The sequence below is a fragment of the Humulus lupulus genome, chromosome 3, assembly GCF_963169125.1.
Source record: "Humulus lupulus chromosome 3, drHumLupu1.1, whole genome shotgun sequence".
Taxonomy (NCBI): domain Eukaryota; kingdom Viridiplantae; phylum Streptophyta; class Magnoliopsida; order Rosales; family Cannabaceae; genus Humulus; species Humulus lupulus.
The window spans coordinates 153,534,921-153,607,009 of record NC_084795.1 but is presented as its reverse complement, the minus strand read 5'-3'; the positions used below and the strand labels follow the sequence as shown (position 1 = coordinate 153,607,009).

The following is a 72,089-nucleotide window of genomic DNA, read 5'->3' as shown; positions in this document are numbered from 1 at the left end:
TAGAACGATCCTGAGCATGATCCTCAATCCCAAGCCTTAGCGGTATAACCTAGTCACAAGGTATTCATAATAACCATATATCAAGCCCTAAATCAAATAAGAACTTGTAATATTAATCTAGCCTCTTTGTCCTTGAATTCTACTATACCAGGTAGTAGAACCCTTCCTGTGTTCTAACGTTTGGGTTCCCACGCTTAAAACCCCCAAAATACCAATATCTCACATTTGAGTCACAGCCCAGCCCTTTAAGGGTCGGAGTACACTAAAGTTAGAGGTAAAAACCCTCTCTGCTACAGGACACGGGCCGCGAAGTGCTTTACCCTATGCTGCAGTGCCTAGGCTAAAACCTGAGGCTCCCAAGTCTCAATGTTCAAGAGGGTTGTGGCACTAGATGAGCAGAGACGAAACGTGAGCCCCTAAAACCCAGAAATCAAGCTTCCTACTGCATTTTCCTCGAGCCCAAACCAATAATTTATACACCAAGCATCAGCCAAACCTAGAATTGAGCTTAAAATCCTCATTTCATATAGCCTAAACATCACAAAAATACATAAACAATTACATACCCTCACCCAACACCCGAAATCAGACTTAAAATCTACTTCCATGCAAGCCTAAAATTCTAATGGAATTTAGCAGATTAATCAACTTAAAATCCTTACCTTAGTAGTATCTCCACCCCTAAGCTGACTCCTAAACACAACAAGCCTTCTCCCTTAGTTTCTTTGCCTCGAGTCTTCAATTCTCAACAAGTTCTACACACCCAAAGAGAGGGAGAGGGAGAACGTGAGAGTGATTGAGAGAGAGAGAGAGCTGGGAAGTCTCTGTTATGTCCTAATCATTTCCTAAGATTATTTCAAGCTTAACCCCCTACAAATGACCAATGTACCCCTGGTAATAACTCAGCCACCTAATTGCGCTTAAGGGTAAAGCAGTCATTTGCCCTGTTTCCCGCTAATTCCTCGAGTCTTCCTATAAATTCCCAATCAATCCCAACATACCCAACCAATCACCAAATACTTTCTCATTACTCGATAAATTCCCAAATATTCACTAAGTTCCCAAAATAACCCTATGCTCACCCCGAGTTGGGTATTAAACCCTGATGTGACTATTCCACTAATCTGTTCACCAGGATCGCCTCGAGCCGTATAAAGCAGATATATCCACATAATAATGTGGTCTCAATCATTTAATGCAGATAATAACATTTATGTCATCAACGGGCCAAAATTACAGATATGGCCTCATAAACAAGAATGGGCCCACATGCACATTTAATACTCATAGCATGCATTTATAATCATATTATCATATAAATCATGCATGCCACATAGTCACGTATTTAATCAATTAATCACACATATATCCAATTATGCCCTCCTGACATGTTAATCAAGGCACTAAGCCCTATTAGCATTTTTGGGACGTTACAATACCTTATTAGCATTTTTGGACATTACAGAAAGGGTGGGTTGTTTCACGTATATGTTTTGGGAGAATGCCTGAATCTGGTGGGATATCCCAAAAAAGGAATGTTAATGCACTGGATTGGGAAGAGTTTCGAGCTCTGTTTAATGAAAAGTATTATAATGATTCCATCAGGGCTGTAAAAGCTGAAGAGTTCAGCAGGTTACTTCAGGGAAACTCATCAGTGACTTAATATTCCCTAAAATTTGATAGATTGGCAAAGTTTTCCGAGAAACGGGTGCCAACATATGGGACCAGGAGGGAGAGGTTTCTCCCGAGATGTTCGCATTATCACTGTGCTAGGGATGACTACCTATGCACAAGTTGTTGAAAAGGCGCTAACTGCTGAGAGCGTAGAGGACAAAATCTTGGTCAAACGTGACCAGGAGAGACACTAGGAGGGCGGGACCTCCATATATGAGTTCAGGTAGGGGCGGAGGCCCCAGTGATTAGAAAAGGAAGGCTCCTGATGCCTTTCTAGCTCTAGGTCTTGACAGGAGACCATGTGGTGTTCAGATAGGCCGTTAGGGAGGCAATGAGGGCTGCAGGACTTTTCTAGAGTGGGCCAGATGCAAGAGGCGCCATATAGGGGAGTGTCGGGCAAAGGCTTGCTTTTTATGCGGGATAGTGGGACTCTTAAAGAAAGATTGCCCGAAGGCAAGAAAAGAAGAACCAATAAAGGCAGGCAGCTCGACCACAACTCAAGTGTTCGCGTTGACATAGGCAAAAGTTGAGGCTTGTCCCTCAGTAGTCATAGGTAAGCTTCTTAGTGCCAGAACCCCTTATACTGTTTTGATTTATTCTGGTGCTACACATTCTTTTGTTGCTGGTAGAATTATTGATAGACTGTGTAGACCATGTGATTATTATGCTGTGGGGTTCAGAACCTTATTACCCACTTAGAAGTTAGTAGTATCTAGGAGATGGATCAGATCATTGCCATTGATAGTGGAGGGAAGAGAGTTTTCAGTAGATTTTATAGAGTTTGTTATGACCGACTTTGACATGGGTATGGACTGGTTAGTGAGGTATGGGGCAGCCATAGATTGCAGAAGGAAAATGGTAACATTTGAGCCTGAAAATGAGGTTCATTTTGTATTTGTTGGCACTGTGCATGGACCCCGTGTACCTATGATATATGTATTAAGGGCTAGAGATTTATTGCAAGGTGGTTGCATAGGATTCTTAGGAGTGTGGTAGAAACCACTCAGGTAGTGCCAAGTGGGACTAGACGAGACCAGATTAGTCTGTGAGCTTCTGGATGTGTGTCCAGAGGATTTACCAAGGTTGCCACCACACAAAGAGATATAATTTGTTATTGAACTGGCACCATGAACATATCCAATGTCTAGGGCACCTTACAGAATGGCCCCAACGGAGTTAAAAGAAGTAAAGGTACAACTGCAGGAGCTATTAGATTTGGGTTTTATTAGACCCAGTTTCTCACCATGGGGTGCACCAGTCCTATTTGTAAAGAAGAAAGATGGTTCTCTTAGGATGTGTATTGACTATAGAGAACTTAACAAGTTGAGAATTAAGAACATCCTCTACCAAGGATAGATGATATGTTTGATCAGTTGCAAGGTAAGATGGTATTCTCAAAGATAAATCTTCGATCTAGTTATCACTAGTTGAGGATCAAGGAGGGAGATATACCAAAGACTTCCTTTCGTACCAGGTATGGGCATTATGGGTTCTTAGTCATGTCCTTTGGGTTGACTAATGCCCCAGTTTCTTTTATGGATCTGATGAACTAGTTGTTCAAAGATTATTTGGATCGGTTTGTGATCATCTTCATCAATGATATTGTGGTTTATTCTTAGTCAGAGTTGAAACATAAGTAGCATCTCAGGTTAGTTCTACAGAGGCTGAGGGAACATAGACTGTTTGCAAAGTTCAAGAAATGTGAGTTATGGCTACATTAGGTAACTTACCTTGGTCATATTGTTAGTAGGGATGGGATCAAGGTGGACCCAGCCAAGATTGAGGCAGTCAGAGATTGGGCAAGGTCAAGGAATGCCTCAGAGATTAGGAGCTTCCATGGATTGGCAAGTTACTACAGGCATTTTGTGGAAGGGTTCTCAAGGATTGCTACTCCAATGACTGAACTGACACGCAGAAGTCAGAAGTTTGTGTGGTCAGATAAGTGTGAGAACAGCTTTCAGGAACTAAAGCAACGATTGGTTACAACTCCAGTTCTGAGTCTTCTGACAGATCATGAGAAGTTTGTGATATACTGTGATGCCTCACATTAGGGTTTGGGTTGTGTTCTTATGGAGTCAGAGAAGGTGATTGCCTATCCATCACGCCAGTTAAAATAGTATGAATAGAGATACCCTACTCATGATCTAAAGTTGGCAGCATTGGTCTTTGCATTAAAGGTATGAAGGCATTACCTTTATGCGGAGAAGTGTGAGATATACACTGACCACAAGAGCTTGAAGTATTTCTTTACATGGAAAGACCTAAACATGAGACAAAGGCATTGGCTAGAGTTGGTGAAGGATTATGATTTTGAGATCCTGTATCACCCAGGGAAGGCCAACGTGTTGGCAGATGCCTTAAGTCGGAAGGGTCCAGGAGAGATATACAGTGTGAGACTAGTATCCAGAGAGTTGGCAGAGGATATGACTAGAGCTAGTATAGAGTTGCTGGTGGGCCAGTTGGCCAATATTACGCTATAGTCTACGCTGTTAGAAAGGATAAAGGACAGCCAGTTGGGTGATCCACAACTGACAAAGATCAGAAGGGACATCCTAGCCGGAGTGCAGTGTCATATATGGTCTTGTTGAGATACAAGGGTCGGTTCTGGGTTCAGATGGACACTATTATCACACATGAGATTCTGCATGAATCTCATACTACCCCTTACTATTTGCATCCAGGCACCACGAAGATGTATCATTATGTGATATCGCTATATTGGTGGCCTTGGATGAAGAGGGATGTGACAAAATATGTGGCTAAGTGCTTGACATGTCAACAGATTAAGGCTGGGCACCAGAGACCAGCAGGGCTATTATAGCCTCTGGACATCCTAGAGTGGAAATAGGAGGACATCATGATGGATTTCGTGGTGGGGTTACCAAGGACTGTGGGTTAACATGATGTGGTGTGGGTTATCGTGGATTTATACACCAAGTGGGCTCACTTCTTACTAGTGAGGACAACTTATATTATTGACCAGTATGCAGATCTCTATGTGAAAGAGATAGTTCACCTTCATGGGGCTCCGAGGTTGATCGTGTTAGATCGAGACCCCACATTTATTTCCAAGTTTTGGGGAAGTCTGCAGAGGGCTATGGGTACGCAACTAAATTTTATTACTGCTTATCATCCTCAGATAGATGGACAATCTGAGAGGATGATACATATATTAAAGGACATGCTGCGAGCATGTGTACTGGACTTTGATAGGTCCTGGAGTAAGTATTTTCCTTTGATAGAGTTTTTCTACAATAACAGCTATCAGTCGACCATTGGGGTGACTCCTTATGAGATGATGTATGGTAGGAAATGCAGATCTCCCATCCATTGGAATGATATAGGAGAAAGGAAATAGTTGGGTCCTGTGGCAGTTCAGAGGACCAAATAGGCTATGAGAAGATCAAAGCTCGGATGCTCGCTTCTCAAAGCAGACAAAAAAGTTATGCTGATCCCAAACGTAGGAACATGAAGTTCCAAGTGGGAGACTATGTCTTCCATATTGTCTCACCATAGAAAGGGTGAGGAGAAAGAAGGACAAGCTGAGCCCTAGATTTGTGGGACCATTTGAGATCTTGGAGAGGATTGGTTAGGTGGCTTATAGATTGGCCTTACCTCCAGCATTGTTGGCTGCACATAATGTATTTCATATTTCGGTCCTTCAAAAATATGTGTCTGACTTGACTCATGTATTGAGTTATGAGGATCTAGAGCTTGAGGCAGATCTTTCCTATGAGGAACAACTAGTCTAGATACTAGACAGGAAGGACAAGGTCCTTAGGAACAAAACTATACCTTTGATTAAGGTATTATGGAGGAACAGCAAGGTCGAGAAAGCAACCTGGGAGCTAGAGTCACATACGCATGATCAGTATCCCGAGCTATTCAGGAAAAATTTCGAGGACAAAATTCCTGTAAGGAGGGGATAGTTGTAACGTCCAAAATTACATAATAAGGCTTAGGGCCTTGATTAAGGGGCCAAGATAGCAGATTATGGAAATTGTGTGCTTATGTGATATATATATATGTGTGTGTATCATTGCACGATTATGTGAATTATATTATAATATGACTTGATATGCATGTTTAGGTGTATTAAATAAGCATGTGGGCCCATTTCTTATCAGAAGGGAAATTTTTGTAATTTGGCACCTTATGGGTATATTTGGCATATATGTGATATATGTGTGAGAGCACATTATTATGTGGATATATTTGGGTTACTCAGCACGAGGCGATCCTAGAGAGCAAGTTAGCGGGGAAGTCACAACGGGATTAATACTTGACTCCGGGTGAGTCAAGGGGTATTTTGGGTATTAGTACATTACCATGATGATGGGCAATGGGAATGAATATTTGAGGATATAGTTGGAGTTAGTGAGATCAAAAGGGAATTTTGACTATTTTACCCTCGAGGGCGTTTTTGGGACCCCAAGCCTTGGGTTTTACTTAAGGCTACTTGAGCTCGAAGTAACCTGATAGAAACAGATATATGTTTAAACACTTTTCTCTCTTTGTTATTCTCCTTTTTACCGATTGTAGCATTTTCGAAGGAAACTCGAGCTTTAGGGCTCGGATTCAAGCAAGGTTAGAGTCATAACGATTCTAGGGAAGATTAGAAGCTTGATAGTCGAAGGATTTCATTGGAAAATGACATAATCAGAGGTAAACATTGAATTTTTGAGTTTCCATTTTTTTATGTTTCTTGAGTTTTGATTTGGATGTTACGGTTTGGAAAGTTTTTGATCTATTCGAACCGCGTGTTTTGATGCTTGAGAGGTTCTAGGGGTGATGTGTGATGGAATGGGGAGTTTGGTATGGATTTAGGATGTTTTTTTAGAGGATTTTGGGCTGAGAAATATGAGTCCGCAGGGCCGCGTCGCGGCCTTGTTCTTGGGCGTCGCGACCCTCATGAACTCAGACGTCTAGCAGTTTCGTGAAGCTGGGTAGCGTTGCGGCTCTAGTCTTGTGTGTTTGGGGCTGGGCTCTCTAGTTGTGAGAGTCGCAGCATTTAACGTGGGGCAATGCAACCCTAATAGGGTGAGCCGCGGCGCAAATGGTAGTTTTGGGCTAATATAGTTTTTGAGTGCGGGAACTCAAACCTTAGTGCTTGGGATCGATCCTACTACCCGGTTTAGTAGAATTCTATGTCCAATGGTTTGATAATGTATTATTAACTTCTTATGAGCATGTTTAAGTTTTCATGCTAGGCCTTGGCTATCGGGTGCTATGTGTTGCAAGTAAGGGGAAAGGAAATATGAAACAGGCATGAGTTGGAGAGCTTAGGCAGCGACATGTACATATGCGATCGTTTGACCACCACGACCAATTTTTTTTAGAGGAACTAGGGTTAAACCCTATTTTTGCCACTTAGGTCGGTGAATTGAAACTTTTGAGTTGTAATGACCATTTTGGAACTATAAAATACTTTGTAAACATTTATTATGGGATCCCATGTACAATTTAATGTTTTAATGAAAAATCGATTCATTTTGACCAAAAAATTTAACCCTGCACCATTAATAACATTTAGATGCACGTTTATGGCCTAATGACTTGTTTAGTGAGTTAAGCACTATTTAAAATACACAGTGTAACGGTCTTGGCTAACTAGGGCATTACACGTGCTAACGGTCCTAGATTTGTAGGGCGTTAGAGTTGAACTTCTATATTTTAATGGAGATTATCAGAAGTTCTTTCTTTCAACGTGTCGCAGTCCAATACAATCTATATAGTATAGGGTACCTCTATCTCTTTGTGTCGCTATACTTAACAGTCTGGATAAACTATTCTGTCTTAAACAGAAGATAGACCATACTCATAATCTTTATTAACTAAAGTTCGCACTTTATTTAGCGATTACAGACAATTTTTATATTATTATCTTGAATTAAATCTTCTTGTATATATATCACTATACATACACTTAATTCAAGAACACATCAATAATATTGGATCATCATGATAAATGGCATGTATAATTAAATACAATTATGGTTGCAAAATATTTAGTTTATTTAATTAACAGTAATTGTTCATACAGGAATAAGCTTTCAGGGCACAAATCGCAACATTTTCGTATTTGAGATAATTGGTAAAATGAAATTTATTTGTGGAATAATTATTTTTTATGGATATTAGTTGATAAATTGGATATTTATGGTGCAATTAGAATTTTAAGGCAAGTGACCAAAAGGCCCTAGTTGGTGGTTAAAAGGTGTAATTAGTGTGAGGGGTAGAATGGTCTTTTGACCCAAAATTAGACAAAAAAATGGTAACTTTGGGCACCTTCACGTGTACTTTTCCTCTTACCTCTTTTAGTTCCTTCTTCAAGCTTATCCAAAGTACCTTAGCACTATATGCTAAGAGCAAGGGAATTTGTTCTTCAAAATTGGGGAGTTTAAGGGAGAATTCAGGCAACTTGGAAGGGGATTACATTTGCTAGGAGATTTATTTTCTTGGAGAACCAAACATCACAGCAAGAGGTAGGGTTCTTTCCTCTTATTCTTCTTTCTCCCTTTTGCTTGTTCTTGATGAAAACCTTAGGATTTGATTTGAATTTCAAATTTAGGTTCCTAGGCTAATTGTGTGTGCATTGATGTTAAAGACTACTTAAGCTATTGGTTTAAGGCTGGATTTTGGATTGAGTTTGTGTAATTGAGTTGATTTTTGCATTGGGACAGGAAGATGGGTTTTAGAACCCTAAGACTTTCAATCCTTGAGTTTTATTGGAATGTTTGGCTTAATTGATGTTTGAATGAAGTATAATGGGTGTTACTTATGTTTTGGGGTCTAAAAATTTGTGTTTAGAAGTGGTTAGAATCGATTTGGGTTGATTATGGAGCTGGGAAATCGCTGAAAAAATGCAAGATTTACTCTCTGACCATAGCCGGTCAACTGGCCTATGCTGACAGCATAGTTTCGAGTTGATTTTCAATGGATTTTATAGGTAACCTTAGGGGATCATAAGCTAAGGTTCCTAGGATATTATTGGAGATGTTTAAAATGTTTTTCGAGCCTAGTGTTCTAGAAGTGTTTAACAATGGTGAATTGGTGGAGGTCAAAGCAAAGGACAAGCCCGTTTAAATTTTTAAAATAATTAATGTTATTAGATGCTATTTATTTTATTCCAAACTTTAGTAGGAATTTAGTTTTAGTCTCTTTATTACATCAATAATGATTTGTTGTTACTTTCACAAGTTTTAATATATCTATTTCATTTAATGGATGCTAATTGTGTGTTTGATGTATGGAAAATTGCTTGTATATTTTGTGACCTAATGAATCCGTCGCGCTTAACAACAAATTGTTTAAGGTGGCTAATCCTAGGACTGCCAAACGACAAAAGATCGATAATGATCACATGACATACCTATGGCATCTTCGTCATGGTCATATTAACTACGATAGGATTAAAATACTTACAAAGGAATGGGTGACTTACCTGCCTGCGAAACTTATCTGGAAGGTAAAATGACTAAGCGTCCATTCTCAGTAAAAGGGGAAAGGGCCAAAGTACCCCTAGGGCTCGTTCATACTGACGTCTGTGGACCGATTAGTGTTCAGGCAAGAGGTGGTGATGAATATTTCGTCACTTTCATTAACGATTATTCTCAATATTCATGTCTTTACCTAATGCAAAGAAAACTTGAAAACTTTTAACAAGTTTAAAGAATTCTTAGCAATAGCCTAAGATTGTCTTTCTGGGGGTATGCCATTCAGATCGCTAATGAAATTTTAAATGTTGTATCGTCTAAGACTATCTCTAAAATGCCTCTAGAATTATGGAATAGACGTGAACATAGTTTACGCCATTATAGAATATGGGGTTATCCTCCTCATGTCCTGAGGAAAGAGGAAGGAAAGCTAGAATCGTGAAATGAGGTTTGCTTGTTTGTAGGCTATCCTAAAGGTACTCGGGGTGGTCTGTGCTTAAAGTCCAGTTGATAAGAAAGTGTTTGTTTCCACAAACGCTACTTTTTTGGAAAACGACTACATGAAACACTTCAAACCTCATAGTAAAATAGTGTTGGAATATTGAAATCAAGAGAAAATGGTCAACTTATATATATGCAAATATATGATAACGTGGAAGTAGAAGAAACAGATGTTCCAAGTCAGACAGTTCTACTGCCTCATCGTAGTGGGAGGGTTTCTTAGAACTCGAAACACTACAGGTTGGATTGTGAAACCAATATGGTAGTAACTGACACTCGTGAGGATGATCCATTTTCTTTTAAATAGGAAATGATTAGTTCTGAAAAGGATCTGTGGCTCGAAGGCATAAACCAAGAAATGGACTCCATGTACTCCAACTCCATTTGAGATCTTGTAGAAGTGCCAATGGACTTTATGCCCTTGAATGCATGTGGATCTACAAGAAGAAGATAGGATTTGATGGAAAGGTCGAGACATGTAAGGCTCTACTCATGGCAAAAGGTTATACCCGAAGAGAGAGAGAGTTGACTATGAGGAAACTTTCTCTCTGGTGGCCATGTTAAAATCCATTCGCAAACTCTTATCAACAGTCACAACTCTTGGTTATGAGATTTGGAAAATGGACATGAAGACAACATTTCTCAATGGCTTTCTTGATGAGACTATTTATATTAATTAACCATAAGGATTTTTAGTTGTTGGATAAGAAAAGAAAGTCTGCAAGTTAAATAGGTCCATTAAGACTTATCATTTTGAGCAAAACATCGATGAACCTTGTGTTTATCAACTAAGGGAAAATCACATGATAATGCTCTTAGGACTTTATGTAGATGATATCATGCTCGTTGGCAACAATGTCAATAAATTATCAGACATAAAGAACTGGCTCAGGACCAATTTTCAAATGAAAGGTTTGGGTGAAGCTTGTTACGTTCTCAATATCCAAATCATTTGGAACAGGAAGAACAAGAAGTTGGCGCTATGTCAAGTAGCGTGCATAAAAAAGGTACTTGAACATTTCACTATGACGAACTTGAAGAAGGGACACTTGCAATCCCGACATGGATTTCATCTTCCTAAGCCACAGACTCCTCAAGAGGAAGAAAAGATAAAACAAACTCCATATGCATCCGTAGTTAGAAGTCTTATGTATGCTATGTTGTTGACTAGACTAGACATCTTCCATGCAGTAGGAGTTGTAAGCAGGTACTAGTCAAATCCTTGTAGAGAACATTGGGCAGTGGTCAAGCACATACTGAAGTATCTACAAAGGATGAATGATTATATACTGGTCTATTCGGATGGTTCACTAGACCTGATAGGCTACATTGATTCTGATTTTCAGACAGATTTTGATGACAAGAAGTCTACTTCTAGAATGGTGTTTACTCTTGGGGGTGGAGCTGTGATTTGGAGAAATGTTAAGCAATTTTTCATTTCAAATTTCCACCATGGAGGCTCAGTACATATTCGCGTCTAAGGCAGATAAGGAAATAGTCTAGTTGAAAAAGTTCTACAAGGATCTTGGTGTTATTCCATGAATGAATAAACCACTCACATTGTACTATGACAATAATGGGGCTATAGCGAATTTGAAAGAACCCCAGAGTCATAAATGAGGAAAGGGTATAGAGAGGAAGTACCACATCATTAGAGAATATATGTTTAGGGGTGACATCAAGGTGATGAAGACAGCGTCAGAAGACAATCTGGCATATGCTTTTACTAAGACTATGGAAGAGAGCATTTTCTTGAGGCATGTAGAGGGAATGGGTTTGAGAAACATGTCTCATTTGTTTTAAAAGGGCAAGTGAGAGTTTTTTGGGTTTTATGTCCTTAATAAAACTATAATTCTAATGTAATATGTTTTTATTATCAATAAAATAAGTAAAACTCATTTTTTTTATTCAATCGCATTGTTTGTTTATTTTAATACATGTTTATTCAATTAATACAAACATTCATAAAATTCTAAGCCTATGGAAAGTTACAATTATAGTGACTAGGTCATAGTGCATTATAGTTGTAATTATATATTCAAAAGAACAAGTCCTAAGATTGAATCAGTGCATTGGATTTTCACTGATTTGGTAATCTACGATATGTTCTACTTACACATTCGAGTGTGATGTCTTGTCCAAGGCATTCACCAAGTAGATAAGATTGGAAGTATTTGGTTACATCGGACTAGGATCGATATTGATTATTGATAAATAAGTGAGTATCGTTGTTATTGAATATAATCAATGCCATTGTTGACCATAGGTGAAGTTAATTTTAATTTTGAGTGATAATATTCTGCTAATTATATTATTTAAATCTTTTGACTTTTTTGTTACCAACTTACCCTACGGTCTATCCCATACTTACATCTTTGAGATTTAGTAGTGTAATTGAGTGGGATTATTATTCATAGATATGAAATCTATAATTTCTATATGAAAAGCGAAAATATGAATTCCTTAATTGATTTGTTCTAAAGGTTAAATGATTGAGATCTCATTTCTGTGATTAAATTCACAAAAATATTATTTATAAGGAACTTAGTAGGAGTTAAGGATAACATATTGATGAGGGGTAAAACTGTAATTTGCACCCGGCTCGTTAGTAAGTCATCGATAGAGGATTGATTGACTGTAATGGCTATAACAATGTATAACGTATTTGTGTTTTAGAAAATACGTTCTGTAAATTCAAGAGTTCAGTTCTGAGTCTATAGTGGGGTCGCAATGAATCAATAAGTTGTGAGATAATTTATCACCATAAATAAACGCACGAGAACTTATTGTAGCTTGGGTTCACGGATCAATGCTCCCCATGCCATCTCTAGTAAAATTAGATCTAATAGTTTCAAATATCGAGTTGACTGGGTCAACATAAATAAATAATGATGAATTATTTATTGATATTAGGTGAGAATTAGAAATAAGAAAAAGTTTGAGGATTTAATTTGAAATACTCAAAAGAGAGTTTTAAAGACATTTGAGCAATTTTATTGGTATTAATATGTTAGTATTAATATTAGTAAAATAAATTAAATAATGGTTCAAAATATAAATAATTTTTTGAACAAGTATTTAATTAATTATTATACTAAATAAATAAATAAGGTTTTGATTTATGGTAATTTTGGAAACAAAATTGAAATATCAAAATGGTAAATATACTCCTGTGTGGCCGGCCATATGTGTAGATTGGTGAGCAAGTAATTGCTTCAATTATACACTTATTTATTTATTTAAATAATTAAATAAAAAAGGGTAACAACTCTACTTTGGTTGCCCTAGAATTTGCCTATAAATATAACCTTAAGTGAAGTGACTTTCTTGAACAGTCATTAAGGAAAAGAAAACTCTATCAAATTACTCACTGGGTTGCCCCTCTCTTTCTCTCTTTCTTTGAAGACTGTGGTGCTTGTTCTAGCAGTTTGAATTCCTTGTAATATCTAGCATTCTACAAGGACAAAAGGTTAGGGAATTCAAAGGAATGAGTTAATTAATCTGTTGTGTATTCCTAAGTTTTCTAAATCTTTGTGTTTATGTTAATTTACCAATCTGATGTTCAAATATATACTATACGATTTTATGTTTCTGGAACAATAATAAGGAGCATGCATCTAGATTTAATTCCAAGATCCTACATATATTTCTAGTTTCCTTAAGCTTAGATATTGTTAGTTTTTAGTTATTTTAATAATTTTACACTACAAGAAAACATGTATTTAGGGGCGATGCATAGTCGCCCCTAATAGCCCTATTACTAGCGTTGGCAAGCCCTTGGTCGTGGCTGATATTCAGAATAATATTAGGGGCGACAAAAAATATTACTAGCAGTACCCCGTTGCTGTTAATAATTTTAAATTTTGACCGAACTTAAATATGCAAATTTTCTCAGTCTCACTTTAGTGAAACGATCTGTTTTAATAATAGAGGCGACACGTCGCCTTTATTAAAGGCGACCTGTTGCCGCTAATAACTGTATATACCTAGCATACTTCATCTTCTTTGTCATTTCCCCCTAAAGCTCGAAAAAAATCCCAAAACAACCATAAAAATCTCTTTCTAAAACTGAACCCGACTCTCATATTCTCCTCCACAATCTCGAATTCTCTTCTCCCTTTCACTCACTCACCATCCCCATCATTCTCCACTTTCTCTCTCTCCCTCACCAATATAACCACCACCATCACGTATATATATATATATATATTTATTTATGTTGTGTATGTATGATTATATATATGTATGTGTATATATAAGTGAGTTAAATTTAATTTTGATTTTTCTTCTTCTTTTTTTTTTTTTGGTCATGTGTGTATATATATATATATATATATGTGTCCGTGTATATATTTGTGTGTGTATATATATATATATATATATGTATGTGTATATATATAGGGTACAACTATAGTAGTGATTATTTTTAATCACTATCTATAGGTATTTTTAGTATTTTTGGTACATAAATAAGCTGCAACTTTAATTTTTTTACATGATGGTGTGTAATGTTGTTAGAGGGGACCTCCCACAAAGTTTAGGAAATTATAAGAAGTTTAGGATACCGAAATCAAGATTCAAATAGCTTGTTGCATACGTGCTTGTTTCAATATTTAATCGTGATTTTGACATCCTAAATTATCTGAAATTTCCTGAAATTTTATGAGAGGTCTCATGTAACTACATTATACACAGTCATGCAAAAAAAATAATGGTACAACTTATCCATATACCAAAAATACAAAAATACCTATTAGTAGTGATTAAAAATAATAACCCAAAAAATTTCCATATATTTATAATTATGTGTGTATGTGTATATATATATATATGTATGTCTCCATGTATGTATGTATGTATGTATACATATATGTCTGTTTATGTATGGTTATATATGTATACGTGTGTATATATATCAATTTGTACATATTTTTATATATACATATATTGATTCTTTTTTGGTGTTCATCAATTTCAATGAAAGAGGAACTTGGGTCTGTGTCTATTGATTGGCTTTCTTTCTCTGTATGTATGTGTATATATATATATGTTCGGTTATGTATGATTATATATATGTATACGTGTGTGTATATATATATATATCAATTTGTACATATTTTTATATATACATATATTGATTTTTTTTTTTTTGTTCATCAATATCAGGGAAAACTTATTAGGTCTGTGTCTATCGATTGGGCTCTCTCTCTCAGCTCGATATGTGTATTCATTTTAATAAAAAAATTTGTATATGTGTATTTAACATTTGAAATTGAATATATATGTACTTAATAAGTGAACTTGAATTTTATTAGAGGTATAATTTATTGTCATCATTAGGTTGATATTATGAATATATAAATAATAAAAAAATAGTTGTGTTTGTATATAAAATTAATTTATATTAATATGAATTTTTGAATAATTTAGAGCTATTTGATTATTTACAAATAATATTAGTGATATTTTGAATGTTCTTGGATTATTTTAGAGTTATTTGCATGCTTTTAAAATTTCATATAAGTTAGATTATAGTCGTTATGTTGTCGAAATTTTGGTAAAGTTAAATGACTAAATTAAATAATAAATAAAACTAATTAATAATAATTCACTATTAAATTATAAATTAGATAAGTGATTTTAAAAACATTATTTATAAACTTTATACCTAAAAGAACTAATCATTGTAGTCTTTAATAAAAATATTGTATCTAATTAAAATAAGCAAAATAATAATTACAAAATATTTCATTAGACTTAGAGAAATTAACACATTTATTAATTAATTAATTTTTATAAAAAAAAATTCATTAAAATTTGATTACCAAACATATGATAGAAGTGTTATATTATAAATTAATATTTTGCTTATTTTTCTTGGATTGTTAATCGGAAGAGGTATGTCTCTTATTTCTTGTTTTAATATTATTATACAATACAATTGTTAGTAGAGTTTGAATATCCTAAATATTCATCCATAGTAAAGTATCATCTTCGATACATATTGTGTTGCGCTGATAACGAAAGGTTAAGAACTTGTGTATTAGTGAAGTAGGTAATGAGAATTTTTTGTGTACTGCGGAGATATAAGGAAGAAACTTATTGTGTGTTGTTTGATTTTTTTCACTATTCATAGATTGCTAGGTCATTAGTATATGAGAAATATTGCCCAATTTTTTATGTAGATTTATGTATTATTTATAATATTTTAATTGTCAGGGGTCAAGGTCGTGGGTTGGGGGTTGGGTTCTTGGGTAGGTGTCAAGGTCAGTTGTCAGGGGTCGAATCTTTTCTATAGCTTCACTTGTCCTCTGAACCATATCTGGCCCCAAATACTTCCTCTCACCCATCTCATCCCAATGAATGGGTGATCTACACTTCCTTCCATACAACATCTCGTAGGGAGCCACTCCAATTGTTGATTGGTAACTATTGTTATACGAAAATTCAATCAACGAAAGGTACTTACTCCATGAACCCTCAAAGTCAATCACACACACTCTGTGCATATCCTCCAACACCTGAATCGTCCTCTCAGACTGTCCGTCAGTCTGAGGATGAAAGGTTGTACTGAACTTCAACTGAGTTCCCATAGCTTTCTGCAAAGCACCCAAAAACTTTGAAGTGAAGATATGATCCCGGTCTCATACTATAGACTTAGGAACCCCATGGAGACGTACGATCTCCCTCATGTACAACTCAGCATACTGATCCACAGTATATGTCGACCTTACTGGAAGAAAATGGGCTGACTTGGTGTACTTGTCCACTATCACCCACACCGAGTCATGAAGCCCCACTATTCTGGGTAAACCTCCCACAAAATCCATAGTAATGTCCTCCCATTTCCACTCGGGAATACCCAAAGGCTGAAGCAACCCTCCTGGTCGCTGATGCTCAGCTTTCACCTACTGATAGGTTAAGCATCTGGCTACGTACTCCACCACATCATTTTTCATACCAGGCCACCAATATAACGTCCGTAAATCCTGGTACATCTTCATGGTACCCGGATGAAGCGAGTACGGTGTCATATGAGACTCACCTAGTATCTCACATCTGATCTCCTCATCAGCTGGAACACATACCCGTCCCTGATACTGAAGCAAACCAACCTCAGTTATAGAATAGTCCTTAGCTACTCCCGCTAAGATATTCTCTCTAATCCCTTGTAGTTGAGCGTCTGCCAACTATCCTTCTCTGATTCGCACTAGCAGGGTCGACTGCAGAGTAATATTGGCCAACCAGCCTACCACCAACTCTATCCTCGCTCTGACCATCTCATCAACTAACTCCCTTGAGATCTAAATGGTACTATATAACTGACCTGGGCCTCTTCGACTCAATGCATTTGCCACCACATTGGCTTTCCCTGGATGGTAAAGAATATCAAAATCATAGTCCTTTACCAATTCAAGCCAATGCCTCTGTCTTATGTTCAGGTCCTTTTGTGTAAAGAAATACTTCAGACTCTTATGGTTAGTGTACACCTCGCACTTCTCCCCATACAAATAATGTCACAAAATCTTCAGTGCGAATACCACTGCTGCTAACTCCAAATCATGGGTAGGATACCGCTGTTCATACTCCTTCAGCTGTCATGATGCATAAGCTATAACCTTCTCATTCTGCATCAACACACAGCCTAAACCCATCCTTGATGCACCATAGTAAACAACAAACTTCCCTTCCCCCGAAGGAAGACTCAACACAGGCGGTGTAGTAAGTCGTCGCTTCAACTCTTGGAAACTGTCTTCGCACTTGTCTGACCAGATAAACTTCAAATTCTTCCGTGTCAATTCTGTCATCGGTGTCGCTATCTTCGAGTAGCCCTCTACAAACCGTTTGTAGTAACCTGCCAAACCAAGAAAACTCCGCACCTCTGAGGCGTTCCTTGGCCTCGGCCAATCCCTAGCCGCCTCTACCTTAGATGGATCCACCTTAATCCCATCTGCACTCACTATATGTCCATGGAATGTCACTTCTGGTAACCAAAATTCACATTTCTTAAACTTGGCGTACAACTGATGCTCCCTCAACCTCTGAAGCACCTATCGAAGATGAAGCTCGTGCTCTACCTGTGAACTGGAATACACTAATATGTCATCGATGAAGACAATAACAAACTGATCCAGAAAATCCTTGAACACCCTATTCATTAGATCCATAGAGGCTGCTGGGGCATTGGTCAAACCAAACGACATGACCAGAAACTTATAGTGCCCATACCTCATTCGGAAGGCCGTCTTCGGTATATCCTCATCCTTGATCCTCAGCTGGTGATAACCAGATTGAAGATCAATCTTTGAGAACACTGTCTTACCCTGCAGCTGATCGAACAAGTCATCAATCCTTAGTAAGGGATACTTATTCTTGATAGTCAACTTGTTCAATTCCCGGTAGTCTATGCACATTCTCAAAGTCCCATCCTTCTTCTTCACAAATAAAATTGGAGCACCCCATGGGGAGTAGCTAGGCCTGATAAACCCCAAATCCAGAAGCTCCTGCATTTGTATCTTCAATTCTTTCAGATTCGCTGGTGCCATCCTATATGGTGCCCTCTACACTAGCTCTGTCCCTGGTGCCAACTCAATGACAAACTGAATCTCTCTACGCGGCGGCAACCCAGGCAAATCCTCAGGAAACACATCCAAGAACTCGCAAACCAGTCTAGTCTCCTCCGGTCAAACTGGTGAAACTCTGGTGGTATCCACCACACTAGCCAGAAAACCTATGCATCCATCACGTAACAAGTCTCTGGCTCTCAACACCGATATCCTGGGTACGCGGGGTCCATGCACCGCTCCGACAAAAATAAAGGGATCCTCGCCCTCTAGCTCAAAATTCACCATCTTCTTCCTGCAGTCAATTGTAGCTCCATATCTAACCAACCAATCCATACCTAGAATCATATCAAAGTCCTCCATATTCAACTCAACCAAGTCTACTGATAACTCCCTACCATCAACTATCACTGGCAGTGCTCTAATCCACCTCCTAGACACTACCAGTTCCCCTGTAGCCAAAATAGTCCAAAACCCTGAAACACAATACTCACTAGGTCTACACAGTCTATTAATCACCTTACTAGAAACAAATGAGTGTGCAGCACCAGAGTCAATCAATACAGTAAAAGGAGTGCCAGCACTAGAAAGGTGACCTGTCACTAACGAGGGACTAGCCTCGGCCTCCGCCTGCGTCAGGGTGAACACTCGAGCTGGAGTCAAGCTGTCCACCTTCCCCGCATCTCCCTTCTTCACTGTAGGGCAATCTTTCTTGAGGTGTCCCACCACCCCACACACATAACAGGCCTTAACCCGACACTCGCCCGGATGGCATCTTCTGCACCTTGTACACTCAGGATAGGTCCTCCATGTATCACCGCCTCCCTAACAGCCTCCCTGAGTACCCCGACCTCTCCTATCAGGGCCAGGAGCGATCAAAGCATCATGGGTCTTCCTCTTCAAATCAATGGGGCCTCCGCCCCTACCAGAACCAGCATAGGGAGGCACCGCCCTAGGGTCCTCCCGCCTCACTGCACTCTCTCTCCATATCTTATTCTCCGCTTCCTCAGTGGTAAGAGCCTTCTTTACAGCCTGGGCATAAGTTGTCCCTCCAGGAACGGTTGTAATCCTCACATCACGGGCAATCATAGCATTAAGCCCTCTAATGAATCTGTCCTGCCTAGCTGCATCAGTAGGCACAAGATCTGGTGCGAACTTCGCAAGTCTATCAAACTTCAGGGCATACTCTATAACTGTCATACTGCCCTGAACTAACTCCATGAACTCATTTACTTTCGCTGCCCTGATGGCAACATTATAATACATCTGACTGAACAAGTCCTTGAATCCTTCCCATGTCAAAGCAGTAACATCTCTGGTCTGTGATGCCACCTCCCACCAGATTCGGGCATCCTCTCTCAGCATATATGTGGCACAGGCCACTTTGTCATGTCCCTCTACCCTCATAAAATAAAGAATGGTAGTAATCATTTTCATCCACTGTTGCGCCTTCGGAGGATGCTACTTTCTGAACCGCTCACACAACGGTTCCCACTTGTTCCTAACCTCAACTGGCTACACAACAGGTACCACCGCAGGTGGCACAATGGGGGTAACACTCCCAGATGGAGCCTGTTGTCGTAAAATTCAGATTTGTTCGTCTTGGCTCTGTGGCCGAGCCTGCATATCTACCATCAGCTACTGCCAGTTCTCAGGGACTGGCGGAGGGGTCTAGCCCTGATCATCATCTCTAGTCCCGGACCTGCCGGCTAGTAGCGTAGATTTTCTTGGACGCATAATTATCCAAGTCAATCTGCAGTCAATGACTCGGCAATCAGACTATGATGACAGGGTAATAATCCTTTCATGATCCATCACTGGAACTCCAATCATTCACAAGCAATCAATTTCATAGCAAGTTATCCAAGTATTCATCCATATATTCATTCACATTCATAGCTGTGCTGATAAGCACGCCCCAATACCATCATGCAATAGTCAAGGGCCATGCCCTATCAGTATCTCATGCTCCCTATTAATCAAACAGATATCAACAGTCATATCTCATTCAAATCATTTAAGCACATAATCATGTGTACACAATTACCATACCCTGAGTTGAGCTTGTCTTTCGCGGTGAATGTACATGTCCAGCCAGTCTTCAAGAACCCATAAACCTAGGATGTTCTGATACCAAGTTGTAACGCCCTGGATAGCCATGACTGTTACACTATGTGTTTATAAAAGTGCTAGACTTGCTAATCAAGTTATTTAATTAAAAACGTGTTACTGAAACTATAATGGAATTAGGGTTAAAAGATTTTGGTCTCAAAAGCCGCATTTCTTATAAATAACATTTCCTGCTTACACAGGATCCCAAAAATAATAAGATTAAAACCATAATCAATTCAAAAATTATAACTAAGGTTAGCGCCCTTAGGCCGCACCCTTTCTTTATCCGACTAACTCCGGCCCGCTTAAACCGAGCTCAGTGAATATTAAGCTGTCCTCGGCTACTAGTGGCCAAGCCGCGCCCTGTGCGCAAATATTGTGTACGGCACCCTTAGGTCATTTATCACATGTCCCATGGCATAATACCATATATGACATTATACAGATATCAGGAGCACTTAGTCCCATCACAAAGATATAACCGGGTGCAGTTTTCTTACCTTTAAATTCGCTAGGTTCGTTCACTTTGATCCTTGAGCACGATCCCTCTTGAGCCCTAGCGCACACCTAGTCACAACCATAGGTCAGAATCACCACCAAACCTCAAGTCCAAAACCTAACCTCGGGGCCAATCGCGAGCCCTCAGGAAGCCCCAATTCCACCAAATGGGGTGGTGGAATCGAACCCCGAACCCTCGGGCAAAAACCCTTGAAAATAACTCAAAAACCCCTTTCTGGAAACAGGGTAGCGCTATAGCACTCTAAGGAGGGCACTACAGCGCTACAAACAGAGCCCAAAATCGTCCCAAGGCACTTGGCCTAGCGCTACAGCGTCCAAAGGCTAGTGCTGTAGCGCTTGTCACAGAACAGCTAATGCTGTTTTTCCCTCCTTCGACTTTCCCCGAGCCAAACCTTACCAAAACTTCTCCAAACTTCCACCAAACCTAGAATCAAGCTTACTAACATGTCTAACTCATCCCAAGGATCCCAACTATACAAAACTTAAACACATGCATCCCTAATCTAAAAATTCACCATGGTTGAACCTCAAACTCAGAAACTTCAGCAAAACAACCAAAACCTCATAATTTAGAGCTAGAATTCCATACCTTCAATGGGGATTCGACCTTAAGTTATCCTCTACACCTCCTTGGTTTACTCCTCCTCAAACCCTTAGCTTGAATTCCCTAGAGTTCCCATCAAATTCAGCTTAGACATCATAGTTCAATACCAAAACCACAAACTGAAGAAAACTTCAAAGTCTTACCTCAACTAAATGAATTGCTCTGCCAATCCCTCAAGCTAGAATAGGGATCCTAGCCTCTAGCTCTTGCCCAAACTCTTTCTGAGTTTCTTCTCCAAAAGACCTCAAGAACTGATGGAGGAAAGCCAAACCGACCTTGAAAAATACCCTGTTTTCCTTTCCCTTTTATTTCCCTTCTTTTTCTTTCTTTTCTTTTCTTCAGAGTTTCCAGCCTTTTCTACACTTCCGACTAAGGCATAAAACCTAAGTTATACCTATCCTTATATGCCAAATGACCACAATACCCTCCCCTTCAATTCTAAATCTTTTAATCCACCTAGGGGCATTTTGGTCATTTCATCCAAGTCTCGCTAATTCCTCGAGTGTCTCTAATATGTTTCGCTTATTTCCCGATACCTAATTAATCACCAATTATATTCCTCAATGTCAAAATTAACCCCAATATATTCTCTAAATTCCCAGAAATACCCCCTGACTCGCCCCGAGCCGGGTATAAATCCCTGCCGTGACTTTTTCGCTAACCCGCTCACTAGGATCGCCTCGAATCACAGATCACAAATATATCCACATATTAATGTGGTCTCGAAAATTTATCACATATATATACAGTTATGCCCTTTCTAACCTAATCATGGCCTACATGCATACTAATACACATAGTCATGCATCTCAGATATTCAAATAGTCATATAGCATACTTTTAATCATTAAACCACATATATTCCAATTATGCCCTCCTGGCACTCTAATCAAGGCCCTTAAGCCTTATTAGTAAATTTAGGTCGTTACACTGACAGACCCTAATGAGTGAATCAAAGAACTCATACAACATAAACAGGAGTTCATAGTAACTTCAGGATTAAGATCTATTTGCATATGATCATCAGTTGATATATTTAATTAATACTTCGAAACGGTATTTATTTAAGTATTAATAAACATATCTGGTCCAGTTCTATATATTCTCTAATATATAATGTACCTCCACTAAAGTGTCATACTACACTAGTAATCAGGATCTAGATCACATGTATTCATAATACAAGTCAACCGTACTTGGAGCAATTAATCTAAAGAATCATTAACTTTACTTTACTGTGCACTATTCAAGTTCATTTATCTCAAACACAATCCTCCCATACCAATACGTGTTTGAGATCACATTTATGAACTTAGGAATTTTTATGATATTTACTTAATATTATCACAGAATAATATAGTCCATAAAATATATGCATAACAAATTCAATTTATTTATTTATTTCTTAAAACAATGTCTACTACATATGCTTTCAGGGCACAATTCCCAAGAATTGCATCCCATATCCAGGAAAGGTCTGGGCACCCAACTGGGGGGCCGACTGCCACCCGAAAACTTGGATCCGAGCCTCCTCCCAGTTGATAAACCCTTGTGTCGTCCTTATGAATTCTTCGAGGGTGGCCGCCTTGCTGCACTACATATCGTCCCAAAGAAGGGACCCGACCCAAATCGCAGATTGGAGAGCCACCAGGCGCTATCCGTCGTCCACCTTGGTTTTTGAGGCTTCCTCCATGAAGCCCTGAATATAGGCCCCGAGGGTCTCCGTGGGGAGCTGCTTGATATTGGCGAGAGCACTGATTTGCATATCCATCCTCATGGCGACCACAAACTGTTTGCAGAATACTATCTGCAATCCGGATCAAGACTAGATTGATCCTGGTTTGAGTATTTTCTAACACTCCTCCGCGAGTCCATCCAGAGTGATTGAGAAGCACAGGAACTTTCCATTGTCACAAACGTGAGCTACAGTCATCAGGCGATTGTAGCGGGAGAAGTGGTCTCTTGGATCTGTGTTCCCACTGTAAGCAAGTAGGTTCGGAATTTTGAACCCTCTTGGTAGCACCACATCAAGGATGTGTTTGGCGCATGGTTCTTTTTCCTCCTCTTCAGAATCAGAACCTCCTCCTTGCTTCCGGACCAAGCGGTCTGTGACCTTCTTTAACGCGGCCAATTGTTCCATGAACTGTTTGGTCATTCTGTCGTCCAGAGGGACTCTTTCGTTCCTCATGTCATTGAGGTTATTCCTCAGATCTTAGGGGGAGATCTTTTCCTTGCGGGCTCATTCCTTTCAGGCATTGAGGTAGTTGCACAAATCTATCCGGGAAGTATCGTCTCCCAAACTAATGGTTTCCAGATCTTCTACGCGCTGGTGTCCTCTGTGATCCTTGTTCACGGAGGCACTGGAATGGAACTGTTGTTCCCGTCTGGTCTGTCTAGGGACAGTCCGGGGCTTGGCACCCTCTGGGCGGTTCCCTTGCGGATCGATCGGATGATCCCGTCCTGGGACGAGACGCATCCGTTTGATCCTAGGGAGCTGCCCTGGGTTGGCCCCGGCTTTTGGGACGGGATGAGTTTTCCTCTGGGGGTTTGCTTTTCCCATAGGGCCAGCATTCTTGGCTTTTCCTTTTTCTTGAGCTAGCTTTGACGGGCACTCTCTGGGATGTGGTCTCGGAGGAGGGATTGGGCTCATATTTTTTGGCGCACTGGTCCTAATCGGCGGGGCCGGCGGTTGTGTTCCCAGAGTTAGAACGGTTGGAGGATTGGCTGCCAATCCTTGGGCAATAATGAAGGCCTTAAGAGCCAGGAGGGATTCTTGCATCTAGCGGGTGGCCTCTTTCTGTTCAACTATCCTGGCCTCTTGGTCCAAGACTTATTGTCTCAGACGGACCACTTCTAGGTCCTCCTAACCGGGATCCATCTCTTCTTCAGGTTAGCAGGATCTTTAGCCTCATGATCCTAGTATTCCCCTTCATTTTCTCTGTCTTCCTCATAACCCTCCTCGTAGTCAGCCCCGTCCTCGAAATTCTGGGAATCGTCCGGCAGAGGCATTTGGTAAGGTGTATCCTCAGGTTGGCCCTGAGGGAGAGGTTGGTTGGGCAATGGCTCCTCATTTTCTTGCTGTTGTTGTTGGGAAGGATAAAATACGGTGTGTCTGGTGTTCACCATTGTTGTGGACGTTCAAGATCCTTTCAACCTTTCTTCGGCTCTCAATGAAAGCACCAAAATGTTTACCGAGTTTTTTAGAAACTTGAATTTTGAAAAATAAGAGAGCCATAATAAAGGATTTAAAGATAATCACACAAGCTTTTTTATGTGGTTGGGGCGTTAAAGAGCCTTAGTCCACGAGTCTATTGTATTAGAGGTTGGAGAGCTTTAGCAATGGAGTTTTTTGCGAATTCAAGCAGAGTAATTACTTACAAGAAAAAATTATGGGATCCCTTCTACAGTGCACAACTAGTCCTATTTATAGGTAGTTGGGTGCAGTGAGCATGGGCCGGATTAACCCGGGCATAATAGGGATATAATCATGGTTCACTTGCTAATGGAGGCTTAATACAAAGAACTTTGCTAAATAATACACACTAATCAAGGCCCATTGGGCCGGCTTGGGCATAACCACGCTTTACAACTGACAACAGTACATAGCTTTAGACTGGTCCACGTAGGCTTCTAAGGAGATCCTGGGGATAGGATCTGTCAGAGTAGTGGCAGTACTGCTCCCCAACATCAGCGTACATTTCGTATGTAACCTCTTCTGCAGGTTAGTTGGAGAGACCAAACTCCGTGTTTCTCGGGAATGTGTTAGTGTCAGGGAAGTTCAATCCTGCCAACCCGAGTACCAGGTTCGGGTTCATTTACTAATGTCCTGGTTTGTTTACTAGGACTCCGGTTCATTTTTCTAAATCTCGGGTTTATTTATTGATGTCTTAGTCCATTCAGATGGTTGAACTTCATCCTTATTCGCATCCCAGATGATGCCACTAAATCGAGACTGGGAAAATGAGCTGGCCCGAACCTTAGTCCCAATTCCCTCGTTATGGCGGTGCCCATTGAACAGTGTTGGGTTTACTGATGAGTGGGCCACTAGGCCTCTCATCCTCCTTGTCCATTGAGCTTAGGCTGGGCCTTTGATCTCTACGAAAAAGCCCATATACCCATTATGTCGTGCCACGTGTCCCGGGGCAAAACGGGGATAACAGTAATGCTCTCCAAAACTTCATGAATATGACATCACAACAAAAAGATTGTGATGGGAGAATATGATGTCCATGTGTTAGATGCTTGAATGTTAAAGTGCAAACTTTGGATGTCGTTCAGGCACATATATTTGATTGGGGTTTCCGAGAAAGTTATCAGCAGTGGATTTACCACGGAGAATTCGAGGCAGATGTTGTCGATGATAAGGTCAATGAGAATGAACCCGTAGATGAGATGTGTGACATCATTGACGATTTCCATTTACCAAACAACGCTAAAGACACTAACAATGGAATGGGTCAATATTATGACGAGTTGTTCGACGAGATTGAAGTTGAGTTGTATCCAGATTGCAATTGGATATCACGGCTTAACTAAGTTGATGCACTTGAAAGTGAGGGGAAAATATCGAACAATACGTTTGATGAATTTTTGAAGTTATTAATGTAACACCCTGCTACGTCGGGTACGTCTGCCACACACTAATAGGAAAAATTCTACTAATATGCCAGACATCTAATACTAAAACTATAAAGTAAAGTCTATAAAATTGCGAAAAATTTAATAATTTTAACTTTATTAACACTTAAGTCTTTACTAAATGAGAATACATACTAAACTTATACAATAATAGAAGATTTCTTAAAATCATATTCATAACAGTACTTGTTTCTGAGTCTGGATTCCACAAGCTGTCCAAGTATCAAGCCACACTTAAAAAGATTAGTTTGTAAGTAAATCTCATGGAACGACAAAATAATGAGGTAATGCCCAATAAGTAAGTCTCATACAATGCATGAATGCATACAAAATTCATTATGACAAGAAATGCATGAAAAAATATAAAATCATAATCATAAACATAAATGGACAACCATAAAGTCCACAATCTGTCATCATTGTCTCATATAATCATGTATTCAAACGACAACTCATTGTCTACACTCAATAACTCCTAAACAACATCATCCCATGTTGATCTCTTTATCACAGAATTAAGTTCAACATAAGCCATCAACTAGGGTTCAACTTTAGCCTTCCACTGAGGTGTGTCGACAATTTTAGTAATTACAGTAATATCATACTCTCAAAAGCTCCACGGTTGAGACATTATTCCCTGCCAATACTAGGGTTTGTGATAATCATAGGAATACCCATTTTTACACACCCTCTACAGAAAACCTTTACCCTTCTGCCTCGCTAGTAAGTTTGTGGCTATCAAATTACTATAATCTCCCTTAACGAGCCTTATTGATTGTTCCTTCCACTACACCAATCCTAACATTTACTCTTAAACAACTCAGAACCCGATGTTGACCTTGTATGATGACAATTACATTTTAAACATACTCTACTTGAATCATAAACTTACTTTTTATCCCTTGATACACTTAATACATTTTTATTTTGTAGATGGGTTCAGTCAGACCACTCATGTGTTACTTACTCTTTAGTACCCTAGACATGTTTATTAACAAATTATGCTAAGGTGGTCGATTAATGTATGACGACCTTAGACTCACAATTATGTTCTCGTGTAACTCATGAAAACTGGTTCAAAGTGTTTAATTATTATACATACCATGTCTTGTATAAAGACTCAAAAATCAACATTCCAACCTAACATACAGAAGGCTATCTTTATATGAAAACCCTGAGGTCGGGTGTAACACCCCAATTTGCTAATAAGGTTTAGGACCTTGATTAGCGTGCCTAGAGGGCAATAAGTGAGTTGGCATGTTAATATATGAATTTAAGTGAATATGTGATTAGGATGCATGTTTAGGTGGTATAAATATGCATGTTGACCCCGTTTGTATGATAGGGGTAAATTGGTAATTTTAGCCCGCTGAGGGCATAAATGTGATAATTGTATTATATAATTTGTACCACGTGTGAGTGGTGATATGATGGTGATGCACGTGCTGAGACGATCCTAGGGAGCTATTAGTTTAAAAGTCACAACGGGATTTTATACCCAACTTGGGAGGAGCCTAGGGGTACTTTGGGAATTTTGTAAGTTGAGTTGAGAACTACTGGTTAATGGTTATTGGTGATTGAGTAACCATTGGTAATTAGTAAGGGTAACTAGTTTAGATGAGAGAAATGGTACAATTGTAAGAAAGGAGAAATGACAAAAAGGGCCTTGGTGTTTAGTTAGGAAAGGATTTCTATGAGGGGTAAAGTGGTCATTAGGCAAGGGTTAGATATGTTTCAGCTGAGGGAAAAGGGGTCATTCACGTTCAACAAAATTGAGTTCTTGCTGAAATTGGTTGGGAGCCTAGAGGAGAAAGAGGGAAAAACTAAGGGCAAATCTCTTGGGATCAAGAAGAGAATTTAAGCAAAGGGAACTTGGAGGATTATTCAGTGAATTGAGGTAAGGAAATTCTTTGTATATGTTGTAGAATTTAGCTAAGAATATCATGGAATTGAGAATTGAATTATGTGCCTTCGTTTGGTAAACTCTTGGGATGAATTGAGGTTAAGTTTAGCATAAGGTTGGGATATGAGCTTGGAACTTGATTGGGAAGAGCAGTTCAAGTTGAATTCTTGATTGAGGTAAGAGTTCTAAACATGTTTGAATTCTCATATCTGATATGGTTTAAGAATCTAGAAGTCTGGTTTATATTTTTCTCAAGCTTTGGTTTAAGTGTTTGAAATCTGAAACTCAAGTGTGGATTTTGGGTGTGATTGTGTGTTTGAGCTTGTTGGTGGTGTTTATAGGTTGTTAGATGGTTTATTCGAGGTTTTGGGTTGATTTTGAGGTTTGGGTATGCATTGGAGTTGAATTGGGAGTGTTTTGGCTCGGGGAAAACGCAAAGGAAAACCCAGATTTCTGGGTTCGCGAAGGGGCGCCGCGACGCGAGGCTGCATCAGGGCTGGGGGTGCTCTCTGACTTGCAGGGCGCTGCGGCCCTCTAGGGTAGCGCCACGGCGCTAGGCTATTTTTCAGGACAGGGAATTTTGCATTTTTGGGCATTTGTTCCGGGGGCTCGGGGGATGTTTCTGATACATTGTTTTAGGAATTTGGAGATTCTGAGAGTATGAAATTAGTCCCGAGAGGTGGTTTTGGATTGGTTAGCATTAAAGAGTACTTCTTATGTGTTGTGACTAGGTTTTCAGGGAGGCTCGGGATAGAGGACTGTGCTCGTGACTTTCGTGCATTGTGAAGCTCGGGATACAGGTAAGAAAACTGTAACACCCATAGAGCAGGGCATGGGCCCATAGTGTTGTTGCAGGGCACGGCCCTAGAATGTATTGTTGTTAGGGTATAGCCTTGATTGAATTATTATATGTTTGAGAATGCTATATGTGGTTGTAGTGGAATGAATGGCAGAGGGCCGAGAATGGCAAAGGGCTGAGAACGGCGAAGGCCGGGAACGGCAGTGGGGCCGGGAATAACACTTAGCACATGGAGTGCTTATAGTTAGGGTGAGATCCTAATGGATACATGGGATATCCTTACGGTGAGGACCGAGATCCCAGGCTTTGGTAACGCTTCTGGGACGGCATGGCCGTATATGTGTTTAATCTAATGGACTATCTATTTATCTATGAGTTATCTGTTATAATGGCTGTATAAATTGCATATGTTATGTGCTGTGTGAGTTTTCTTGCTGGGCTTCGGCTCACGGGTGCTCTGTGTTGCAGGTAAAGGCAAGGAAAAAGTCAACCAGCCATGAGTACGGAGAGCGTGGGGCGGCGCGTACATGTTTGGCCTGCCCAACTGCTTTGGTCGGGGGCATTTTGAGAAATGGCTGTATTAAACTACGATTTTGATAATCAGTCGTCTGTAAACCTATTTTGAGTTGTGAATGTTTTATAAACTGTACTTTGGGATCCCAAATATTAAACTCTTGGAACTTTTAACGAAATAGAGTACTTTCAAAGATTTCAGGCTTGACTTTTTGTTTAATCACACTTTTGTTCTAAAAACCTCGTTTAGTGAGTTAGATGCACACTTTAAACACACTTAGTAACGCCTCTAAGGTAGTAGGGAGTTACATCGGGGAAAGGAACACTTAATTAGGTCACAAGGCCAACTATACGATATTTATTTGGGTGTACCCTCCAGAATACTATTACTTTTCACAAACCATAATTATAGTCCTTACGAATCACACTTGACCCAACTTCCTATATCGGGTTTACATACCAACATTTTTTATTGATTACCTTTACCAATCAAAGTTCGATTGTAACTCGAACTCATCCTTAACTTGTACCCAATCCCAATACTATATCATCAATTCGGCTCACGAAGATCCCAGGCTAAATTAGTATTAACCTACAAGGTAACTGGCCAATAACTAAAGTTAACTCTAGACGTCAACTTCAGAGTTATCAAAATAATTCAAGGCTAACAGGCGTCTCTAAAACCTGTCTGTAACATTAATAGTGAAAACCTGAGTCTCAACAATAGTATTTCTATTATAATTTCAAGCAAAAGAAATCATTAAATTTTCAAGGGCATTAATACTATCTGGGTGTAAGTGAATTCTCACTAGCTCATTGAGACTCATAGGTTTTACTGGTAACAACTTACCTCCTGGCCAAATGTCACGGTAACTAGCTAGACCGATAAATCACATCTCACAATGGAGCATAAGCACCCCTAACATCTCTCAGACTCCTAGGTTTACCTCAGTTATCTCCTGGCCAATTCTCATGGAATCTAACCGAACCAATAATGTCAAAGGCAGAGATCGTCTACACAATGATTGAATAGGCGGATACTGTCCTATATAACAACAGGTGGATACCATCCATGTACTCATTAGATGAGCAGAAACCGTCTACGCAATAATTTTAATAGTGGATACCATCCACGTACTCATGAGATGGGCATAAATTTTATGCGCAATAATTTATAAGTGGATACCGTCTACGTGCACATGAGTTAGGCAAAATACGTATGCACAATAATTTTTTAAGTGGATACAGTCCACACTTAAATTTCATATGGAGCGTAAGTGCCATATTTAAGGCACATAAAATCAAATAATTCATATGCAGTCACCAGATAAAGAATTTCAAACATATGAGCAAGTAGTTCACACAAAGTGAGATCAACTTACCACAGGTCCTTAGATAATTAAAATTGCTTAGCAAGAGTTATCACCCAATCATTTCTCATAGTCTTTAATCCTATTCAAGAAGTGAAATTGAGTTAATCTCTAACTCACCAAAATATACACTTTGAAACCTAGTGCATACCAAAGGGGTTATAAATATCAATTATCATCTAATAGTGACCCTAACCTCAAAATCATAACAATTTAATAAACATAACCACAGAACCCCTATTATTATTAATACTAACCCAAGTCATATAAATATTCATATTGATAATAATAATAATAATAATAATAATAATAATAATAATAATAATAATAATAATAATAATAAAATACTCATGTATAATATCAAAGTGATATAAGTATGGATGACTTAAAACGAGGTCCTTGGTTATGGATAAATTCTCTATGTCCATAACACATTAACTTAGTTTCAAGTGGTTATAAAAAAATAACTTAAGTCTCAAGCATCTAAATATTGAATTGATTTGTTTGGAAACCACTAGCTTATTCTTTCAAAAATCCATTATAAGTCAAAATAAATTATTCTTTTAAGGATTTTTTTCAACTGCAATCTCCATTCATTACACTTTGTAATACTTAGGTCCTATAAGTTGATGTTGTTTCAATGAGGTCCCCAACCTTTTCGAATCGTATCATTTATGTTCTTAAATGTTATTTTTATTTATATTTTCTATTACAACACATAAAAATATTATGGTGAATCAATCTTAAAAAATTTGGACACTTAATTTATGACAATAAGAAACATGATATTGAAAATATATATATTTTCAGGGCATTTTTAAAAATATTAAATATTTTTATAAATTAAATTAATGTTTCATTAAAAAAATATTCTTACGTAAGTTGTTATTTTATAATTAATATTAATTACTATATTATCTTGATTATCTTGATATTATTAATTTTTATTATGTCTATGCTTGCTTATTTTATACATTTTTTTAAATAATGAAACTTATAAGTGAATAGTATATATAACGTTATTTATGTGCATATGTATGCTTAGTTGTAAGTTGCATTATAAAAAAAATTTAAAAATAAAAATAAATATGTACATGATAAATAACAAATATTTCATGATAGTTCAATTATTAATATTAAAAATATGTAGGTATAAATAATTTTCAATGAAAAATTAATTTAATTTATAAAACTATTAAATATTTTTAAAAATGCAATGAATTTTTTTTTTTCATGTTTGATATTGTCATAAGTTAAGAGATCAAAATTTTAAGATTGATTCACTATTTTTTTTTTTGTATTTTAAAAATAAATAAATAAAAATAACATTTAAGGACCAAAATATTACAAAGTGCAAATAATATGGTCTGTACCTAAAAAAAACCCTTCTTTTCATTAGAAACTCTTGCCTTAATTATAACAGCCAGAATAATCAAATTGTGATAATAATATTGTTCATTAGTTTTCACTTTAAAAATTATTATCTTTAAAATAGTCCAACTCTAGCATGTAAAGCTGGTATTAAATACTTTTAAAGCTATTTGTTCCACCAAAATCATAAAATAACTATTTTCCTTTTGTAATAATTCCAATATTATTATGAAAATTATAGTAATAATATCATAATAAAATATTGTTTAAGCATAATGAATTATTAATAACAATAATTATACTTACAATAGTAAATTTCATTTCACAATTCCTTTGTAAAAAATACATCTAGATGCTAATTTACTTTCAATTATGTAATTATCCTTCATAATTTTCCTTTTAGACGCAATACGATTTTCTACTAAAGTGCTCGAGTCCTTAAATCATTAGTGTTTGAGAATTAATCGCTTATTAATTCATAACTTTTAATTGTTAGAAATAGAAATTCCTTTTAGCAAAATAACTATCATGTAATAAAAATTCCAACACTGATTACAAAATCATAAATTGCCCCTTCCTTCAAATCCATAAATATAGTTTTCCTTTGATAAAAACTTTACACTATTATCAAAGTCGCAGTAATAATGACTTATAATACCCTATCGCTCATAATCATTTTTAAATGAAATATTACTCTAGCATCAAACGACATAAAAATACAACTCAAAGTTCCAGATTCGTAGCTTATTCTATAATCTTTAGAAACCGCTACTCTAATTAATTCTAAAATAGCACATAATTTAATGAAAAAAATAACTAAATACGAGCTTAGGGATAATTGGTATAAATTTCAAATATAATTTTATTCATTTGAATACTTAAAATATAAATAAGCCCACATAATAATAATTGATTGATATGCTTTTTCCAAAAACAAACCCAAAACCAATTTTTGAAAATAAAATAGCATTACACAAAATAATTGAAAACGATAAAGTACTTAAAATTTTAGGCTACAATAAATGAGATCCACAACTATTTTAAATATAAAACCACAAACCAATCAACAACCTGAAAAGTTAAAATATTATTTTCAAAATAATTCATTTCAAATCTATTTAACAATTGAAGTATATTGTTTTTGAATTTTTAACCAATCAACCCTTAATTTTCTAGAAAACTACGGGGATAACAACTGCAATTTGCACATTCGCCAAATTTTAAAAACTCAAACAGTCCAGAAAGACCACATAACAACAGAAGACATCAACATAGTCCATAACGAATAATTAGAACATAAAATCGCACAATAAGGGTTTGATTGGTTCGCGATTAGAAAACTGTATTTTTGAAAAGTAAGATTCTAAAATGAAAATCTGAATTTAGTGACTAAAATCATGTTTCTGAAAATGTAATTGATTCAATATCAGTAAACTGTTTCTGAGTTTTAAAAAAATTAATCTGTGATTGGTATTAAATTTGAAAATATAACAGAAACTAAATACATGATTGGAACAGCTGAATCTGAATATTATTTTAATTTTATATATTTTATATACATAGGTTGTATAATATTAAATTTTGATTTATCAATAGATTTAATTAAGTAAAATTTAATTATATTGATAAATTAAAATTTAATAATAGTTATTTATTAAATTCATAACAATATTGCATTGTCATCTATAAAAATACGAGAACAGCTTATTTTTGAATTGGGCATCCTAAATGTCATAAAATGTTCCATAAACACCTTATTACTAGTGGGAACATACTCAAGTCATAAAAATTGGCAAAAAAAATAAAAATAAAATTCAAGCAATGATACAGAGGATAGGAGTAGAGAGAACAAACAAATACTGATTTTGATTTTAGGTTTTTGGAAAAAAAATCACAAAACAGAGAAAACGCGAAATTGTTGTTTTCTAAATTATAACACAAAATTAGAATTCTGATTAGGATATAGTTTTCAAAAACAATATACCAATCAGATATTTTGGTAGGTCCCACAAATTTTGAGTTTTCAAAATCATAAAATCATTTCCAAATCAACTACCAATCACCCCCGGGTTTGATTGGTTCGTGATTAGGGAACTGTATTTTTAAAAGTATAATTCTGAAATGAAAATCTGAATTTAGTAACTAAAAATATGTTTCTAAAGATGTGATTGGTTAAGTGTTTGTAAACTGTTTTTGAGTTTTAAAAAACTAAATCTATGATTGGTATTAAATTTAAAAATATAACAGAAACTGAATATGTGATTGGTTGAAATGAATATGGATATTGTTTTAATTTTATATATATATATAGGTTATATGATATTAAATTTTGGTTTATCAATAGTTTAATTAAGTAAAATATAATAATAGTACATTCACTACAAGAAAAAATGTTTTTAATAACACCGAAAATGTGTTATCAAAACATACCATAACACTTTTTGATGTGTTAAGAGCGACTATGTTATCGTAGGTCAGGGTACTTTACATAACACTTTATCATTGTTATACAGATGTGTTATTATACTGTCAACGATAACACAATTTCTGTGTTATTTTAATAAATAGATAAGTGTTTAATTATGTTATTTATAGTCGATTATATAACACATTGCAATACTTATAAATTTGTGTTATACTATACTTTAGTATAACACATGTGTTATATTAGCTTAGAGAAACATAATCTTTTCTTACTCACACAAAACTAGGAAAACAAATATGAAAGTTGAAGCCAAATAAGGTAACATAAATAGATTTTTATTAATTACTCAAATGTAATTACAATATTTAGTCTACTAGTCTAGGCTTCAAAAATCATATTACAACATAATTTATGCCCAATTCAAATTCCTTTATCACTAAATACAAAACAAGAAATGTATACAAATATTAGTGAAATATATTATTCCATTCTAAAGGCCTCAACTACAAATGTTGTCAAGAATTGCTCCAAAGAAATCATCTCAATATACATGCACATTGTAAAAAAAAGTCCTTTTATTATTAAGAACACAAGACTTAAGGTAGTTTCCACCTGTAAGCATATAAAGTAAATCAACTTGAGAGAAATTATCTAGTTTTCTCCAAACTCACAGGATTAAGACCAAGTAGCTTTTGATTGGCTAGAGCTACAACCTACAGAGAAGAAGGACAAATATAAATGAATGAAAAAAATGCTAACTAAATCAGGAACAGTATAGGGATTACAGGTACTAAAATCTTACAGAAAACGCTTCATTTATTTCATAGTAATCAATCTGAGAAGCATCTAAACCAGCATTTGAAATAGCTTTTGGTATCACAAGGGCTGGAGCAGTTGTAAAGAATTCAGGTGCCTGCAAAGATAATCTTCTTTGAGCTATGTTTCAGCAACTAAAAAATAGAACTAGGAAGCCAATTCATTGGAGTACCTGAGGTGCATCATCATAGCCCTTAATCTTTGCAATTACTTGCAATCCAAGTTGAAGTGCCTTCTCTCCACTCACTAGGAGTTACCTCTTAATATTCTAAGCTCGGCTTTATTCTTTGCATCAATATCTTGATGGCTTTGCAGTTTCTTTGAAAGTGTTATGCTTCAAAAACAGGTCAGTAAATGCCACCCTCAAGTTCTTAACCTCTCTATCTAATTCACTTAGTGTCCTTTGCCTGCAAGATCCTAGAAAATGGAGTAGGATCCACCAAAAACTGAGATAAGTCTATAGATCAGTGCTTGAAGTATCATACAAAAATAAAACTGTAAAACCCACATAGCTCTTACCATTTTCTGAAAGTTTTTTCAAGACTACAGTATGTATTCCATCTTTTAGATACCACAAATTGTCAACAGCAGCAACTAAATTACTTAAGATGTTCTTAGTCTGTTCAGAGGCTCTCTGTTGATCACCTTCCATCTGTTTAGGAAGGTCACATAAAGATGAACTTTCTATTGCACCAGTTTCCATAAGATGACTAAGAAAAGCCTCATGAAAAGTAGATTCTGATTCATCTGAAATACAGTATAAAACTTCCTTATCAACAAACACTTCAAACACTACTTCCCTGATGTCACTTCCAGTTTGCAAGCATGGGTTATAGAGCCCTTATAGGTGCAAAACAATTAAACTTGTAACTAAACTATACTAAATTTCTATGACTAGAATGATAGTAAATGTAGAAGTAAATATTACATCCTTATGTTAATAAAATAGATCTAATGATCCACAGCACAAAAACCAATTGTTATCTTAAAAAATAAAAACCAATTGTTATCCACAACTTAAAATACAACAAAAAAAATTTAATCTCATAAGAAAAAGCATTCATTGCCCAAAATAGAGGCAGAGATTAGCTAACTTGTGTATATTTCAAAGAATCTATTCAAACCAATCACGTCAGAAGGCATCGGTCGAGTTGGATTTAGGAATAAGGATTGATTTCTCTGTATTTTAAATACCATGCCATTTCTAACTTCCTACAGCTTTAAACAAACAGCACAGCTAAAAGACTTTCAGTTGACAAACTAAAAAATAACTAGGAAGCAGCCAATATGGAATAAACACCACAAGGCAAATCCAGAAAACTGCATGATCTCAAATAAAGATGCATAAACACGATAGGCGATCCTAACAGACGAACCAGAAAAGAAGTTCACCATCTCAAAGCCATCTTAATAGGTGTTGTGAGACAAGACGTAAACACATCTGCAGGAAATTCAGCACTTTGTGGAAGAGTATCATGTGTTTCACAAGCTCCAAGTAGAATGCAATCCCTTGTGGATCCAGAGGAGCTAGAAGCAACCCAATCATGAAGCTGTCAAACCATCAAATCAAGTCATTATATTTACAAATAAATTTATATATAAATATCTGAATTACAGATAATGATTTCATGTCACGTAGCACCTTAATTATCAATACATATATCAATTCATTATATGTTTTGAGTTAAAGCTTTAACTCAATAAAAGCATTCACAATGTTCCCCCAGCCGCAGAGCAATCAAAAACATATATGGAGGGTGTCTTCAACCAAGAATCAAGGTCACTGATTGGCAAAGGGATATACTGTGTATAACTCTGCAGTACCAACAACATTGGTGAGAAACCAAGCAAGACTCTAGTGATTGACCTTAAATTAAAGAGTCATAAAAGAGTTTCAAAGAAATAGAAGACCTTATTGAAAACCCAAATTTCACCACTAATGTTTCAAATGCTAATTAAATAGAAATTTACAAAGCTTTACAACCTTAATTAACAATCAGAATACCTTCAAGACAGACTGCTTATTAACTTTCTGAATGTGAATATTGGCAAGGAGAAGAATTAGATGTTCCCTCTGGTTGGCAACATTGCCTTCCTGGTTAGAAAACACATTATGAAAATTCAGAGAAGCATCAAAATATGAACAATGCAGAGGAAAGAGCACATAGTCCAACCATGGAAAACAGAAATCAGAAGTACTTGGCAAAAATGGCCTGAATGGACAAGTAAAGTCATATCTCAACCTTTTTCTAGAGATTGTCTAGTCAGAAGCTATCTCCTTTAACATCTATTTTTTTAAGAAAAAAAACCTCAGAGCCATATACAGTTTTCCAAACCATGAAATAGTCTTAGGAAGGGTACAATAATCAAATTTAGAGCACCATAACACTAGCTGCGGAAATTATTGTTAACTCGACATTTTTTGCCTTTGAAAAAGAGAGTAATGAAAAAATATTATTGTTGATGCTCAAAATCTCATCAAGGGAAAATATGAGGCCAAGGCAGGGCTCTTGGGCCGCCATCGTCTCGGGAAGCCATCATACCGTCATGCCACGAGTCGGGATCCATGCCTCATGGGATCGGTGCCACGTGGCCCACATTTGCAAGGCATAGATGCCAAGACGCCATGGCCTCGCACGGCCCCGCTCGGATGCCTAGACGCGAGGCGACATGGCCTCGCTCGGACCCTCTCAGCCAACCTAGTGCATCTCGCCCGTGTTGCCTCGACCGCCTCTCTCGGACGCCAGGCGCAACGCTACTGGCCTCGCTCGGCCACCTCGGCGCGAGGCGCCATGGCGTCACTTGGCCTCGCCTGGCCACGCCCCATGCGCACGGCCGCACCACCCGGTGGCCACACTAAGGGGCCACGCAAAGGGCCTTGCGAAGGGGCTCGGCCGCACCACCCAATGACCACACTAAGGGGCCACGCGAAGGGCCTCGCGAAGGGGCTCAGCCGCACCACCCGGTGGCCACTCTAAGGGGCCACGCGAAGGGGCTCGGCCGCACCACCCAATGGCCACGCTAAGGGGCCACGTGAAGGGCCTCGCGAAGGGGCTCGACCGCACCACCCGATGGCCACGCTAAGGGGCCACGCGAAGGGGCTCGGCCGCACCACCCGATGGCCACGCTAAGGGGCCACGCGAAGGGGCTCGGCCACACCACCCGATGGCCACGCTAAGGAGCCTCACAAAGGGGCCTCGCGAGGAGCTTAGGAAAGGCCATGCGAGGGAAGCCTCACAAAGGGGCATCGTGGGCAGCTTGGGAGAGGCCACACAAACGAGGCCTCATGAAGGGGCTCGTGAGGGAGGCATCTCGCCTCACACCCATAGACACCTGGTGAGGCCACGTGCCTATCACCCATGCTCGTGGGTGGCTTCAGGGTGCTTCAGGCATCTCATGTCAAGGACCCGAGACCCCCACCTCACGCCACGACCATTATACTCACCAAGGGTCCCATTCCTTACACTTTGAGACCCCAATGCTTAGGGGCTCCGGTACGAGTCAAATGGAACATACTTGTACGGTATAGTACTGGGTACGGACACATGTACCAGTGGGGATGCTAGAATAAGAGTTATGGCCCATACGTCTACGGCCAGGAGCCAGAGTCGACACCACTACCACCTGCGCCACTATGCCTGCCACCACTCATCAGACATGGGTACGGACAAGTAGTGGAGACATCCTCCTAACACCCGCTCCTGTACTGGATGTACGACCACAACCTCTGAAGCCAGTCCCCTGACATAGTACTTATGTACCACTTAGTCTCCTGGACCACCATGTACCCAGGGCCATTAGAGCCTACTATAAAATGAACTCTAACACCACCTGAAAGGGGGTTGGAAGATTTACTGTAGCAAAGGCTTGAGAGTGAAGGAAAGATTAATTTCTCCATTGTTATTCTGTCATTGTTCTTGAGTTATCACTTACATTTCTATAGCTCTTTTATTGACGATCCTTACTTGATACTTTTTTCCAACTCAACTTAGTTGACGAGTTCTCACCGTCAACAATTATTTTGTCAGTTAGGGACAAGTGAAGACAGCCATCTAATAGCAACAATGAAATAACAAAATAACCATATTTTGCTCTCATAACTACAATATGAGTTTTGCTCAATACACCAGAGCATACATTTAGTTCAAATATTGTTCGATATTAGATGTTTCATGACAGCCATTTATGTGATAATCAGGAAAACCCCACTCTCAACTTTGTCACAGTTGTCTCAAACAAAATGAAGAAAAATTTATATAAGTTTCATGCAAGTCAATACCTGAAATCAAGAATTTCAATATCTAGGAGTAATTATATGCAATTATGTTAGGAAAAGAGATGCTTACCGCCCATGTAAAAAGAAGGCTGACTTTTGCCCTTTCCTTTCCTGTGTTCACCAACTGAAAACAGACAAAGTCTACTAAGTAACTTTCTAACAACAATATCAAATTCGTAAATTTATGACTAAAATATCATATTCTAGATCATGCTGAAATATTCACATACTTATTTAAGTTACACTTGTATAGAATTTAAAAATTAATAACAAAATCAATTCACACAGGAGAAAATATAAGGAATGATATTCAGCATATAATCACACCGAACAACATACATGAGCAGGGGAATTAATTTCAATAATAAAGAAGGGCAGGAAGAAGCATCATCTTTTTAAAAACTGTAATCAACGGACTCATTTAACAATATACCCAAGTAGTAACCTGATACTCGTTTCTCTACTTATGCTTGACATAAACAACTCAGCAGAAATTTTAAGCAACTTACTGATTGTTCAACATGGATCCAATTGTTCAACATGGATCCAATTCATCTGCCATTGATCCCATTTTCTGCATGAAGAAGTAAGCAATCCAATTCATGAATCAAGCTTTTGAAACTCATGAAACAACTTCAGTTACTAGTTCAAATCACATCAAACAAATTAGTTTCAAACACTACTATAAATAAGTAAGCAATCCAATTCACCAACATGCATTACAGTAGTCATTATAGCTTAATCCACTTACAAAAAATCTGAAGAAACACAGAAAGAGAAAGACAGAACGAGAAAGAACAAAGAATTTATTAATAAAAAGAAAGATAACATCTACCAATAATAAAAGCATCACAAGGCGAACACGAAATAAGGCTAGATAAAAAAAAATAACATTTATACACTGCTTTGCAAAAGACAAGAAAAACATATAGGCAAGCATAAGACCCTATAATAATTAATGCCATCATAATAAAACAAATCAACACACTATACGAATAACCTTGAAAAAAAGGAAGTTTCAAAACACTATCCTATGTTATTAAATATTCCAAAAAAGTTTTGTATATATAAATAAATATCTTGTGTCTTCTAACTTTTAACCTAATTATATAATATTAATTAACTCTATGGTGCTATTTCAATAGAATTAATACACATGAGTCCAATGGAATGAGGCAAATATGGGAGCAGAGTCAATAACATACACTTTTATATTATGAAAGATATACATAGTTAATTATGTGTGCTTACTTACTGGAAGCCAACAATTGATATAAAGTGCAATGTCCAAATAAAAAATAATACTTAAAAAGCAAATAGTATAATTACCATAAGAAGACAACACAGGTAGACCAATTTCTCAAGCTTTTAAGAACCTGCATATAGAGTTTTATCATAAGCTAAATAAGAGAGGAGCTTTTGTGCAATGAATGAAGAGATATACAGCTAGCTATATGACACCCAACAGAGATAAAGCAAGCAATTAGTAGCAAATCACAGCTCACACGAGACAAAGACTCGAAAACTTAAACTAATAGATCATAAATCTGTATATGGTAAACTATCACAAAAGCTTTCAGTTTTTATCTTCAATCTGTACTGTGAAACACTATCTCAAAAAATCATTTCAGAAGAAAAATAAAAACAATTTAGCTAGCACTGTTGCCAAAAGTAAACTGAAAATAATGGTGAACCTCATTTGCACAATACAAAAATATCAACATTCAGGGCATTAAAGTATAGCAGAGGACAAAATGAATGGAGAACTTACCCTTCCAATAGAGTAGACTATGAGACATAGTTGACCAAGAACTTTAGAGATGACTAGAGACACTCAAGATGACCAGAAGAGAAGCAAGTAGGGGCATATCTTCAATGGTGAAATAGAGATTTTCTTTTCCTAAAATGTTGATATAGGGAAAATGTAAAAAAGAAAAAACCCTTACAGTTACCAAAATTACAAAATAAAGAAGAAAAAAACAAGAAAATGCATACCAAAACAGTGATAACAATTCCAAAATAATGCATACCAAAACAGTGATAATGATACCAAAACAAGAAAAAAATAAGAACAACCAATCTTTAAAATATTGACCTCTGATGTGTAGAACTATATTAAACTTGGCAAATCTTAAGTTATTAATTTTATTCTCAAGACCTGAAAGCGAATATAAATTTGTAGTGCGTGTAAATATATACAGTACAAATTATTCAGATTTCCTCTCTTCATTCTCTTCTACCACTCTAATTCTTCTTTCACTAATTCCACTACAATTTACCAATTCAACATTTGTCATCATCTTTAAATTACACTATTTATCTCCTTCACTTTACATTTTTTTAAAGAGAGTATTTATTTGGCCCTCAAACTTTAAAATGAGACACTTGAAAGTTAAAAGGGCCAAAGTTAGAATGGTAGTGCATAAAAAAACAGGGGCAATGGAGACCCGAGTTTATTTACAACAACAAAAAAGCCACAGCCAACAACAGATCATAAAAACTTCTGTAATGCTTTTTTTTTAATGCAAAATGAATGTCCAAAAAGCAACATGCCACCTTCATAGATCAAAATAGGAAAGGGAAACTTTTCTAGAGCAATTATCATCATATTCATCATCTATCGCATATAACGGTTACATGAAAAGACTCTAAAGCCAAAGCGGTAATCATAGCTGGTTTGTAGTTATGGTGTTCAGCCAAAGATTGGTGTGTTTTGTGTAAGAAGAATTCTGAAAATGCAGATGGCTTGTTCTTCCACTGCCCGATCTCAATCCAAGTTTGGGTCAAGAATTTGGAAGAATTTAAAATGGTCAGGTGTGTTCAATCAAACTGTCTAGGTACTTTTTGTTTCAGGTGAGCGGCTCAAAGGTGAAGAAGACTCTTTGGCAGATTGTAGTAACAGCTATCTGTTGGGTTATTTGACTAGAGAAGAATAAGAAAATCTTTAAGGAAATGGAAAACAGGGTGGAGAAATTTGGGATAAATTTATAATGAGTGGTGCTCTTTGGGTCCACTCAAATAAGGACTTCAAAGACTTTTGATTCACAGATTGGTTGAGAGAGGGAATTTTTTGTTGTAATGTTCTGTTTTGTATATCGTTGTTGTGGTAGTTAAGCTACCTTTTTATTTTTTCTTAGTTTTTGTTTTTCTTGAGTTTCATGTGGTTGTTTTCTCCACTCACTTGTATTATATATTCTTTTATTAATACAAGTTGTTTTGTTTAAAAAAAAATAACTATTTCAGCTAAATTTTACCTGATTGTGAGAGCAGCTTTCATAAATGAAGATAAATCAAATTCCATAGCATACACTAAAGACAATATTATTTATATCTTTTCTGCTAAACTCATATTAAAAATAAAAATCATCTTTTTAAAATCTTAACATGCATTGCCATCTGATATTAAAGTAGACTCATAAACTATATACCATTGGAAAAAACTCATAAAAGGTGCAGCTGAAAAAATAAAAGTGAAAACTTACCAGGAAAACCAGCATAGATTCCTGCCATTCTGCACTCTGTTGCTCTTTGTGAACCAGGTGGCAAAACAGTACCAACAACTATATCCCCAACTTCACTTGGGTCCAGATTTGTTTTCTCTATCATGGCCTAAATTGTATATTAATCACATATAAGAAAGAAAAAAAATCAATAATCCTGTGTATATAATCCAAATTAGAACAAAAGCATATACAGTAATGGTATTACAAGCCAAAATCAATGGACTGTTTACCTTTAAAACAACTGCAAGTAAATCATCAGCTGGAGTATCCTTATACCCTCCTCGCTTAGCTTTGGAAATTGGAGTTTGGTAAGCCCTGTTTGAGAAAATTTTCAAAGGAAAAAAAACTACATAAAAATAATAACAAACGCTTAAAACAAATCAAACGTTCATTTTGTTGAAGAAAGAAATTTACGCCACAATCACTATATCGTCTCCAAGAAATTTTACCTGATTGAACCTGCTACCACATCAAGGGTTGTCTTCATCTAAAGGAAAATTAAAATTAAACTTCATGAAAATTTAATGACTGACAACATTTAGCTACATTAGTCTCACTGTTTAGTAAGATTTCTTATGTCTTAAAATAAGGTATCAAAAAACCAATTAATAAGATTCTTACTGTTGATTTTCTCCTCTAACCCCAAGTTCAAAGAGTAAATTTAAGTAGAAGATGAAAGGAAACTACAAACAAAGAATAAATATTTTTCTGAAACAGAATGGACCACAGTTCAATATAAAAGGCATCATATTGCAACTTCAGTTAATAAATCAGATGTTAAAAAAACATCAACGAATGAAGAAAATATTGAATTCAACAAAAACATTGTCTAATCTTAAAGCATAAATGATGATTGTTATAATGATTTAGAGGGATTGAAAACCAAATAATTAAAAAGAAACTAAGATATACCCAATTACATTTTATCAAAATGGAAAGTAATCAAGATATAATACAGAATTTGTAAATAATTTTGACTGAACTCACCTTACCTGACCAAGAGAAGAGATAACAATTTCAATCTAGTCCACCACCATGAGCAGAATAGAGAAGGTCCCAATTTCTTGTGGTCAGAGCAAATCAAAACTCGAACCTGTACAATAGCCAATTTTTACAACACAACTTTAGAGATTAAAAAAGATACTACATCTGCCATTTTTTTACTCTAGAAATTTAGCGACTCCAAAACCAAAAAAAAACATTTACAATAGGCCTTTGTAAATTCTCAAACCAAATAAAGGAGACAAACTCAATATCGTAAAAGATTTATGCCTTTAATGAAAAAAATCATATCTATAGAATCATATAGGTATACTACATCCGAAATTAAATAGAGATTCATATTTTACCAAAATTTCAAGAAGAAAGAAGAGGGGGCTCGGATCCCTCTGTGAGACCATCAATGAGAAGTAATAGACCCTAAATTCCTACAAAATGAAGTAAACTTCCATTTATTGAGTCTTATAAAAGTCCTTCTTGAAGACTTTTCCAAGATCTAATTTACCCTTTTCTTCAATAATCCTAACTGAGACACCAATCAAGATTCCAAAACCCAATTTCAAGTAGCTAAAGAAATAGTACAGACCTCAAATTTTCAAAAATGGCAACATCGCCCTCCTTAATGACCCCGGGACTTAAACTCAACCCTCCATCTTCACCATTTATACGAGCTCTACCCGCAACTGGACAACTGGAGACCGCTCCCATCTCTGTCTCTGTCCCCACCTCCACAATCTGGTTAGGAGAGAATCAGCCCTGAACACCGCCGCTACCACCATTCCTAGCGAAAAATAGAAGATCGTGCCTCCTCGGGATGGTAGAGATGCTTACAAGGAAGTTGCTTGGCCTTAATGCCAAGCTCGAACTGGTCCTTGCAAACGGCGCAGAGCATAAAAGGGTCATCGTTCAGAAGGGACTGGTCGATTCTAATGGTGGGTATTGCGTCAATGGAAGATTTCGAAGCAGGGAGAGGCGTAGATGGGTCAGAGGAGGACTGACTGGAAACGGAGAGAATGAGAGATAGAGAAAGACGAGAGAGAGAGAGAGAGAGAGAGAGAGGAGATTTGAGGGATGGAGGAGTTTTGAAGCCGAACCACTGGGATTGACTTTGGGGACACTGTAGTCGAAGAAGAAAATGGGGGAGTTATATTCGGGCTAGGAAAAAATGAATTTGTTGAAGAAAAAAAAACACAACTTTTATTATAGGCGGGCTCCCAAATAAATTACCGCCATTTTTTCCTTTTACCACATATATATATAAAAGTATATCATAACACTTTTTCATCAGTATTATATTTTTATGTTATAAAAATAGGTATTTGGTGTAGTGATTGATTGAATTAATAACAACATTAATGTTGTTATTGTAGAGTCCAAGAACTTTACTTAGCTAATTGTTAGTAGTATTATAGTATGTTTAGTATTATCTTTGTAACTGTGGATTTTTGGTTCAGACCGGGAATTATTTGGACACTCATAGTAGTACTTATAGATTTTCTAAGTTTAATCTATAGTTTAAGAATATTAAGTATAACCTAAGGTTTGATTAATGTGACTAATATTAAGGATTATATTTATTATATTATAAGGTTTAGACATCAACCAATAGGATTTTAAGCACATGTTATGAATGGTAATTAAGGATTAAGTATTTTTTAGGATTAAATTAAATAAGGGTAAAGTTTGAATGATATAGGGTCAGTCAGCAGCTTTGAATACGTTAAAGGCTTAGTCAAGGCTGTTTACTCCATTCAAACTTAGCTAAAAATGTGTAATTTCGTGTTTAAATATTCAGCGTGTGCCGATATATCGCAGCTATAGGGGGCGATATATCGCAGCACGTAGATACGGAAAACACGAGACGATGCACGGTCGCCTCGGGCATACTAGCCCAGGCGATATATCGCCTACAAGGGGCGATATATCGCCTCCTCCAGCATATGTTCAAACGTTTTTGAATTCTTTTCCTTTCAGCCATTCAAACTCCTTCAACAGTCTAGCATCTTTTGAACGAGTCTTCAGCCTCTGCTGAACGATTATTCAAATGATTTTCACCTAAAAAGCCATTATTTTTATTCAAGTAAAATCAAGATATTTTCATTCCCAAACTCTATAAATAGGACCTAGTACCCAGCCATTTCTTCACCTTTTACTCTAAGTTCAGAAGCTGCTAGTGCTAAGTAAGTGTGAGAGTGTAAACACCTGGTTTGGAAAAAAAATCATAAGCTTAAACATCATAAGCTTATCAAACACTTTGGGAAGTGAGATTCGTTAGTATTTCGGTTGTGGTTAGATTGATCTTGCAAGTCTTTGAGGTAAACCCGAAACTCTAGTTCATTTATGTTATGTTTCCCTTCTCTTAGTCTCCTACTCAGTTTCCTAACCTCATTCTTATTTTGGTTAGGGAATCCAAGTTCTTAAGCACATAAGTTGTGGTAAGCATATTTTCTTTTAATGGTTTAGTCTTCCTATTCATTTTTCATCTCTTCTTCTTCTTAAGACTCACTCTCTCTCATATGGTTTTAGGAGTGTTCCAAAAGTCCTAACTCAGTCCATTATATCCCGGTAACTTTGGTAAGGAAAATAGGCTAGAATCTATATGTTTATGTTTATGTTATCTTATGTGTTATGTTATGATATGTTATGAATATGTTATGTATGTGTATGTTTGTAGGCTTGGGCTTATGCCCTATTTGACTAACAAGACCCCAAAAAGATTGTGGGCATAAGCCTATTTAGCTGGTAGGACCCCACTAATCTCATGGGCATAAGCTTGTTTAGTCTATGGGACCCCAAGTAATAATGGTCATTATAATAAGTGTATTATGTGTTATGATATGTCTTTACGTTATTATGAAATTATGTTTATGTTTATGACTATGTGTTAGATTTTTCCTTGCTGGGCATTAGGCTCATTCCTTTCTGTTTATGTGCAGGAAATAAGCTTTAGAGGTGGAAAGATTCGTGACGCTTGGAGGATGTGTATCAATGGTGAATGGAGTCAAGGGGCCGAGCGTTATTCGATTCGAGGATGTAGTCTCCTTTTAATTTTTATGGTTTTTATATGTATTTTCCGCATTTTCTTATGTAATTCTTTTCATTTAAATCATGTTTTGTTTTTAAAGACAATGGGATCCCAAATCCTTCTTAAGTACTCTATTTATTTGTAAGTAACTCTTATTTTACAAGTTACTCAATAAATTATGGTATTTTCGTAAAAATGTAAGTTTTATGTATAGTTTCGTTAATGGTCCAAATAGTCTAGAGTAGTGGGTCATTACAGTTATGAACACAAGAAGCAATTACACACATCTGCAACATAAAGAAACTAATAACTAGACACAATAACTCCTTAGTGAGGACACTGGAACAATTGCATGCACTTTCCAATACTTGAAAACCTATTTATACTTCGTTTAAGCTTAAAGACATACATTATAAACATAGGCAAAGATAGACTAAAAAAACTTATTCACAGTCTGACATGCCCACCTACAACATGAAAAGTATAAAACCTTAATCTAAAACATAAAAAGTATAAATCTTAGATATGTCATAATCTGACAATGTGCCATTACATTTCTTTCTCCCTCTCTCTGGCTTCACAACAAGTTAACGAAACTTGCTGCTCTACTTTCATATTTAAACCTTCCATAAAATTCTTGTATATCAAGATAAAGGGGTTGGCATCCACTGGTCTCCATGATCACAGAGTCAAGACACTCTAGGCAGAGCTTTCGACCATCATTAAGCGTGACATAGCGAGTGTCTCATGGCTGCACAAAAGGAGACATACACCATTGTATCAAATATTTGCAAAAAAAAAGGTTAGAATTTCTTAGAGAGCATAAGAATTACTAACCTCCATTCTCTCACAGCTGCAGCACCGAGGAGTATCATCATGTTCATGGGAAAGGCCGTACTTCTGAATCCACAATGGATGTGCCCTATATTCAATAAGACCAGCATGGTTTGTTGGAATCTGTCGAAATATGTATATTGCAAAAAATAACAAATCTGACAATGAGTATATACATTGGAAAAATTAACATCAAATTGAATATAAGAGTATAAAAGATTGTACAATAACATCACATTGAGATCAAAACTCATGTGCTTACAAAATTGGTAAGCATATATGTTCATGCATGTATATATTTATTGTACGAGTGTATGTCTATTAACATATATGCCCTGATTCAAGGTTAAAAAAAGCAGATAAATGATCATTGATCATGAACATGAACATGATGGCTTAAGGTTATAGTAAAATACTTATGAAGTGCTTGCAGACATCACATTTCGGATGGTAGTTCTCCTTATAACAGGTTTTATGGTAATGATAGTTCCCAGATGTAGAAAACTGCAAAAGGGAAAATAACCACTAGTTAAATAAATAGAAATCTTATGCCAATATACCATTGGTCAGATAACTCATATTATCTGTTCAGCAAGGGATAGTTGACTAGCTTTTCTCATGAGATTCCTTATTATTTTTCCTTTGTTAAATATATATACACACACAAATGTCATGATATCATATTAAACACCAAATAAAAAAACTCATTCAGTGAGATGAAAAATACTATTAGTCTAGAATCAAAGAAGAAAACAAATCCATTTCTACTTCCATTTTTAAAGCACAAAGCAAAGCTCTAAATTCAGCCTCCAACAATGATGCACACATACTTGTATATATAAATATATAACATTCAGTTTTTAAAGAAAAAAAAACTCTTAGAGCATATTCAAAGATATTCAAACTCAAAGCTCAAAGTGACCTTGTGGCTGATGGAAAAATGGGCAAGGGGCAGTGAGGAACCCATCAAAAACAATAAACACTATATATATTTATATGCAAATGAAAGAACAAATAAAAAATCCATCGAAGAAAATTAACCCCACAAATTCAGCCTCTAATAGTCCAAGAAACCAAAGAAATCCGACCACTTAACAATCACACAAACATATAAATGTATATATATAACATTCAGACTGAAACCAGAGTTTAGTAATACCATATGGATAATGGCAAGAACAAGAGAGGAGAGGAGAAGGAGAACCTGAGTTGTCAAGGGGCCAGTTGGGAGGGGCGATGAGTCGACTAGATCGCTCATTTAGAGCAGTTGCTTTGTCAAGCTTAGAGCAATCACACCGACGGGGAGTACATGGACGAGGAGAAGGAGACGATCTTCTGAGAGGTGAGATGGGAAGAAGATACTCTTGTGAAATGAGGCAGAGATGATAGGAGCTGAGAGAACAAGTGGTTTTATGATTTTGATTTTAGGATTTGGGAAAAAAAATCACAAAACTAAGAAAACGTGAAATTGTCGTAATCTAAATTACAACACAAAATTAGAATTTTGATTAGGATATAGTTTTCAAAAACAATATACCAATCATATATTTTGGTGGTCCCACAAATTTTGAGTTTTTAAAATCATAAAATCAAATTAGAATCCATTACCAATCAGGCCAGGGATTTAGTATTTTTTTTAACTCCCTTTTCTAATATGATATTTAATATATTATTTCATTTATTTATCAATTATTTTATTAGTTACTCTCTTTTGTTAATTTACCACTTAATTACTAGAGTAAAAAAATTTATGTTAAACAAATATTTATCTAAATATGCCACAAAAAAATATTTATCTAAATAATTTTTAAATCCCAAAAAAAACAATTAGATGGCATTTTAAACCAATTTATCACCATGAGTTGATATAATTATATTTTTATTGAAATTAAAAATATTTTGATATTAATTTCATAAATAATATAATAATTGAGCCATCAATTTTTTTTTATTTTAAATCTCACAATTTAAAATGTAAAATCTTCAATTCTTAAAAAATTCCATTTATAAATTGAAAGAGTTCTTATTATTTATTCCTCAATAAATAATGATGGTTAATTTTATAAATATGTTAAAGAATAATAAATTTAAATTTTGATATAAAAATTATTATAAATACAAAAGTTAATAATATGAAAATTTTAAAAACAAAAAAAAATTAGTTTTTAAAGTTTTTAATAAATACATCATTTTTATAAATATATATTTACATAATTTAGTTTATTTTTAAAATTACACTATTCATTAATTTTTTTACAATATTTTTCCAATTAATAAAACAACTCTTTTGTAACTAATATAAGTTTTATAAATATGTTAAAGAATAATAAATTTAAGTTTTGATATAAAAATTATTATAAATACAAAAGTTAATAATATGAAAAATTTAGAAACAAAAAAAATATAGTTTTAAAAGGTTTTAATAAATACATAATTTTTATAAATATATGTTTACATAATTTAGTTTATTTTTAAAATTATACTATTCATTAATTATAATTTTAGATTTTTTATTTGAATTTTGGCGACATTTTATGACTGTCGACATTGGATTTTTATTAACTGTCGGCATTGGGGTCAATAGCGACACCTTTTAACTGTCGGCATTGGTCTCGAATTAACTGTCGGCATTGGTCTCGAACGGTGACAGTTATTAGCTGTCGGCGATGGTCTCTATGCCTACAGTTTTTAACTGTCGGCGTACAGTCCCACTAAGCAATTACGACAGTCAACAGAGTTGACTATCGTTGTTGGGTGTCAGGAAAGCCCAGTTTTGTAGTAGTGAGCTCCAGAAAATCCTCAAGAAATGAAGAAGAATGGCCAACCGAGTGAGAAAAAAGGGTTAGCCTAAGAGTTCTACTTTTCCTTCCTTCTTCTTTTCTTTTCTTTTTCAACTTCCTTTAGTTTCTAATCATTCCACTGAGTATAAAAAGGCAGAGTAATAATTATCCCTTATTAAGTCAAATGACAACATTGTCCTCTCAATAATAACTAAACCTTTAAATCATTCTAAAGGCATTTTGGTCATTACTCCCAATTACCGCTAATTCCTCGAGTGTCTTTAATATTTACTGCTTACTTCCCGACACCTAACTAATCACCAATTATATTCCTCAATATCAAATAATCTCCAATACACTTCTCAAATTCCAAGAAATACCCCCGGATTCCACAAGCCGGGTACAAATCTCCGCCGTGACTTTTCCGCTAAACTACTTGTACGCCCTAAATATCCGCGAACTATTGCCAAGCTGGAAAAGGGCCTAATTCGATCCACCACGAGTAAATCATCCACCCAGAGTTGTTATTATGGGTTTCCACCTGTCCAGCCCGAGCTGATTAAAGAGTTAACAGTTCACTCGAAGGCAGCAGATCAACGGTATGGATACCATGAGCTGACATCACGTGGATCAACCACGCAATGTAAACGTGTATATATCAGACATCACGTGTCTATTCCATTTCTGAATTCTCAGGCATGCAGTATAAACGTGCGTATTCAGGCATCCCACGACTAGTTTGGGCCATGCGGCCCATTATCCCTCCTTACCTATTGATTAGACAACACTTCACTGTCAGGTTTTAGGAATTAATCATCAATGTCACAGAGATGACGTGAAGGGTAAAGAGGTCATGGGATGACCCCCTTTCCAACCCACGTATCCTCTCCCTATAAATACCAAGACCCTGGGCATTGCAAGGGGTTGGACATATCTTTGTAAAGAAGCACTCTGTAAGAAAGAATCAAGAGATATCAATAATATCGACTGGTGGACTGGAGGGATTTTAACCTTCGAACCACCTAAAAAGAAAGGAGTGATCACTTTCCCATGTTATTAATTTCCCAAGTCTAGAATTAAACTATTTTCATATTACGGTTCACTAATTAGCACTAATCCATCCTATTTATTTGTATAATTATCTGTTGGTGAAGAACCGCGTCAACAGTTTGGTGCTTTCATTTAGAGAATTTAGATTGGTGCTATCGCAAAAGCCTGGTCATGGTGGTTACTCGTTCGAGACATGGTAACGAGGCGGATCAACACGATGGGTAGGAGGCCCACCATGCCGCCATATTCGATGAACAAAACCCCGAGATCCAGCAATGACCGGGGAAGCAGCCTATGGGCCAGGGCAACACCGAGAGTTTGGCACCCCGGCCGCCAAATCCGAACCCAGATTTCCTGACGGCGATAGAGATGGAGAACATACAATTGAGGAGTCAGCTGTCAAGAGAAAACAAGAAAATCGAAGAAGTCTTGGCCCAGTTACCCCCTCTTACAACCGACGCTAACGTCGGAAAGAGGCAAAGTGGGACTCATAAGTCCCACCGGGCTAACCGGTCCAAGCCCAGCCGATCAGTTGGAGCCTCAACTCCGAGTCCTACCCCCACGTCACACCACCACCAGGAAACTGTGTTTGAGGAGTTTCCTAGGGCTAATCAGCAATTCAGTCGATCATTATGAACCTCAACTTCTAGCTCGATTTCACCATCAAATGCACCCAGAAGAGGCCGAGGCAGCTCGCAGAAGAGATCCAGGGAGGGCTCGCGAAGACAACCTGTTTCGACCAGCCATCCTGCACCATGGTCAGACCGCCGAGTGCAGGATGCGGGGGATGGTAGAGTGGAGCGGCCACGACCTAACTTGATCTGCCCAGACGGGACTAGGATCGCGTCACCAGTTAGGCATCCCCCATTGCCAATAAGATACCCCTCTCCTCCCCGTCCAGTTCGGGATATTCCGGCACATGGGAGCAACAGGAGAAATCCTCCTTCCGCTAGTCCTTCCCATCGCAGCTGAGCGCGTGGGGAAGTCTCGGATCCTCACCCTCAGCAGCGGGCTCCAAGCTTTTCAAACAGGAGTTACTGGACCGGGAGCCACCGAAGTGGCAGATTCGGTGAAGACCTGCACAATCGCTTGAGTTCGGCGCAAAGCCCTCGGACCACCCCGAGGGCCAACCTTTGAGATCGCCTCAACTCAGAGGGGAGATCCAGCTAGAAATGGTAATCATGCTCACCAAGGGGATGGTCTTTCGGAAGTACGTGACAGTGGGAGTGTCCCACCTAACCAAGCTCAAGCTTGGAGGAACAATAACCTGCCTAATGATTACAATGGAACTGGAGCCGTTGAACAGCCCCAAAACAACCAAGGAAGTAAGGACCAAACCCTAGAGCGTTTAGCTCAGATGGAGGAGCTAATGAAGAAGCTCTTGTCAGACAAGGAAAAAGACGAACTCGTCTCAGGGGACAAACTCGAACTCTTCGCCCCCAGCATAGCAGCCACAACGTATCCACTGGGTTTCCAGATGCCCCACTTATCTAAGTTCGATGGAGACGGAGACCCGTCAGATCATTTAGGTATGTTCAACACCCTGATGATGACCGACAATATCGGCCCTGAGCTAAGGTGTTTGATATTCCCTTCCACCTTGAATGGGCCGGCCAGGCAATGGTTCAAGCAATGTAAAAAGCAGTCCATCAGCTCGTGGAAAACCTTTTCTACTGACTTCAAGAGGGCGTTCTGAGCTTCTCAAGCTGGGCGCGTCAAAGCTGACACCCTGGAAAACGTGAAGCAATAGCCCGAGGAACCCTTGAAAGCTTACCTAAGCAGGTTCGCAAACGTCGTGGCCCGAGCCAGGGACATAGAAGATAGTTCCAAGCTTATGGCCTTGAGGACTGGAATCCTCGTTGGAGGCGGGCTATGGAAAGAGATACAGAGAAAAGGTGTCAGCACCATGGATGAATTCCTGAACAAGGCCCATGGATGGATAAATCTGGAAGAGGCACGAGCGTCGATCGTGGGAACCAGCCAAGCCCCGGATCAGCCCGGTGGAGTGGGAACGAATGTCGTGAAAATGACTCAAAACGTTACACAGAATAACCATGGGGGTGGAGGAAAGAGAAAAGGGAGCAGTGAGGGCTGCTAGCTCAGAACAATCCCTTGGAAAAATTTAAGCCAGTCTACGCGACTTATACCGAGCTCACAAACACTAGGGAACACATTTTCCTAGCCAACTATGCCCGCCTTCCCTGGAAGAAGCCAGAGCCTTTGAAGCACCAGAAGCCCAAGAGGGACCCTTCCCAGTTCTGTCGATTCCACAACGACATTGGCCACAACACTGATGATTGTAGGCATTTAAAGGATGAGATCGAGACACTCATCAGAGACAGACCTTTGGCTCAATACGCGCGAAACAGAGTTCCTACCAGTCAGCCAGCCACGGAAGCTCCAGTAAATCAGCCTGTGTCCCAGATAAATCAGGATACCCCTCCTCCTGTGATAGGGGGAGAGATATCCACAATCTCCGGTGGTCCCCATTTGGCCAGCACGAGCAGAGGTGCCCAGAAGAGATATATCAATGAATTGAAGGCTCATAACGGAGTGGAATTCGTCCCAGAGCAGCATCTACCCAAACAACAACGACTGGAGAGGCAACCGATCATCTTTACCGAGGAGGATGCTAGTCACGTCCAGTTCCCCCATAACGATCCTCTGGTCATAACTGCCCAACTCGTCAGCCGGAGAGTTAGGAGGATACTGGTCGATAATGGGAGTTTGGTGAACCTGCTATTCCGGTCTACGCTGGAGAAGATGGGGTTATCTGTCACCAAATTGAAGGCCACATCCATGATGCTGTATGGATTTTCCGGAGAAGGGTCGGCAGCGATAAGAATAATCAAGCTGGTAGTTACCTTGGGAGAGGGGCCCCGGACTGTATCTAAGCTCCTTGAATTCATGGTCATCGATTGTCCCACCGCCTACAACGTTATTCTGGGTCTGCCAACGTTGATAGCATTTGAGGCCATAACCTCCATCCGCCATCTCGCAGTCAAATTCTCATCCTCCACGGGGATATGCACGGTCCGAGGTGATCAGCTCGCTGCTAGGGAATGCTATAGTATTTCCATGAAGGGAAAGTCACGACCCGGGCAGCAGACGATGACCATTCAGGGCGGGGATGAGGAATCTCAGGAAGTAGGACCTATTGCTGAGATAGAAAAACCTCATAATGCTAATGGGGAGGGTATCATCTTGAATGACGATATCGACCCCAGGATAGGCGAAGATAGATCCGAGCTCCAGGCCATCGAAGAGCTCGAGGAGGTGAACATCTACCCACAAGACCCCTCGAAGGTGGTGAAGCTCAGAAAAAACCTGTGTAGTAAAAGGAAGACGGAGTTACTGATATTTCTACAAGAGAATCTAGATGTGTTCGCCTGGTCCCATGAGGACATGATAGGGATCAGCCCGAGCGTCATCATGCACACCCTCAACTTGTACAAGAACTTGTCGGCGAAGTCCCAGAAACAAAGGCGCCTGGGAACGACCTGAGCTGAGGCCTTAGAGGAGGAAGTAGCCCGGCTCTTGAAGTGCGGCTTCATTCGCGAGGTGAAGTACCCGATCTGGTTCACCAATCCCGTTTTGGTCCCAAAGCCCAATGGGAAGTGGCGGACCAGCATCGACTTTTCCGATCTGAATAAAGCCTGCTACAAATATTGCTTCCCTTTGCCAAGGATTGATCAATTGGTAGATGCCACAGTAGGGCACGAGCTCATGTCTTTTATGGATGCATACTCGGGCTATAACTAGATCTCCATGAACCCGGCAGACCAAGAGCACACTAGTTTCATGACCCTAACGAACGTTTATTGCTACAAGTCATGCCGTTCGGGCTGAAAAATGCAGGAGCTACATACCAGAGGTTGGTCAACGGGATGTTTATTAATCAGATCGGGAAAAACATGGAAGTGTATGTTGACAACATGTTAGTCAAGTCAAAAACTACTGATAACCATGTCTCCGATATGAAGGAATGCTTTAAGATTTTAAGAGAGTACGACATGAGGCCAAATCCCCAAAAGTGTACTTTCGGGGTTGCATCAGGAGAATTTTTGGGTTTCATAGTCAACACTAGAGGAATAGAGGCGAACCCCGATAAAATCAGGTCACTACTCGAGATGCCATCACCCCGGTCGTGAAAAGACGTCCAAAGTCTGACTGGAAGGGTGGCAGCCCTTAATCGGTTAATTTCCAAATCTACCAACAAGTGTTTGCCATTCTACAACCTGCTCCAGGGAAATAAAAAATTTGAGTGGACCGAAGAATGCGAACGTGCCTTCCTCGACCTGAAATAAAATTTGGCCGAGCCGCCTGTGTTGTCCAAGCAAACAGCAGGAGAGCCTTTTTTCCTTTACCTGGCTGTCACGGAAGATGCGGCTAGCGCAGTACTGGTCCAGGAAGAAGACTGGTCTCAGAAGCCCGTCTATTACATTAGCAAGAGGCTTCTTGGAGCTGAATCCCGATACCCATTGATGGAGAAAATGGCTTTCTGCCTTATTACGGCCTCCCAAAAGCTTAGGCCGTATTTCCAGTCCCATTCAATCAACGTCATAACTGATCAACCTTTAAGGCAGGTTTTGTGGAAACCTGATGTATCGGGGCGTCTTTTGAAATGGGCTATCGAGCTCAGCCAATTTGAGATACTGTACGTGCTGTGAACTGCAATGAAAATCCAATCTCTGGCTGATTTTGTGGCAAAGTGCATTCCGAGAAGAATCAGTGGAAGAACTGGTTCGAGCATCGTGGAAAGTCTTTGTAGATGGCTCGTCTAACGAGAATGGATCCGGAGCTGGAATCATCTTGATTTCCCCAGATGGACATCATTTCCACTCTGCGTTGTGATTCGGATTCAAAGCATCCAACAACGAAGCCGAATACGAAGCTCTATTGGCCGGGCTAAGGGTGGCCCAGGAGCTGAAGGCCAGCTCCGTCCAATGCTACAGCGATTCCCAACTCGTGGTAAACCAGGTATCAGGAGAATACTAGGCGCAGGGAACCAAGATGGTCGCATACCTGGCCAAAGTAAAGGAGGAGCTATCCGCATTTGAGCACAGCCTAATTGAGTAGATACCTCGGGAGCAGAATGCCAATGCTGACGCCCTGGCAAAGCTCGCCACCTCCGGGGTGCCCGAAACTTTGGTCCTGGTACCGGTAGAATTCTTGGAAAGACCAAGAATAGAGGAAGCCAGGGCGGAGGTCAAGATGATCGACACCAGCCCGATCTGGATGACTCCCATAATTGAGTACCTCACAACAGGGAAGTTACCTGAGGAGCAAAACGACGCGAGGAGGGTACTTTACCAGGCTTCGAGGTATATAATGATAGATGGGACATTGTACCGGCGTGGCCTCTCTTTACCTCTTCTATAGTGTGTTCTACCAGGCGAAGCGAAAACCATCCTGCAGGAGGTGCATGAGGGATTTTGTGGAGATCACGCTGGGGGGCAAAACCTGGCCTTGAAGGTGTTGAGGCAAGGGTATTATTGGCCCACTCTATCGAAGGACTCGATCTCTTATGTCAAAAAGTGCGACAGGTGCCAACGGTTCGCCATGGTCGCCTGAGCCCCTCCAGTCGAGCTAAAGATGATCTCATCCCCGTGGCCGTTCGCGGTCTGGGGGATTTATTTAGTTGGTGCCCTTCCCACGGGAAAGGGAGGAGTTCGCTATGCTGTGGTGGCTATAGACTACTTCAACAAATGGGCAGAAGCAGAAGCCTTGGCGACGATTACTTCAAAGAGGGTCCTCGACTTCGTGGTCAAGAGTATTGTCTGCTGATTCGGGCTGCCAAAGAAGATCGTGTCGGATAATGGAACACAGTTCGATAGCGATCTCTTCAACGAATTCTGCGAGAGGCACGACATAGTTAAAAGCTTCTCCTCTGTGGCCTACCCCCAGGCTAATGGGCATGTCGAGGCTGTGAACAAGACTCTAAAAGAGAGCCTTAAGAAGAGTTTGGATGACGCCAAGGGAGTTTGGCCCGAACAGCTCCCCCAGGTGTTGTGGGCATACCGAACCTCACACCGTACTTCGACTGGTCACACTCCTTTCTCCCTGGCTTTCGGGAGCGAGGTCGTCCTTCTTATTGAAACAGAGATAGCCTCGCATAGGGTCCGGACATTTGACCAAGACCAAAAAGACAAATTGCTCTGCGCGTCCCTCAACCTAATTGATGAAAAATGAGAAGCTTCACAGCTGCAGCTCATGCATTATCAACAGAAGATCACTCGTTATTTCAACTCAAAGGTCAAGAAATGCAACTTTAGCGTAGGTGACCTGGTGCTCTTAAGAGTCTTCTTAGCCGGTAAGGATCCCAAGGACAGAGTGTTGGAACCAAATTGGGAAGGACCCTATCAAATAATAGAGGTTGTGAAAGAAGGAACCTTTAAAATAGCTTGGCTTAATGGAAAAGCAGTCCCGCGGACTTGGAACGTTGTACACCTGAAGAAATATTTTCAGTAATACTTTTGTAAGGCTTAGTTAGGAAATCCACCTTATTTTATTAAATAATGAGAAGTAGTTTCTTCACATCATGGTGTATTTTCATGAGCATAATGTTGGAAGAACATGTTCCAAGTAACCACGAAAGGTCCTTTCCTAGTTACATGGGGAGCATATATCCTGGATACAACCAAGTCCTAAAACTTAGAAGTTGATTCAAATTGGCTAATCGATGCTTTTCTTAAAAAGCACGAGATATCAATAAAGGATTAACGTGAACTAAGTTTCTAAAGTCAATGTCCTGGATACAACCAGATCCTAAAACTTAGAAGTTGATTCAAATTGATTATTCGATGTTTTTCTTAAAAAGCACGAGATATCAATAAAGGATTAACGCGAACTAAGTTTCTAAAATAAATGTCATGGATACAACCAGGTCCTAAAACTTAGAAGTTAATTCAAATTGGTTAATCGATGTTTTTCTTAAAAAGCACGAGATATCAATAAAGGATTAATGCGAACTAAGTTTTTAAAAGTTAACCATCCTGGATACAACCAGGTCTCGAAACTTAGAAGTTAGTTAATTGACTGAGTGCTTTGTGTTTTTAAAGAAAAAGTCAGTGAACTAACGCGAACTAAGTTTTTACCAAATGCGCTGAAAATGAATAACAATAACGATAAAAATAGATGAAAATAAAATTCAGGAAAATCAATTGTCTCGAGGAGAAAAAATCTCATGATAAAAGATTACAAGTAAATAAAAAAAAAAAGAACAAAAGTCCTAGGCCCCCCCAGGCCGCTCCGACGAGGTCACCCCTTCAGTCTCCTGCTCGCCTACAGCGGAAGTCTCCCCAGTCTCAGAGGGCGCCTCCTATTGAAGACAAGCCTTGAACTTCTCGAGGAAGGGCTCCCACACCTTGGGCGCCATGAAGGAGAAATCGCCATCCTGGTTGAAGGCCCAGCAATGATAAAGCATGGCCTCCATGGAGGAGCTGGAAGATGCCCTCTCTGCCACAAGGGCAGCCTTGGCCTCCTTAAGCTTAACCTTCACGGCAGCCAAGGCGACCTGTGTAGCCTCGACCTCCAGTTGCTTAGCCCGGATCGCCTCCAGATCGGCCTTCGCGGTGGCCAAGGCGACCTGCGCAGCCTTTTCGCTTTCCTTGACAGCCGTCAGGGCAACCTTGACATCTCGCTCTTGCTGTTGTGCCGACGCGAGAGCGGCCTGAGCAATCTGGAACTCGCCCTTGATCTCGTCAAACCTGGCCCTGGACCGAGCTATGCTGCGGTGTAGAGCCAAAGCTGCCTGCAAGGGAAAAGATAATAAGGCATGTGTTATAGAGAAAGCAAAGAGTTAGCTAAGTTAACAAAGTGAATTTACTGTGAGGGTCATCCCTAGTGAAGACTCCATAATGTTCTCGGGGCTCCTCGTCTCGATCTCCCGCAAGTCCCTTAGGGTGGCATTATAGTAATGATCCATCGTATAGCTCGCGGTCTCGTAAACCGTCCCTCGGAAGGCGTCAGGGATTTTCTCCAGGGCCTGAGTGTTAACCGGGATGCGCACGGTGGGAGTGGGAGCTGGCGGGGTTCCAGATGGTGCCTCCAGTTCCTGAGTAGGGACCGGAGGTCGCAGGGGAGGCGAGGGCATGTTCTCTACGGAGGACGAGACCTGGCCATTCCCCTTAGCGGGAGACTTGGAGGTAGTCCCGGGAGTAGGAGTCTTCTTGGTCAGCCGGAGTTTCTTGACCAATGGACTGGAGGACCCGGAGGGAGGATTCCCCCCCTGAAAGATGGACCGCAGGACGTTGTCTCCAGGATGTGCCATCTCTTCACCTGAAACAAAAATAAAGGAGCGTTAGCATACATGTAAGAATACTTGATCACAAGAAAAGTCTAAGGGTGTATTGAAAAGGTCCTACCCTCCGAGCTAGAGGAAGAATCTATTGCCACGACCTCCAGCCATGGAGCTTCTATGGGGGAGTCTAAGTTTATAACTTCGCGAATGAGAGGGGGCTCTAGGTCCGGATCCGCCTCAGGACTGGACTCCTCTACGTACTGCCTGAGCCCCGGAGCGACTACACCCTCCAAAAGGGAGGGCCACGACCTAAGGTTGGTCCCATACTCCTCAAAAAAGGCCGACCTAAAAGCCAGAGTGGTGTCTACTACTACAGTGCCCCTAGGGCGGCCCATGTCATGGCTCAACACTAGTTGATCAACGCACTGGAGTAGAGTTATGTTAAGATCTAGGTTAACTTGATGACGATGTACGAACTGGCTTGGGTTAAACCTAGCAAGCCGTAGGTCTATGGCAGCCCTGTCTAAGTCCCTAAACAAGTATGGGTTACCTTGGCCGGAGGGGCCGGCTGCTGCCCCGGACTGGATTCGATCCGTGTCGAGCCCCTGGACGATCTCAAGGGCCCGCTTCCGATGCACGAACGGCACCTCGTCTTCCTCCTCCTGCTCGTCATTGTCCGTAGCGCCCCCCTCGAGGATGGGCGCCAACTCACGAGCTACTGGGATTGCTCGCGACCTCCTCAAGGCTAGGGTCTGGCCCGGAGAAATTAACTTGCACGCCAGCATCGTCTCATCAGATACGAGCTGGTGGTAGTCTTTTTCGCTTGGTGGGAGCCCCGCCAAGGTCTCGTATTGACCCCCGAGGGTCACCGATTTGGCCGTCCTTGCAAAAATGGTTGCACGATGGTATTCAAATCAATACACACAAAAAGAAATAAAGCAAACATGGAAATTTTGCAAGCTGAGGATAGATAAACGTACAAGGACGGTTGAAGTAGTGGTGATCGCAGTTGCGAAACCCCGTCGACATAAAGAACTGGTCCTTGAAGTCGTTGGGGTGGCTGGGCAGCTCGATGACTGCAGGAGAATTAGGAAAACGGGTCAGGTAGTAGAACCCGTCGCCTTGCCCCCGTTGGTCCGGGCTGGCTTTGAGGCTAAAGAAATAAAGGATGTCCGCTTGTGTAGGGACCTCCCACTGAGGCTTCAGGAAAAGGCACCTCAGCCCCGCTAGCAAACGGTAGGAGTTAGGGGGCAGTTGGAAGGAATCCAGCCTCACATAATTTAGAAAATTCGCGAAGTACTGGTCCAAAGGTAGGAAGGCCCCGACCTTGAGGTGTTCGTCGCTCCAGGCCGCGAACTCCTCGTCGAGGGGCGTGCAGCTCCTCTCGCCCTCGAGGGGAGGTCAGGCAACAAGAGCGCCTGTCCCAATTTCGATGTTATGGGACAGTAGGACCTTGTTGACCCTCCCTTGGGTCGTAATCTTCGAGACTATCCTCTCTGCCTCGAAGAAGGCATCAGGTCTCACCTTGACCTCTTTCTCCACTGTGGGACCGAGTGGGGGATTGGAGATTCTGCGACTATCTCTTTCCCCTTGCTAGCCTACTGGGATGATGAACCGGCAGCGCTCTTTTTGGGTATGTTCTTCCTGGGCCCCATCTGGTCGCCTAACGAACAAAGATGAAGAAAGTTTAAATAGGCGACCTAAAAATAGAAAAGGGAATCTAGCCCGAGAAATGATTTTCATACACGGGCTGAGGTAATCTTAACCCGCGATGCGTGAGGCCACTCGATGCCATGATCACACGCCCGTGTTTCCAACGAATCCCCGGTTGCTTGGGATATGTGTGTCAGGAGGGTCAGGATAATGCTTGCCTTGGAGGGAAAGTTTCAAAAAGCAAAACCGCCTAGGACGCGTGACCCCGAAGCTACCCGGTTTTGCACCCTAGAAACCTATCGCCTTCCCCTCTCCAAACAAGCATTCCATAAAGCTACCCAGAAAAGTTACCCAGAAATTATCTTGTCCTATGCATCAAGTTCCTAGACATGTTCTCATATAGTCGATATACCTAGGATCAAAACCTATGCACCAAAAATCAGCCAAAAACAACCTACAGTGTGCGGCTAAGAAAGAGGCTTACCTAACAGAAAAACAGAAAGATCAAAGCATGCAACAGGCAGAGGACTTACAGTGTATTTTCCGTGTGGAAGCCGTAGAAAGCATAGGAATCGGAGTCCTAGTGGAATCCTTAAAGCTGGACTAGTGCAGAAAACCTTTTGGCAAGAGCGTAGGGATCTTTGGGATGATAACCAGAAGAAGAAAGACTTCAGAGGATAAAAAGGAGAGAAGATGAGGAAAAAATTTCAAATGAAGGGTGGCTAATGCGGAAGGTGGCCAGCCTTATATATACGTAAGAGATAAAAGAATGAGGATCGTTCGATCGCATTAATGCGAGATGCGAGGGTCATAACTCGAGAGGCGAAACGACGGCCGAAGATAGGCTAGGCCATTTAATGCAATTCTCGAAAGCCGGACAGTCGCCAACCACGGCGCTCCACGTGTCCGATGCCTGCGCAGCGGACGGGACATGGAGAGTCGAAAAGGAAACTTAAAATCCCCCACTGTGAAGGTCGCGGATGACGTCATGGATCACGAGCAGGGGCTTGGGGGGCAAATGTACGCCCAAAATATCCGCGAACTATTGGCGAGCTGGAAAAGGGCCTAATTCGATCCGCCACGAGTAAATCGTCCACCCGGAGCTGTTATTACGGGTTTCCGTCTGTCCAGCCGATCTGATTAGAGAGTTAGCAGTTCACTCGAAGGCAGCGAATCAATAGTATGGATATCACGAGCTGGCTCTACATCAAGCTCGTGATGCGGCATGGGTCTGACACCCGAACCCTTGTAAAGACAACCACGCAATTTAAACGTGCATATATCAGACATCACGTGTCTATTCCATTCTTGAATTCTCAGGCACGCAGTATAAACGTGCATATTCAGGCATCCCACGACTAGTTTGGGCCATGCGGCCCATTATCCCTCCTTACCTATTGATTAGACAACACTTCACTGTCAGGTTTTAGGAATTAATCATCAATGTCACAGAGATGACGTGAAGGGTAAAGAGGTCACGGGATGACCCCCTTTCCAACCCACGTATCCTCTCCCTATAAATACCAAGACCCTGGGCATTGCAAGGGGTTGGACATATCTTTGTAAAGAAGCACTCTGTAAGAAAGAATCAAGAGATATCAATAATATCGACTGGTGGACTAAAGGGATTTTATCCTTCGAACCACCTAAAAAGAAAGGAGTGATCACTTTCCCATGTTATTAATTTCCCAAGTCTAGAATTAAACTATTTTCATATTACAGTTCACTAATTAGCACTAATCCATCCTATTTATTCATATAATTATCTGTTGGCGAAGAACTGCGTCAACACCGCTCACTAGGATCGCCTCGAGTCACAAGCTGCGAATATATCCACATAATAATGTGGTCTCAACAATTTATCACAAATATTAACACGTATGCCCTTGACAGGCCAAAATTACGAATATGTCCTTCTAACCTAATCAGGGCCTATATGCATACTAGTACACATAGTCATGAATCACATATATCCAAATAATTATATAAGCGTACTTATCACATAATCATGCATTTAATCATTTAAATCTCATATAATCCAAGGCCCTTAAGCTTTATTAGGAAATTTGGGTCATTACAGATTCGTTGAGAATTTTAGACTAAAATAAATATATAAGTGGGAATATTTATTCTTGTATAGTATATTTTGTTTGTATTAAACGTGTAAATTAGAGTGTGTAACAAAAGGTGTAGACAAAATATTACTTTTAATACCAAGCTAGGAACAATATAAATATATTTATATACATATATACATTAAATCATGAACAAAAAGATAGATACATACCTCTTGTAGCCTATCAAGTGTCCTCGCTATCTTTTAGTATTATAATAATGAACATTCAATCCACCTAGGCAGACAATGAGATCCACACCACGATCATCCTCAATACACTGGGACGTGTATGTGCACGTAGGAATTGGGCAATAATTGATATCAAGATAGTTTTAGAAGGAGAAGGCTAAGAGAATAATAAAAGAAGAAATAAAAGAATCACTATAATTTTCAAGCTTTTCCTTTGTATCGTATCTTTTGTTTTTTGATAGCATAGAAAATATAAAAAAATATTTTCTATATATTAACTGATTAAGTTTAGGTTTTTGTTAAGTTAATAAAAATATTTTAATCAAATCAAAATATCTTCTTAAATAATTAAGAAAAAAATGAAAGAATAAGTGAAAATTTTATCTCATAAATTCATAATTATTTGAATTTGGGATTTAAACCCTGGCATGTAGAACATGTTGTGCTCTCTAATGTTTTTCATTTATTTATTCAATCAATTAAGATAAAAAATTTATGTATTTAAAATAACAAAAATATCAGGTCATTCAAAATTAACTTTATGTTATAAAACCTAATTAAATTATTACATTCTTTCTATATATTAACTAATTTAAATCTAATTATTATTATGCTTAATTAATATACAATTTTAAATGAAAATATATTAGTTAAATTAATTAACTAAATACAATTATATATTGCCTTGCAAAATTAATTCTTGTGCAAATAAGTCTTTTCTCCTTTTATGTTGTTGAGAGCATCCACACCCTAGACAATGTTGTATAGATGTGACTTGGGCACCATGAACCTATAATAATAAGCTCCAGTATATCATATTATTAATTAAACTCTTTAATTAAATAATCTTATTTATTAGTTAGATTATTAGTCCACTATAAATAAAGAATTACACTCTTAGTAATTATAGAATTATATTTACAGAATTACTCGTGGAGTCCGTTGATATAATTACTTTAGTTAGTTTTTTCCTTCAATTATTGGTTCATAAATTAGAGCTGGTGAAAATTGTAAAAACCATAATATACTAAACCAAAACAATGCGGAAATAAAGAGTTTTCATTCAAAAGGATGTCTTAAAAAAAATCCATAAAAAAAACTTTTTAGATTGTACGCACATACTTAAAAGTAGATACATCAAACAACATTTTTAACATCCAAAGCAAACCTTGAAATTTTAAAGTAATTAAAAACATTCAAAAGCATCCAACATCCCACGACCGGGACATGTGTACACCAAGTGTTGTACCTGAAAAACACAAGCTGGCGTGTCCTATTCGCGGTACAGATGGCAAGCATTTAATGGAGTTATTCATAGTCTGAGAGCACGATACAAAGCCCCAAACAAGTAGCTCGAGTCAAGCACATGTCAACAAGACATCAAGGAGGTCGGCTAGCCTTATCTTCAAATCACATAAGGCCTACCATGATCATCTCAATGTTCAGATCAGTCAAACTTTGAAACCTTTAGCTCAGATAGTGTGCATTTAGCTTGTTGTAACCCCTGCCTGATCAACGTATAATATTTGATAATCAATGTATTTAATGTATTTATTTGTACGTTTGGGAAGTTAGCCAAGCTCGTATGTTACACAATGTTAAATGGCAACCGAAATATATCTATTCAACCCCTATAAATAGAGAGGTAATGAACAGAAAAATAGATCGGAGCTTTGTATGACAAAACTCAACATAAATTGTCATAAACAATTTCCTAAGAGATAAATAAGAAATAATATAGACTCGTGGACTAGGTGGATTTTAACCACTGAACCACGTAAAGTTCTTGGTGTTTACTTTATACAGTTTAACTAAAGCCTAATTTCATCCTAGAATTTCTTAATTCACTATTTTCGAAAAATCGATTCAACACCAATCAAAGGAGACTCCAACGCTTATGTAACATCCCACAAATTCTACACTAAGAATTTTAAGTGAAAATAAATTTAATTAAAATTGGATTTAATTGAGAAATTATGAAAAATTAATTTAGTATTAATTTAATTATATGATTGGGATAATAAATGGAATTTGTGTCCTAAATTATGTATTATTATTTGGAATAATTAATAGATGATATTGAAATTTAGAAATGGAAAATTATTTGAATTTAAAGAGTTTTTTCTTTAATTTGAATTGTTATTATTATTTATTGGGAAAAAATAATAAGAAATCTTTAATTGGTAAATGGGATTTATTAAGATTTTTAGATTTATGATTTAAGTTGTGAGAGTTAAAATAAAAGAAAAATTGATCACTCAATTAGAATATTATTTTTTTGAAATAATATCATATATTCGAATTCTCAAAAACAAAATTGTGAGAATTAGAAAAAATATGACTTAAAGCTAATTTATAATTTTGGAACCCAAATATAAATGAGTAAGATTGTTAATTTAATTAGAAAATAAAAAGAGAATTTTATTTATTCAATGTGATCAATTGATTAAAATGCCAATTAATTATATAAAGGATTTATTTTAGCAATTAAGTGACAACTTGATAAAAGGAATTGGTTTTATCTCATAATATTATTTAATTAGTAAACAAATAATTAAAAATAAGTTTGTGTGATTATTTAAATAACAAAAGAAATATATTAAATATTGGTAAAATATTTACATTAATATAATAAAAAGAAATCAATTTTTTTTAAATAAAACTCTAAATTTTTAGAAACTAGTGCTTCTCTTTCCTCTCTCTCCAGAACTCATTTTCTCTCTATACCTCCTTCCTTTCGTCGCCTATTCCAGTCCCCAATGGCACCAAACGGCGACACGCGTCACTGCACAAGGTTCCCCAATCCCCGAAACCCCTAGCCCCAGAACCTCGCCTCCCCACTCGCCGTCATTCGCCTCAACAAGCCATCCAAATCTCCACCGCCGCCGTGGCTTCCGAAGTAGTTTTTTGATGATTTCTACGTCACCTCGGCCGAGGGATGGCATGGTCGGGTTAGTGGGAGGTCTTGTAGTGGGAGATGTTACATCTCCTACTCAATAAAAATACTTATATATATATATTATATTTTGTAAAACAAAACAAAATAGATTTATTCCATTTCTCTCTCCTCCAACGTTTATCTCTCAAATATATATTATATAAATAAAAAGAAAACAAAATTTATATATGTCAGATTTAATTATTTGAATCACTCCCACTTTTCTCTCTTCCACTATCTATATAATTAATTTATTATTATTTTTGTTAAGAATAGAGTTTATAACTATTCATATTGTATCGGAGAAAGAGGACAAATTTTAGAAGGAATTTTCTCCAACCAAAAAAACTCATCGTCTAGCCTAAGGGCATGCTTCGCCAAACCATGAGCTGCATTACTAAATTTAAGGCCAACATGTGACAGAGAGGCCATCGGAAAAGTAGCCATCAAAGTTTTAAATGTGAAAAAATAATCTACAGTTCATTTGGAAGAATAGATAAAGGTCTTGGGATCCACGGATCACTAAAAGCTAAGGTATCTTTTCCATTGCCTATATGTCTTCACAATCCTATACCTAAAAGGTCCTTACCCTAGATGATACTTCTCCATGTTAGAGAAGGGTAATGACCTTCTCTATCCTCCATTATACTTGGATGTTGATAGTATCTTTCCATGAACACTTTTGCAAGAAGGGAGGTAAGATTTATTAGTAATTGCTTAGCCTGTTTTGCCAGTAGTGTCTGATTATACTGAATAAAACCTTGAAATCATAATCCTCCCTCATGCTTTGGTCTACACATTTTATGCCATGCTCGCCAATGAATTTTTTTTTTTTTTTTGCAGTAATAGATCCCCACCAATAATAGGCTTGTAGTCTTTCAATTTCTTGGCACAAATCTTCTGGTAAACGGAAGCACGATGTTAAATAAGTTGGCATAGCTTTGATAAAAACTTTAAGTAAGAATTATTTATTAGCTTGAGAAAAAAGCTTTGATTGCCATAAGTGTAACTTCATCCAATTTTTATCTTTTATTGAATTAAGCAAAATTATCTTTTTTCTACCTCCCAACATGGATAGAACCAGATATGTTTCTATGGAATCAGTCCTTTGCATATTCAACGAAGATGAATACAAAGTGGCAATCTCTTCCAAAGTATTTGAGAAAAGTTTAATAAAGACTTTGTAAAGTTGATCATCTTCATAGAAAGAAAGACAGTGGTTTTAGATATATTTGAAAATTTTGAAACTTATGAATTGATATCTCTAATTATAGCTAGTTATTAGTGAATGCCTTCATTGTGTCTTTGGAATTGGATTACAATGGATTAAAACTTTACCTATCCTGAACATGTCGAATATAGAGATAATATATTTTCTATAGCTTGTAATGACAATGAGGATGTATTTTCTATAGATAATATATTTTTTATAGAATTAAGATTCTTAGAGATAGACAGAACACTTATTTTGGCACTGTCTCAAGTACCTTATACTGATAAGGTGCTAGACCACTTTAATATGCAAAACTTCAAAAAGGGTGATATGCCAACCCGTTCTGGAGTATTCCTTTCCAAGGAGCAGTGTCCCAAAACACCTCAGAAAGAGGAAGACATGAGACAGTATCCCTATGCCTCAACAGTAGGCAGTCTGATGTACGCCATGTGGTGTATAAGACCTGACATTTGTTATGTAGTAGGGATGGTCAGCCGTTATCAATCCAATCCTGGATTAAGTCATTTGATTGCAGGGAAGAATATTCTAAAGTATCTTAGAAATACTAGAGATTATATGCTTGTATATTCAGGTGGAGACCTGAACCCCATTGGTTACACTAATTCTGATTTTAAATCAGACAGAGATAGTCGGAAATCGACTTCTAGATTAGTGTTTATTCTTGGAGGAGGATCATTAGTCTAGAAAAGTATTAAACAAACCAGCATTGCAGACTCCACCATGGAAGTCGAGTATATAGCGGCTTGTGAAGCTGCTAAGGAGGCTTTGTGGCTCAAAAAGTTCTACTCCGATCTGAAAGTTGTTCCAGAAGTGGAGAAACAATTTGTTCTTTACTGTGACAACAGTGGAACAGTGGCTAATTCTAAAGAACCCAGAAGCCACAAGAGGGGAAAGCATATAGAGCGCAAATACCAGTTAGTCAGAGAAATCGTACATAGAGGAGATGTGTCCATTCTGAAGTCGTATCAGAACACAACCTGGCAGACCCGTTTACGAAGACGCTTCCGTCAAAGCAATTCGAGGGTCATGTACGTAATATGGGATTGAGAAAAATGCCCTACTTGCTTTAAGTACAAGTGGGAGATTGGTAGGAGTGTGTCCTAAAAGCATATAAAAGACATTTATTATTTCGATGAATAAATAAATACAATGGTCTATTATTGTTATATTTATATTACTAAATTATTGTTTGAATAATTTTGTAAATATCAGAAAATTTTCATATTCATTATTGAGGATGTGATCTTGTATTAGTATGAGAGAATTAAGATCACATGAATGAATAAAAATAGTCAACAACAACAAATTAAAGTTAAGGAATTCTTTAATTGGGGTTGTAAGTACAGTTTGCTGAGTATCATGTTGATACAAATAATCTAGATTCAGATTATTGATGTGGTAAGACATCTCGGTAAATGTGTTTTATATAATATGATTATATATGACATTGACAGATATGAATAAAAGTCTTTATCCAAAAACCATTTAACAATAAAGACTTCTAATTCATATCATAACTGATGATCATTTATAGATCAACCTAAATCCTGAGTGTTCATGAACTCCTGTTCATGTTTATTAAATCTTTTGATTCATTCGTTAAAGTCTCTTCAAAGAATGAGGCTAATGACTTTTGTTTTGGAGAATTAATATCATGGATGGCTCGGAACATGTATCAATACTACGGAATCTAATCTTTTCTAACGGATCGTATATTAGTTCCCTTAAGGGTTAATTTTGGAACTGAATGATTTTGAGCTCAAATCTATAATTAGATTATAGATTAATTATTCACTAGGGAATTAATGGTACTTAAGGAATAAGAAGTAAATTAGAAAGGTAAAATGGTAATTGTTCCATTCTAATTTATGAACTAATTAATTAGAGGGTTGAACTATTGTAAGAAGGTTATATCAATGGACGACTTAAGATAAGATTTCTGTAAAAGTATATATGTAACATAAAGAGTGCAATTATGAATTTATAATGGAGAAATATCAGAATTAATAAATTAACTATTATAATTAAAGAGTTTAATTATTTAGTTTCAATTTATTGGAGCTTGATGTTATAGGTTCATGGTCCCCGAAGGCTCAAACAAACACTAACAAAGGTAAATACAAAAATGGGCAAAATGACTTATTTGATAAGTAAAATATTTTTCTATGAACTAAACATAATTATTGTATAATTATGTGTAATTAATTAATTGAGAATTAATTAATTATTTGATTTAACAAAAATATAATTAATTTATTTTTGGGAATTTCGGTATTTAAATAATAATAATAAAAATTGGGAAAAATCACATGCCTTCCCTGGCATGTGGTACACGTGTAGCACAGTGCTCAGTCACTGTGCTACACGCATAAAAGCTCTTGGTAGTTTTTTTGTTCCACAATTTTAGTTATTTAAATATTAAATAAATAATGAGATATTGTAATATGATTAAAATATTATTATTTAATCAAAATCTGATAACTGATTGGTTATTTTCAAATTGTTTAAAATAACTAATATTTTATTTTTAATATATTGGATATATTAAATATAGGATATCAGTTTTTTAGAAATATATTTTTCAGGGATAGAAAAGATATCGTGAACTCTCTCTGAGAGAAAGAGAACATTGATACAAACATAGGTCACTGTTCTTCACAGACTTAGGTCCAAACTTTATCAGATCTCATGAGTTGAGAACATCTGATAAATAGATTTTTCCAATTATTTTGTATAGCGAGCTCACACTCGTTCTTTGTGTGCTGAGAACATTTTGGAAGATCTTTGTATGAGATCTCAATGATTTTTTGTAATGACCCACTAATCTAGACTTTTGGACCATTAACGAAACTATACATACAAATTCTTACTAAAACTTACATTTGCAAAAATACCATAATTTTATTAGGTAACTTGTAAAAATAAGAGTTACTTACATAAATGCCAAAAAGGATATGGGATCACATTGTCTTTAAAAACAAAACATGATTTAAAATAAAAAGACATTACATAAATAGTGCGGAAAATACATGTAAAAAGACATAAAACAGAAACTACATCCTCGAATCGAATAACGCTCGGCTCCTTGACTCCATTCACCATCGATACACATTCTCTAAGCGTCCACGAATCTCACCGCCTCTTAAGCTATTTTCCTGCACATAAAACAAAAAGGAATGAGCCTAATGCCCAGCAAGGAAAATCTAACACAAAGTCATAAACATAAATTTCGTAATAAACATAAAGATATATCATATCACATATTACATACACTTATTATAATGGCCATTATTACTCGGGGTCCCATAGACTAAACAAGCCATATGCCCATGGGGTTAATGGGGTCCTACTAGCTAAGTAGGTCATATGCCCATAACCCATTTGGGGTCTTGTTAGTCATATGGGTCATATGCCCAAGCCTACAAACATATATACATACATATCATAACACATTTAATAACATATAACATATTGATTCTAGCCTATTTTCCTTACCAAAGTTATCGGGATATGTGGACTGAGTTGGGACGTTCGGAACACTCCTAAAACCATATATAAAGGGTAAGTAGATTTGAAGAAAAGAGATGAAATGAAATGGATGGAAAGACTAAACCATTGAAAGTCACACTTACCAAAACTTATGTGCTCAAGAATTTAGATTTCCTAACCAAAATAAGAATGAGGTTAGGAGACTGAGTAGAAGACTAAGAGAAGGAAACATAACATAAAATAATGAGCTAGTGTTTTGGTTTACCTCGAAGACTTGAAAGACCAATCTACACCACAACCGAAATACTATAGAACCTCACTTCCCAAAGTGTTTGATAAGCTTATGATGTTTAAGCTTATGATTTTCCCAAACCAGGTGTTTACACTCTCACACTCACTTAACACTAGCAGCTTCTGAACTTAGAGCAAAAGGTGAATAATGGCTGGGTACTAGGTCCTATTTATAGAGTTTGGGAATGAAAGTATCTTGATTTTACTTGAATAAAAATAATGGCT

General features: G+C 38.0%; 2 protein-coding genes across 2 annotated transcripts; both read right to left on the bottom strand.

The window, feature by feature from the left end:
* Positions 1–35,436: 35,436 nt before the first annotated feature.
* On the bottom strand, positions 35,437–36,504 carry LOC133823231 (E3 ubiquitin-protein ligase BRE1-like 1). Its single transcript, XM_062255888.1, has 2 exons — positions 35,765–36,504; positions 35,437–35,662 (listed from the first exon to the last, which is right to left on the bottom strand). The coding sequence occupies exons 1-2, from the start codon at positions 35,946–35,948 to the stop codon at positions 35,538–35,540; spliced, it is 309 nt and encodes a 102-aa protein (XP_062111872.1). The 5' UTR covers positions 35,949–36,504; the 3' UTR covers positions 35,437–35,537.
* A 129-nt stretch (positions 36,505–36,633) lies between these two features.
* Positions 36,634–43,341, bottom strand: LOC133825150 (regulatory-associated protein of TOR 1-like). The gene is made up of 8 exons (XM_062258133.1): positions 43,255–43,341; positions 43,004–43,130; positions 40,851–40,897; positions 40,031–40,095; positions 39,592–39,645; positions 37,251–37,340; positions 36,960–37,060; positions 36,634–36,772 (listed from the first exon to the last, which is right to left on the bottom strand). Exons 4-8 carry the CDS (start codon positions 40,061–40,063, stop codon positions 36,634–36,636), a joined length of 417 nt encoding a protein of 138 aa, XP_062114117.1. The 5' UTR covers positions 40,064–40,095; positions 40,851–40,897; positions 43,004–43,130; positions 43,255–43,341.
* Between the last annotated feature and the right edge of the window lie 28,748 nt (positions 43,342–72,089).

Coding starts and splice junctions, on each gene's coding strand:
- LOC133825150 (XM_062258133.1), bottom strand. CDS start 40,063: ATGTTGAACAATTGGATCCATGTTGAACAATCA. Junction 37,341..39,591: donor GCCTTCTTTTTACATGGGCG/GTAAGCATCTCT, acceptor TTTTCTAACCAG/GAAGGCAATGTTGCCAACCA. Junction 36,773..36,959: donor TCTGCGGCTGGGGGAACATT/GTGAATGCTTTT, acceptor GGTTGCTTCTAG/CTCCTCTGGATCCACAAGGG.
- LOC133823231 (XM_062255888.1), bottom strand. CDS start 35,948: ATGGAAACTGGTGCAATAGAAAGTTCATCTTTATGTGACCTTCCTAAA. Junction 35,663..35,764: donor GAAAAAACTTTCAGAAAATG/GTAAGAGCTATG, acceptor TCCATTTTCTAG/GATCTTGCAGGCAAAGGACA.